Below are 72,089 nucleotides of genomic sequence, written 5' to 3' on the forward strand. Positions count from 1 at the left end.
CTGGCGAGAGTCTCGTTCTTTAATATCTCATGAAAGATATAAGATATCTCATAACCTTTTCTTATTTAATACATATGCTATCTTATGTATTATATGGGATATCTTACAATCTTATAAAGACAAGTTTATGAGATATCGTATCTTTTATGAGGTATCTTATATATTACATTACATATTTTATAAACTTTAAATAAGATATCTTATAAACGTATAAGATATCTTATATTATTTGGTAAAATACTGGATCAACATTGCTCCATTAATAAATGACAACTTGGCTTACCATAGTACCTCCTAGTATAAAATTGTATATGAAGGACAATACGTAGTCAGAATGTGTGAACATCTATGTAAAGGAAAACGCAGCAAGCCCACAAAAAGGCATTTTCATATGTTATTTATCATCGTACAGCTTGAGAGATATACACAGACAATTACGGAATTTCTCTCCTGTGTCTGACGCCCCAGGTGAAATTCCAGATTGCCTCGACTGTGTTTTTTGCATGGAAAGGAATGGACATGAAACCGACAAAGGCATGTATCTTCTTGTGGACGCGGGTTTTAATTTATTTGATTTATAAAGCAACCTTTACCTCCAAACAGTCGCGTAATTTATGATATTTTGCAAATATCACATAACTGAAATTGTATAAATGAAATATGTAACAAAGCAACAGTATATTGTCACTGTAATGAACACTTTTATTTGTCTTACGGTACTTCCTTCAGAAATAGCGTTTTCATTTAAGAAATGAATTTCGCATGCAAAAATATTTAAAGCAGTCACTTCACTTGATACTTTGATTACTTTAAAGTTATTTGGTAATTAGAACAATACGATTTTCTTCTCATGATTTACATGAAGCTGGGAGATATTATAATGTTAAAAAATCGTAGGTCGTGATCACTTTGTATGATGCAAGACATTGTAGATGAGTTTCATTTTATCTTCTTGTGTTCTTCCTTTGATTCAACACGGAAGAAATTCATTAAACCTTATTGCTTTAGAAAGGCTAGCATGTCCAAATTAGAAGAGCGCTTAACAAATAATAGAAAGGATATCTCGAATAAAAAATTCATGTATTTCTTGATGCATACAACATTTGTATTTACAGAGACATGTTTCATCAGATTTTCCAATTAGTTCTTTTATATTATGAAAAAAAAATACCACAAAATATTTCAACTTTTGTAGTAGAATTATAATGCTGAGATGGAGTAAATTGGACACATATCTATACGTGCAGACAATTAATGATAAACTAGTTCAAATCATGGACAAATAAAACGTAAAAGCAGGGACATATATGTCCCTGGTAAAAGTAAGAAATGTCAATGAGTATACATGTAATTAAAGAAGTATGGTCGCTTTCCGCTTATCTTGACCTAGGCCACGTACAGCGATAGTCTAAAAGTACAGGTAAAATATCACGTGATTCCCACTGTACCAAAACAATCCCCATGGTCCATTGGCGCGCTGTGTGCGAATGGATTACGAAGTGAATAAGAACCATATGAAAGAAAATAAAATTGGCACATTAAATAGGAATTTTACAGTACCCATCCATGGATGTTTTTTGTCGATATTGTAGCTTGTTTACATTTTGTTTTGAACATTGTTTTATCTCTATACTGAATACTTAATATCAAATGCGCTTTTGATATGGAAAATATTTAATAGGTACGATATTAATGAGTTGCGGAATACAATATTTTTCACGTAAATATCGTTGGTTCTCTGAACGAGAACCGCAGTCATCCCGGAGACTGCTAGATAGTTTCTTTGAGGTAATATTTCAGTTACAGTCATTAGTCGATTAATGTCAACTGTTTCCGCTAATATAACTATTTTAATGATTTCGAGAAAAAGCCATGTAACTGATCTGCCTACATTATATACAACTTTGGTAGGAATTACTGTTGCCAACGTTTTACCTCGTTACTTGTTTATATTTGCATACCTTGAGATTGCCAGGAGACCGCAGAGTAGTGCACGCCTTGAATGGCCTGAGACGTGTTAAGGCTAGTATAGACTTCGTAGGTTTTTTTGTAATGTCGGATGTTCCGTGGAGATAAATGTAAGTATTTTGACAAGAGAAATATTACAGCGCGTTAGCGTTTCGTCCGTCAAGCTCATCAATCATGTAAACTATGGTTGTTAACTCTGACATAGCATTAACAAAGAGGAAGAAACAACAGGTAAATATTGGTGACATTTATACTATATCACTACTAGACATCCATGGCTAACAATGTGTCAGGTTTTATAAAATAGGAACTTTACTGGACATTTCGCCCTTCTCTAACTTATTGTAGCTCCATAGCCTTGGCCTATTTGATCTGAAAGAATGAACTTTACTTCAGTCAAAACAACGTGACCATGAACCTTATATGTTTAGATAGAAACCTTTTGTTTTGACTAAAATAACTCATTTGCTTTCTTTACAAATTGATACAATGAAATCGTGCCAGTGTGATTACTCTTCAGCACTAATGATTTCAATATACTGGTATTTAAATCATGCATTAACATACGACATTCGTTTTGTATAGCATTGTAGCATTCCCTTCCATTCCTTGCAGATCGCAACCTTTAACCCATGTCAAGTTGACAATAATTCAATACCTTAGGATTTGCTCTCACTGACCCATTGAATGTTTCATAAGAAGCGATGGACTTTTGGTATCTTCGTTTTGTCTCCCTCGACCCTGTCTCAATCTAATATTCAGTTAAGTGTTCGCTCTTTATTATGCATTTTCTCCTCTGGAGAAGACAACGTGATGTCTACATATACCAAAACAATTTTGAGTAGCATGACATGACTAAATAAGATGTCAGCAATCTACTTTAAACAAGCCCCTATATATTTGGGCCAACACATATCAAGTGCAAAAATGCTGATTTACAAATACGCTAGAATCAACAGTGGTTTCAACTCCCTACATCTGAAGGACAACAGGTATACTAATTACCTCCGTTTTCTCATTTTCTGACCAGCGGACTCGTCAGTGTGTATTGGACATTGGAATAACTAATCATCGGTCAGCGGCAGCTTGGAAATTCAAACACTGACACAGCACATCGAAATTGTTTATTCGTGGCCATTTCTGCACTTCTGTCATTTAACCATGAATATATTTCTCATGACAAAGATTCAGGAACGGGGAATTTACATTAAAGTGTACATCTACTCTGCTCATTATTGCACAGGGTATCTAGGGAACTCAAAGCAGTAATCCCTTGAAAGGAAGTAAGGAAATGTATCCCTTTTCTGTCTGGAAAAGACGCAACTTTTAGGAATACTACATTCTGATAATGATGCTTTTCATCCTGAACTTCTAAGATTTAGGATTTAGATGATATTATTGCCTATCAAGATTTTGATGAGGACGAACATACTTTACAGGTGAAATTTGGTTTGGTAGGGAAAAGATAAATCCGTCTTTTACCGGGGTAGGGAAAAAAAGCTCACATGCGCTATAACGCCACTCAAAATAGCGTAACAAAGTCGCAAATTGAAAACGTCATCAATATTGACGCATATTTCAAGGGAATTGATGAAAGTTGGATGAAAATATTTCACAGCACTTTACAATCTGTTACCATTTTAAAGTATGTGAGAAAATTAATCAATCATGGGTCCGTTCCGCGAACAAGGATATCTCAACCCTCGGGTAAGAGTTTGGCTGGCCTGGCCAGCATTCGGCAAGCCTCGTGCTGACTAGCCAAATTCTTACACTCGGGTTGAGATAGACAAATCTATACGGAGCAGGCCCATGTAAGATTATATTAGACATCACTCCAAGACAAGAAGATTTCATGCACAAAGAAATAATTTCTTGACCAAAACAATCAGCATTTTCTCACTACTTTAGCAAGATCATTGAAGATGTCATATTGTTATTAGAGATATCTAGTCATGAAAGAAATGATTATTATTTTCCAGACATTGTTACTTATCTGTTAAACACGTACATGAACAATGTCTCATTATGGACCAGTTTATTACATGAATGTGAAATGAGACATGATACCAATAGCGCTGCTAAAAATAACTGGACTAGGATCCTTCAGATAGATTAACAAAACTCTCGTCGGCCAACTTTAACTTAGATGTAAGGTCAAACTTAACAGAACAACGGAAAATGGGGACAAAAGAGGAGAAAAACATCAGTCTCTTTCGCCGAATCTGAAAAGAAAATAGGAAAAGAAGCAAAAGACCAACAATTTCTACATTTCTTCGACTGCAAATATTCCAAAGCCAAAGTGACATCTTAAGGTCGGTAAGAAGACAGTAATGATGATTTATGATAATAATAAATGCGTACATTTAGTATATTAGGCCACTTCATTACCAAAGGAATCCGACATGAAACCAGCTCGACACAAACCATGCGGTCCATATCTTCCACCAAGTAAAAAACTAAATTTAGGTTATTTTATCACAAAAACCAATCAGATTCTTGATTTAAAAAAAAACAATCCTTTTTCATTTCTTACTTTTTACCGATTTTTTAAAGATATTTTTCATTAGTGAATCTTCTTTTTCTTAACAGACAGGAATGAAAGAAGCTGTACGCGTTGCATTCGGGAGGCAAAGTCAGGATTGGAAATAGAGTTAACTATAACACGTGCACAGTTGGAAACCTTACTGATGATTATGCTTTTGTTGGTTGAATGGGATTACTTAAAGATCTTGTTTCTACGCCAAACCCATCTGAATGTGACCAGGATCCTCTTGGAGATTGGTAGCTTTTTCAAATAGGGAACTGGGCATAGGAAAGGGTTTTAAGACTAAGTCGCTTTCTGGTGCCTTTAGAGGACACGTTGAATGTATGGAGAAGATTCAATATTTACATCCCTAATCTCCAAACTGTTGCAGCTAAATCTAAGTATAGTAACCATATTGTTTATTGAAGATATTTTTTTCTAAAAAGCCAATTAAAGATTAAACAATTTAAATCTCCAAATTACCTGTTATATTTTTATATGTTGTATTTCAAAAGAAATGCCGAGTACTGTAATTGGTAATATTTGCATTTGGCGGATGTTTCCCAGGTACCTTGCTGTTTCTCTACTACAACATTAGCCACACAGTACCTTGGAAGTGAACTGACGTTTTATTGTAATTATTACCAGAGAAGGGAAGGTGAAACACTGAGCGGAGATTCACCTCAAAATAGATTGGCTCGGCTTGTCATAGGAATGTGCCTTTCGGGATATACTGACATTTGTTTGTTTGTCTGTGTAAAGTTGATTTAACATTCAGAATTTGAATGTCGACATAAAAAAATTTGAATGTTGAATGTTGAATGTCCACAATGACAGGACGAACTGTCAGTTAGGTTGACACAGAATAAATCATGATTCAGGCTGTCGGGAGTTATCAAATGGTATGTAAATTACCTGAGCAAAGCTCGAAATGTGCCAAGTCGGCTACGGGCCAACACTGCGTTGTCGAAATAAACAAAAAGCAAAGCAAAATCTGACGATGAAATGTGTCCGACACCTGGCAAAAAACAACTGCATATGCAGTTTTTTGACCACATTTTTCTGCAAACCTCGGACAAACATCAATTGCTTATGTGTATATTGTCCAGGCGTATATGGGCCGTCGTAAAAAACATATATAAAAATTAATAATAGTGATCCTAAAATTGAACCATGAGGAAGCCAAAATTTAAGAACTCTTTATGAAGTATGCTTTTTCGTAAAAACGAATTGTTTTCTTTCAGAGAAGTAGTGTTTAAACCATTTCAATAAATTATCCTTAATTTCGTACTTTACAGTCAAAATTATTCCTCTGTGCCAAACACGATCGCTGTTGTTTTTTTTTTTTTTTTTTTGAGGAGCAGTTAAAATTGTGTGATAAACCTCTAATAGCTGATCTGATGAGTAGCAGTAGTTCGGGAGAAATCCAGACTGCAATTTATATTACAAGTTATGGTCAACAAATGCTTATATACGATACGTTTTAAAACTTTACCGATACAGCTCAATAACAAAATTGGTCTGCTGTTTTCAGGAAGCTCGAACTGTCATGTCTTGTAACGTTGTATGTCATGAGCAAGATAGATTCCAAGATGCAGTAAATTGACATAAATTAAGAGAATCGTTAAAAAAATCGACAGGGGTACAGTTGAACAGAACCATGTAAGGATCTTTCATGTGGAACTGAAGAATGCATTTGATATCACAGCCATGCTTGTGCGTTCATGTTACAAAATGTTACAAAAAGATTTGAGATCGGTGTGTGACTTTGACTTTAAACATATTTATTGCCCATAATAGGTACAAAGGATTTGGCGCAAGTTATGACAACTTATGAAGCCATCTCCTATCAACGAAACATTTTACACAAATGGTGAAATAGACATTTACAAATTCATAGTTTAAATAAGTCAATTTTACATAATTATGCAAATAGTGATATAAAGATAGACATAACTTGCATGGTTAAAATCTCTTGTTGGATTTGATGAAAGCCTGCACATGTTCAAACACATAACTATTTGCATCCAAAGCCAAGTCTTCATTACCAAAATGTAACAAATTTAGATTAATTTGTATATACATGTAATTCAATGCATTAAACATTTCTGAACGGGCGGTGGAAAAGCATTGACACTCAATAAGGAAATGGTATGCATTTTCATAAAAATTTCAACAATTTGCACATTGTTAGTCTTGAACTAGATTTACATGGAAAAGATCATTTTTAAAAGAGCTTTACAATGGTGTCTTAGCCTAGCATGTATAATATTTAGTTTTCTTTCTCCATAACTATAGAAGCAGGGCTGAGTTTTGGGAACATTTTGTGAGAGAGCTAGTTTAAAAGATGAGAGACATAGGGACTTGATAATATCATCTAAAGAGGTCCAGTTACTTAATGTAGAAGGTAAGAAAGATTTCTGTGTTGCATAAAGTCGATAATTTGGAATCCTGAAGTTTTCTTTATTTCTTAAAACATGTGGATTGTCACCACCTACTGAGGGGGGTAATAGATTTGATAGATAGCTTGGAGTCAATTTACTATTCATCTTGTATAATAATTGTAGTTTTCTTCTGGCCCTTCTATCAGAAAGTAGTTAAAGTCCTGATTCAATATATAAAGATTCATTTTTCGCATAAGAAGGTAAACCAGTTATAATTCTCGCTGCTTCGCGCTGAGCCTGCTCTAACTTTTCTGAAACTACCAGAGAGCAACCGTCCCAAACCTCATACGTATATTCCAGGACAGGTAATATAAATTATTTGTATTTATAAATTCTAAATAGAGCAACACGCTTAAGCATAATACTTAATTTTCCTCAAGATGTTTATTGTTTTCATTACTGATTTATAAACTTCATCAATATTATCAGACCATTTTGCATTTGAATTGAAAGTGACTCAAAGATGTCTTTGGGAACCAATGAAATTTAAGAAATTTCCATGACATATTAAATTAAGATCATTATCAATATCATCAGAATTTGATATGAAAATAACCTCAGTTTTGTCTGGATTAAAAGTAACTAGCCATGTTTTTGCCCACCTATTTATTTTTTTTCTAAATCTCTATTCAAAGCTAATTATATTTCTGGACAAGGAGAAGATGCTTTTTTGTGAGATGTATCATTAGCAAATAGACGAACTGTTGATTCTAGTTCATCTGCTATAATATTTATATAAATGAGAAAAAGAAGAGGCCCTAGAATCGAGCCATGGGGAACTCCGGCCCCTGGGGAACTCCGGCCCCTATCAACTAACATCAGAAGAAGTGCTGTTGATAAATACTTTCTGTTGTCTATTACTTAAGTAGTTTTTAATCCAAGACAATATGTCACCGAAAATACCATATCAACTAAGCTCGACCAGAAGACCTTTATGCCAGACTCTGTCAAAGGCTTTAGAAATGTCACAAAATATCGTACAAGTGTGCTTTTTTTCTTCTAAATCTAAACAAATAGTGTGGTATATTAGTTGATAAACTGTTAAGTGACCAGGCTTAAAACCTGCTTGGTACTGACAAAATCTGTCATTTTCAAAAATATAAGTATGCAAGTGCTTAAAAAGACCCTTTATAATAATTTGCCAACAGAAGACAGAAGAGAGATTGGACGATAGTTAGATAAAGAATGCCTATTGTCCTTTTTAAAAAGGGGCATGACCTTAGCTTCTTTCCAAAGTTTGGAAAGGTACAAGAAGATGGGGAAAAGTTGAAAAGAAGTTCAAGAGGTTTACAGACTGTATCAGTAGTGTGTTTAAACATGTGGTGACTTACTCCATCCTCACCTGAAGCTTTTCCCAGTTTTATTTTGTTTAGTACATCACAAATTTCACTAGAGCGCTTACTATAACAGAACTTAAAAAGCTATTAGTTTTCGACTCCAAAATAGGCACTTCAGTATTGCTATCATCAATATTATCGGTGTGTGTTGACGCCATTACATCCCTGTCGAGCATCCGGTCAAGCCAAAAATGAACAGTCTCGTTTCATAATGGTGGGGATTTTTAAAAGATGCATTTTCAAAAATGTTTGAAAGATGTTTTGAGAGGTTTCAAGAAATCAGAAAAGCATTGGCATTGATTGTAATAAAGTTATCTCCCTTTCCATCAGGTATACGCCTGGCTAAGACATCCACAACTGAGCAAAGTATCTCTCGTAGTGACCAAACCGAGATCGCCCTCGGAAAGGAAAATGCTGGCCAGTAGACCGTTAAGATTTATAACACGCCTCCGTTAGTGGTGGAAGCTTTCTTCTCAGGTAAAATATAAAAACAGTCATAAATGTCACATTGGCTGAATCGCTCTGTATTTATACCTTAAATGGAATGTGTACGATATAAACAAGACATGACTAATTATTTTTAAGTTGTTGTGGTAGATAAACAATAGAAAAAAATGTATTGTCGTCTATAATAACACATTCCAGTTTTAACCAAGTATGGTAATAAACATCTATCGATTATAAAAATTCGCGTCATGGAATCCTGTTAAAGAAGGGAGCAGTTTAAGATTGATGATTTGGATCACAAAACAGAGAATGTTATAGATAATCATATTGTTTGATATTATAGCGATAATCGAGTCTGTATTTTTTGTAACTTTCGCATGATGATTGTAAACAACATCGTGACCGGGTTTTTGTAAAGGAATTCGACCGAGTTCTTACGCTGCCAAGGCCACTTGACGAGCCCACTTTACTTCATTCAAAATAAAATACAATGCGAGTAAGTGTAAATAAATCCATGTGCTTGATATTATACTTTCTGGCTTTCTTTCTATGTTGTTCTGACTCGTGTAGATGGCCATTTGGTGCAATCTGGTAACATTTAACTCTGGAGCGATTCCGATTCTCTTTTTTATTTTTCCTTCTCTGTTCCAAATTTACTTTAAATTTTTGCCGTCATCCTTACTGCGAAATGAATCACTCGAGTATGACACACGGGACGTTTAACGTGATATTCCAACGACCAAGAATATTTGATTTTTTTAAATGTTAATAATGAAAAGACGTTTCATAGTTCTTATCTTTTTAATGTTATTTAACCTTTATGGAGATTTTGTGCTATTTTTCTACATTTCTTGGTTCGCTGTTTGTGGTTTCTACGTAAGAAAGTAAGGAGGGTCGATTGTGATTCCCTTGGCTACTTCAATGTGTGTTCTATATAGTTATGATGATATTTCTAATCAAAGACAGGAGCTGTTTGTTTATCTTTTCCAAGATGTGGTTGTTGGAGGTATGGACTATTTCTGTGTATATCCATGTTATAGCATTAAGGACATGTTAGCCCATTTTCCATTTTCGGCCAATTCTTGCTAGGTTTCCATGTTTTTCTGTCGTTTTGAGTGGTTTTCAAATGTTTTGAAAATGTGGTAACGTAGGCAATCGTCAAAAAAAAAAAGGAAAAAAGAAAGAAAACGATCTATAGATGTTACAGTGTCTTGTAAACTGTTGATATCGCAGAGGTCAGAGCACTGTTCCCTGGGGAACTTCTGCGTTCACTTTTATATCAACAACGATACTCTAATACTTTGTCAAAGTCCATATTGGTAATGTCGACTACGTTTTCTTGTTCGTATTTTTGAGGAATCGTTTAGTGTGGTTAATAACTGTAATTACCATAATCATCCTGACCTTTCAACATATGGTGTAATGATATTAGGATGTTGTTTCTCTATTTCTGTTTAATGATATGTCTGTATATGGCTCTATGAGTTCTACTTTACTTTTGGCATTTATAGGCGAGTGTCGCCCCTCCGGGGATGGCCGAGATCTACCCGAGTCTCTGTGTATCATGTTGGAACCTGACGTTACAAACTCATTCATACTGTACAGTTGAATGTGTTGCCCACTTTTATGTTGTTGTTTTTTTAAGCTTTTTGTCTGCTGCTGGAGGGAGGTATCTGCGACAACCATGCAGCTGTGATGTCACATAACTAGATCTGCGGTGGTAGACTCCATAACTCGCTAACAATTTCCTCTAGTCCCATTTTACTGCAAACCTCTAAATATAGATGTTGGGGATCCTCCGACCGTAGATTCTGTCGATAGCTTGGACCATATAGGGACATCGCATCAATGTATTATAGGCTGTAGTTAGAGTAGTAACTCACCGGTAGAGAAAACCGGACAAAGAATGTTTAAATTGCGCCTGTTTGAAATATATATATCAAATTACGAGTCGTGAATTCCACTTAATTATATATCAACGGAAAGGACAATGTTCAATCTATCCAAAGATTGTTCACACAAAGAAGTTAGCTTAATATTGAACAAGTTATGACATAAATCGTAATAGTAGGTCGATTAGGCTATATAGACATCTGCTTATCCGGTGGAATGAGAACCCGGTCGTTAATGGGTAGCTCTGATTGGTGTCATCCTGTTTCTCCCAAAACTGAAAAATATATATCCTGTTTCTCCCAAAAACTTATGTAAACAATATAGGGAGAGTGTTGTTTTAACAGTTAAGTTAACTGCTACCTGTACAGGTAAATCAACGTTCCTGTTACCTGTACAGGTAAATTAAGGTGTCTATTACTGTATGTATCAGTTGACAAATAAATGAAATAATAGATGTATCCATATATTCACAGATGGTTTGAATTTAAAAATAAAACGTGTGATTTAATAAGAAATAGATAGATAAAAATAAAAAGTTATGTATGTATAGAAGCGATTATAATTGACTTCTTTTAGATTTGTCCATATATTCATAAATGGTTTGAATTTAGAATTAAAACGCGCAATTTAATCAGATGATTTAATAAAAGTTATTTATATTTTAACATTTTTCATATAATTGACTTATTTTTATATGTATCCCCCATATTATAAATTATTAACTTCAGGGCAGGTGTCACTAATAAGGCTATATGTTCATCTTCAGGAGATATGTTATCTGTACCAATTAAGTAAACCAAACCAATGTAGGGGCTGTATGGTGGTAGGACTCTAGTCCAGGTTGCATACGGTACATGATGAAGAACAACTACAGAGACACTATATACTACTGGAGATGCTCTGATAAAGACTTCCCTGCCAGGCTGCAACCATCAACACTACCAACGGTATTCCTGTAAAATTCGGTCATCAACACAACCACCCACCCAACCATTTCCAGTGGGAAGTTCAGAAGATAATGAACAGCATCATGAAGAGGTGTAGGAAGGAACTCGAACCAATACCCGCCAACTACGACGAAGAAGTATCCAAACTACAGACACAGGACTGAGCAGCTGACAGACCACTACAACGGCGACATCGACTACATCAACTATGGCGACCGAGCAACATGTTTATTACATATGGAGTGAAAAACAACATACTACATATATGTAATTACATAAAGTTCTGTTAACAATGTATCATCCTTGCTATAAAATTCAACTTTTGTTATACAGTACAAATATTATACAGAGAAAGTAAACTATTGGTTTATTTATGATATAAATAGTGTTCATTTGTAATGTATGTATGAATGTATATGTGGTGGTTATTATATTGTATTTTGAAGATAATATAGTGCTTATTAGGTATCAATTGTATAAGTATTATATCACCCGTAAAAAGTACATATATGCGTGTAAAGGTTAAAATATGTTTGACATATATATTCATATATACATGTATATGATTTTGTCAATGAAATAATATATAATTTCATATCTCAAAGTATAACATCAAATTGACATTTTTGTAGTTCTATCGGTGTCATCCTGTTTCTCCCAAAACTGAAAAATATATATCCTGTTTCTCCCAAAAACTTATGTAAACAATATAGGGAGAGTGTTGTTTTAACAGTTAGGTTAACGTCCCTGTTACCTGTACAGGTGAATTAAGGTGTCTATTACTGAATGTATCAGTTGACAAATAAATAAATTGATAGATTTATCCATATATTCACAGATAGTTTGAATTTTAAAATAAAACGTGTAATTGTATTAACAATTTATGTATATAATTTATAATAGATTTATAGAAGTGATTATAATTGACTTCTTTTTAATAAGATGATAAATTAATTAAAGTTATTGATATCTTAACATTTTTCTTATATATATCTTAACATTTTTTTTATATAATTGACTTATTTTTATATTCAATTCAATTCAATTCTTTTATTACTTTCGGCCGTACGGCCTATAAGTCACAAAAACATTGTACATGAAATACAAATTATAGCATGGCGTATACAACAGGAAATAACATATAGAGAATGAGACATCATAACTTCAATGATTGGTTTAGTAATTATTTCTTAATTTAGTAGCTTCATGTATATATTTTCCTAGAGAACACAGTTCCTTAACATTTTGTACTCTGAATAGCTGGATTAATTTAAAAACAGATGGGTTATTCCAGTAATAACGCTTGATGTACCTTTTCCTTAAATTTCTATAACTATTACATTCAAGAATATAATGATATTCATCTTCAATTTGTTATCTATTATTACACATATTGCAAAATCGTCTTAATCTTGGAGTATTGTTATATCTACCAGCTTCAATGGCTAAACAATGTGCAGATAGACGTATATTAGTAAGACAAATTCTAAATCTTTTAGGAATATATTTGGTAAGATAAAACGGTAATGTTACATTGTCCACAAGATGTTTATATATATGATATTTTGAGGATGACTCTAATAAATGGTGTAGGTGTTGCTGAGCTTGGTCAAAAATTCTCTACTTAATAACTGGCAAAATATATCTCGCAACTATAGCTTAAATTACTTCCAACATATGAATCGAAAAGATGAAGCATAGTTTCAATATTTAATTTCATGTGATTACATTTTGTAAAAAGTGCAAACATTGCTTTACTACCCTGATTTGATAGCTGTATTTGAATACTGTTGAATTTATTATTAAATTTCAGATTCACTCCTAAATACACATAGTTCTGTTAATAATGCATCCTCCTTGCTTCATCTTTTGTAATACAGTACAAATAGTATACAGAAAGAGTAAACTATTGGTTTATTTATGATATAAATAGTGCTCATTTGTAATGTATGTATCAATGTAAATGTGGTGCTTATTATATTGTATTTTGAAGATAATATATAGCGCTTATTAGTTATCCACTGTACAAGTAAATCATATCATCAGTAAAAAGTACATATATGTGTGTAATATAAATGCATTATTTTTAACTTTTTAAAGTTTTTGTAGTTCTATCACCTATCAACATGTATTTACCTGTATTTACCTGGATTTTGCAATAAATGAATGAGAGAGATAATTACCTTCTGTGTTTACTTAATAATTAGACCCCTGTGTTAAGAAATCCTGTTTCTCCCAAAAATTTTTTACCTGGATTTTCAGTTTTGGGAGAAACAGGATTAAACCCTCTGATTTCACGCATGTGGTGCAAAACAGAGCTCGCTTACTTACTTCGATACTTTTTGACCCGTCTGCGGTGCAGAAATCGGATTGAAACTATAGCAAGCCACGTAATATATATTTTTGACTTGCACAACCCCTGGCTCTCTCTTCCAATTTTGTAGTCGGATCATTTCGTTTAGTGAAAAAAGAAAATAGAATAAAATAAATGAAAATAAAGAAAATAATGACAATGATAAAACTTGGAAAGTCTGCTAATGTAATTAGAATATTGAAAAAAAACCTATTAAAATCATATTGCAAAGAACACATGGCCATTCAATATTTTTTGAAATGGGAGCAAATATGACTTTTCTAATTGGACCGGTATTAAAAATTTATATTAATTCGTTTAGATATTTTTACTACGCGATACAATTCTGTTTAATATAAGAGGTCATAATACTTTCTTTCCTGTTTGTACGTTTTACGATTTAAATTCCTCGATGACACAAAATTACGTTTTGAATTATCATGTGTCAAAAGAACTTTCTTTAAAAAAGAATGGTATGCTTCTTTATAGATAATGAACTTCAAACACTTTATTTTAAGTTGAGTAGACGAATTTTTCAGCAGTCCCGATATTCACAGGGAGATATTTTATTTTCCTAAACTCGTCTACATATTAATGTTTGATCATTATAGAAGAGTTTCTTGGGATTCTGTTTTATTAAATATTGCGAATCAGCTGTTCCACCTTAACGGAACAGTGAAGAAACCTCGTGATAAAATGTAAATGCATGCTTGCCACCACTGGGGCTCGGTTTCAGGATTCTGAGTAACACATGACATCAGTCAACGAACACCCGGATGAATACTGCCCAGACCGATCGGACCAAAGTTGTTCGTTTATGAAGTAAGGACGGATTTGGTGATAATTTGTTGTTTTCGGACGAACTTTGACAATGATTTCCAATGCCTGCATTAATACCTGCAGGTCCGTCAAAAATGTACCTGAAATATTAGTATTTACATTTAAAAGCAGAATTACCGGTTTGCCCGCATAAATGAACAAGCCCTATAGCTAGAGTTGTTTCCCCTTAGTGCCTCTCTTATTTCGAAAACAATAAAAACCAGCTTTGGAAAATTACGAGGGAGAGAAAGAAAAATGACGAATACAAAATAGCAGCAGATTGGAGTATTTGTAAGCAACACAAGGGGGGTACTAAATACATTGATAACATGTTCCAGTTAATTTCAGCGCGTATGTGTTGGTTCATGTGCATTTATGTCTTATGACAAATCAACAAAAACTGAATTTCAGTCAATCTCAAATAAAAATTGCGTATAACGTTCACTTTATATTCTTGGCTTCATGATCTGTTGATTGATGGAATGAAATCACTAAAAAGTATTTTGAGGAAAACATGTCTCAGTCTGTAGTAATGGTAATGCAATGATATTTATTTGTTTACTATAGTACTTTACAAAATCCAGACATGTAAACCCTTTTACTTTATGTGTAGCACGAGTTTCGGCCCACGAGTTTCATGCTTTTGGCATCTTTCATTGCAGAAATTTTGTCTTGAATACTCTTGAACTATCTGTAATTGTAGTACCTGTTTCCGGTTTTATCACAACGGCAAGGAGAGGTGACGCAATGGATGCATTATCTGGTTATATTAGTGTTTTATCAGGTTGTCGAAAACATTGCATATGTATACGTCAGATGGAGTAGTGTACATATGGATTTGTTACTAAAAGTAGCAAAAATCGCTTAAACGGGAAATTTTTGCAAATGTTATTTAAAGGATCATACATTAATTGCAAGGTAAACAATATTTAAAAAAAAATGTCTACTGAAAGAGTAAGCTTCTGAGAAACTTTGTCATAAAATATTAAAAAGTGAAGGTACAAGTGATTTTGGCTATGTTTTAGTAACATTTCAATACCTCAATTAGCATATAAAGGCAAGGTTGTGTATAATGCTTTTCCCCAACCTGTTTATCATTTGTATGATTTTTAATAATATTCCAGCCTATATTAAATGATAAAAATGTGAGCAGTTTGGCAGTCATGTACAGAACATATTTGTAAACATGCTGCAAATCTTCTTTCAATCAGCTAATCAAAAGTTAATTATTTGTACTAAATCTTCTAAAATGTTACATGTAATTTCAGTTTGGGATGTAAATCACTCAAAATGTGGCACCTGCACCTTGCATCCAATTTGTGTATTGAATTGTCATTTGACTAATAATGCATTTGGTTGTAGTTCAATTCACCTATAGCATCCTGCAAACATGGATTTCAATGGAATACCAGTGCCTCATAGTCATGGTTATCCAACTCCTCCACCAATGGGCGGTCCAACTGACGTAATGGGACATGGAGACCCAATGATGGCACCAGGGATGCTTGAGGAACACTTTGCGCCACCCCCTCATGTAATATATATATAAAAAAATAAACTAGATATGTTGTTCTACAGAAGGTAAGACACCATAACTGATGTGTGATATATAACATATCACACCTGAAAAAAACCTTTAGTTAGTAATCGGAGCTCGAATATCAAGGTTGTGGCCTATTTATCACTTGACTACACTGTCTTACAGATGTGGTCTTGGTTTTAATTTGCTTACAATGGTTCCACAGTACAATTCTCTATACAAACTCATGCTACGGTCCCTTGTTACATAATTCTAATCTGATGTATATGATATCATGATTTCTTATTGATGACAATCAAATTCGTTTTTTAAACCTGATAACATATTGAGTCAAAGTCATACATTATTAGTAAATTTCTGAGATAAGGTATTTTAAGTATGGTGTCTGTATAACATGGTAAGCGCACACTGGGGAGGCATTAGGAATCCAAATCTATGTTTGGCTTTAACTGGATTATATTTCATTTCCTTCAACCTCAATATCGTTACATATGTTTTAAACTGACACAGGATAACAGTATGTACCAGCAAGCTCCCTCACACCATGACATTGGACCCTATTCAGAGCTTCAAAGTATCCTGGTAGATGGAGGAGACAGGTTTGGAGTTTCACACCTGTGCTTTGACACTCAGGATCTCCTGTGGATGGGCAATCAGGGGGTATGTTTTAAAAAGTTACTTCATTGAGATTTGTTTCTTTGGAGAATTTGTCAAAAATAGAAATCTGTCCTGTCTCTCCAACAAGCTTCAAACAGGAAAAATGTATTTGGTAAAAAACTATCCTGTTTGACATGAAAAATGGTCCCTAGCTGTCGAACGCAGGCATTTTGGACATTTTCAGAGAAAGTTTTATAGAGTGGGGTAACCCTTTTTATCATAATCATTCAGATTACATATTCATTTTTGTTGAATATTTATTTCATAAAGGCATTGTTTCTGTTTTTTACTCAGGGCCATGTGACATCCTACTATGGCACAGAGCTTCAGAAGTACACATCATTTCAAATCCACAATTCAGAGGACATTCGACAAATTGTTCCTCTGGAACGTGGCATCTTGTCTCTTACCCAGGGCAGTCTTCGTTGTTCACTCAGACGGGGACTTTCTGTATTCACCTATACGTAAGATATATTTGTGCATTTGGTTTATTTCAGAAAAGACAGTTGTCTATTAATTGGGAAAGAGTAATCTGTTTAAAACATTTTGTTAGAGAAGAGCTAAATATCCTTGACAACAGACGTTTTTTCCAGTCCCACACTGTGCAGTTTAATTCCAATGTCATAATTTTGTAGTTTATTGAAAATGTTTTTGAGAAATTTGCTTGAGAAGTACTATATGGGAGTGAGGCCTACTAATGTTTACATGTAATGCTCTGTACAGGGCTCAAAGTAGATATTTTTACCAGGTGGCCTATTTGGATACCAAGTCATACAATCTAGGCGCCAATTGGAAAAGTTAATCGCCTGGACAATAAAGTTGTTTTACAATTAAAAAAAAAATCTTTTAATTCTTTAGTTCAGTATAACATCTCTCTGTAACTTTTGTGATTGTGAACATCATTTTAGCATTGATTACAACCTTTGAAAGATTAACCAAATCACAAATTTACCCATTTTGTTAGTGGCCATGCATGCAGGCGCCTTATATGTCCATAAATGGTCACCAATGGTGAATTTAAGGCACCATGGCCACTAAAAGAAGTGCCACTTTGAGCCCTGTCTGTATATTACTGTTTTGTTTTTTCAGTGGTGCCAATATGCACAACATGCAGTGTATGTTGATGACCAATTCTCATTCTGTCCTGATTGGTGGACATCAAACTAAAGCGCTCCAGTTAGATCTGGAAATGCTTAAGGAAATTAGAACGGTAACAACTGCCACAAATCAGTGATTTAAACAAATAACATTAAGTTAGACAGCAGATAGCCAGCTGAAGTTTTAAAAAACATAAACAAAAAACATGGATAGCCCAAGTCATGGGCAGTCTTTAAAAGCAGGCTGCTCAGAATTTCAGTATTTCAATGAAATGAGCTTTGATTATTTCTATTTGATAAGCTAAGACATATATTTACAGAAATGTATTGTTTACTAGTATTACTCTGTAGACTTTAAGAGCTGTGTGTTACAGATTGACATACCAGAACCAGGGTGTGCTATCTTCAGAAGTTCCAATAAGTTTATTTGTGCTGGCGATACTGGTGGAAAGGTTAGTAAACAAATCATTGGACTTCTAAGTGAAGCATTTCGTAAAGATTTCTGGGCATTGTTGACCTCTACGATTAAGGTTCCAGAGCATTAGACATAAAAATGCAATAAGTTTCTGGTGAAATATACCATGAAAGAGGTTTATTTTGTGTGAATGAGTTTTTTTTACTATATTTGTGATGAATTATGATCACAGAGATTAAAACCACGAAATCAGACATACATAAAGCAGGAATATTATCACTTTAACATAATACCACAAGACTTTATACATACCAGAACCTACAGTATACATACTGCATCATACATCAGTGACCATGGCCGTTTTCTTTTTTGCGGTCCAAACAGTTAGACCAGTTGGGCTGGTGTTGTTCGTTTATAAAATAATGATGGACCTGGTGGTTTTATATTGTTTTCAGATGAACCTTGACAAAGATTTCAAAGGCCTGCATTAACATTTGCAGTTCCGTCAAGATATATGTTTGAAATAGTACATTTAAAAACTGATGAACCGGTTTGTCCTCATAAACGAACAGGCCCCAAGTAATTAAAAAAAACTGCCAACTAAGCACAGGTATTAATTTCTATAATTGTAATCTATTGCACCAGTTTCAATCTCCCTTCAGTGTTTATACAATTCAATTTCAATTTGTTTATTACCTCACCTGGTTCGAAGGACCAAGGTGAACTTATGCCATACCATGGCGTCTGTCGTCCGTCCGTCAACAATTGGCTTATTTGACTTCTTCTTCATAACCGCTGATCGGAATGTGCATAAATTTGGTCAGAAGCATCCTTATGGGTAGGAAACTCAGAATTGTACAAATAACAGGACTGACCCCACCGAGGAGCTAAGGGGCGGGGCCAAAAGGGGTCAATTTGGCAGAATTGATATAAACAAATTCTTCAATGATACTAAGGAATGTATATCTCTCATATTTGACTGGTAGGGTCAAAAGGGGTAAATTGGTTTTAACAACTTCTTTTCTGAAACTAAGCAATGGATATCACTCACATTTGTGTGGTAGCATCCCTATGGGGTTGCGTCAAAAGTCAATTTCATTTCATGGATTAATTCACTTTTTGGCATAAAAAGCTCACATTTTTAGAATTACAATAAAACCAATGTACATGTCCCCATATAAAATGCTTATGATACATTGACATAGCAATACCAGCGACAAATATACTTAAGCATCGATCTTGTTTCATATGAAACCAGGTGAGCGATACAGGCTCCCTGGCCTCTTGTTTCACTCAGGCGCACTTTATATTGCGCGCGACAGGAGGTCAATATGAAATACAATACTACAATGATATGATTGACAGTAAAGCACACATCTCCATCTTCTACACTCCTCATACAATGGTAGACGCAACATTTCACTATTCATAGCCAATATCCATACACTGTTCAAATTAAAACAATCATCCTAAAGTGATATACAGTTAATTACTGTATTACATTTTACAATGCTATTACGTTGGTATGATACACAACAATACATTCTCTCAGTCGGCACGTTTGCACCCGTCTTAGGATACAATCCTAAAATGATATTATTACAGCATTACACATTATATTACTCGTGCTACGTGATGCATGTATTATAGATAGTCTACCACACTATACAATGTAGTCATACCATTGCACAGAGCGACTATCATACTCGACATACGATATACTATTACCATATTACAATCTCATCTTATAGAGCGATCATACCATATTGTTACATACAAATACAACTAGCATACAGATACCTTCAATCAGGATATAGCAATCAAACCATGATATACACCACAATAATGTTAGATTTGACACAAATGATCAGTAATAGACTGTATATACAATTTGATGAGTGAAATCACACAATTCTCATTTCTTAAAAGTCTTTCTAGTAGTTGTATGAACAGGGACAGATTTGATAATATTTTAATATTGCATACTGATATCAGTCCTTTCTTTTTGTGAACAGATGGGTTGGAAGTATTGCGAAAACTATATCATCAGGTTAATTACTATAAAGCATTTTGTAATTCAGGTGTTAGGAAAATAAGTGTTATATATAGCATATACTGTATTTTCTACCCAAGTACAATATTCATGTTTAAATATCCCATCAATGTTATGCATATTTGATGAGGCTGCTTCCATTTGATTTGCTGATAAATTCTAGATGTTGTTTTGGAGGGAATTTTTCATGTTTGGAAAAACCTAGTACTTCTACTGAATTCCCTTACTCAATATAGTAATTGTTAATGCCAAGCCAATTCAATAAAAAATGAGTTTTTTTTCTTTCAGTGTATATTCATGTATGTATTTAGATTTGATGTGACACTTCCTCCTTGACACTTCCTCCTCTTCATAGGTGACCTTGTATGACCCCAACACTATGAATGCAGAACATGTCTTGGATGCCCATAGTGGCACATTGTCAGACTTTGATGTACAGGGTAATCTGCTTGTGACATGTGGCTTTTCCACCCGGTAAGTAAGGACATGCAGAAAAATCAATAGATGATAGTTGTAGTGTAATATATGATAACTGTATAAAACTATCACTTAATGTTCCTTAACTTAGGCTATTTCCTGGTTGGAAGATTACCTAGTGTCACCATATTAATCTTTATGTAAAATGAAATTTTAGAATATTTAAGTAATATAATATGTTAGTGAGCTCATTATATGTGGCGACTTTAATTTTGTTTAGAAGATTCCTTGCTGTTTTGAGAATATTATATTGAAAGTGAAGGGGCCTGAACCAGGCTCCATTTCTCCTCTCAAATTTTTCCTTGTCATGAAATGATCTGATATGGAATGCATTGTAGTTGTGTTTTAAGATTTTAGCTTGAAGAGATAGTATTTGATGACTTCAGATTGTGTTTTGATTATTTATAGGCTAGTTGATCCAATAAAAGTAAATTTAATTGCTGATGATTTCTTTTGCTGGTATTTTTCAGTCTAAACAGTATGACTGTGGACCGTTTCCTGATGGTATATGACATGCGTGTGATGAGAGCAATGTCTCCTATACAAGTTGTCATAGATCCCATGTTTCTCAAGTTCATTCCTTCATTTAGTAATCGAATAGCCCTTGTATCACAGGTAAATATGGTCAGGCACTGTACTGTATAACTGGTTATTTTTGGTGTATGTGTATGTAATGGCCCTGTCACACTGTACCGTATGAGAGAAACGTATGAGTTGCGTATGAAAATTCATAATATAATTTTCATACGCACAAAAAGCCCTTGAAAATACAGAATTGTGTGTATACTTACCGTATTGAACCTATTAGTAGCGTATGGCCAGCGTATTGAAAGTGTATGAGTAGCGTATGAACTGCGTATGCCCAGCGTACCGCCTATCACGTGACAAAGTGCCTATATAAAGGCGGAAACATTGCTGCATTATTGCAGTAGACGGCGGACAATCAACATATCTCTCGACATCTCTCTCCATCATGAGAAGCAATCATTATCTGCCTGGGCCGAGTACAATACACCTTCCGCCAACGTATGGCAACTTATAATGTCCAGCGTACTGGACCTATGAGTAACGTACCTATATCGTACCTCTAGCGTATGCCTAGCGTATGCTTAGCGTATTAACCATACGTCCACATACGCACACAATTTTTGAACATGCCTCAACGTATGCCAGCGTGTTTGAAACGTATACAACCTATGCCTAATGTACCTCTAGTGTTTGTCAGCGTATACCAGCGTATAAGTGATAAGTTTTCATACGCTGGCATACGTAGTACGATACGCAACAGTGTGACAGGGCCATAAGGGAGTACATGACTGCAAAATGTTTAATAACAAAAAAATCATTATTTGATATTTTCACATCCTCTTAGTAGCCCTGCTATATTGGTAACGAGGAAGATTAATGGTACATGGTGATGTTTAAAAATTGTTGTTAGTAGGATATGTACAAAGGTATCTCTTATTGGGAAATCATGGCTGGACCATCACTAAGTTCTCAAAGGCACTGTCTTCATTCAAACCCTGAAGAGAGACAAATTTCAGTCAATAATACATACTATGTATTGGTAACTGGATTCCAAACCACAAAAATTAAAAACTGCAGACATTTTATTATCCAAATTTGAAATAGAAATTGCAATAAAATGAATTATTACATAATTATTGAAGAAAGTCGCAAAAAATAGCACCTGCAAAAACAACCAGTATAAGGTATTCATCACCAAAAGTATAATCTATCCTAACTTATTAACTGTTCACTGTTTAGAAGCTTTAGTACAGTAACCAAGGATCTACATGAGGTGACTTGTTACTATATGTATTGTAATTAGGTTCTGTTGTTAACTAACAGCAGTATATGTACAGTTGTTTTACATTGTAGGCAGGGCAATTCCAAGTAATAGAGACAACGGCCATGACTCCATCAGCAATGATGATGTATCCCATCAACACCCAGGGAGGGTTTGTCACAAGCTTTGATATTTCATCGTCTTGCCAGGCACTGGCATTCGGAGACACAGGAGGTGAGCTCTGATTAAAACATTGAATTTTCAGTTATATTCATGAACATAATTAGTTAACTTTAAAACTGTTTTGCTAACAGGCTAACAATTCCTAATTAATTTGAAATTGTGATGAAGTGAATTTCTTGTTAAGCAGTCCTGTAATTTAGGTTTTGAATTGTCTGCTTCTTTGTTAAAAGGTTATCTACACTTATTTGCGACTGGAGACCAAGCAACCTTCAATACATATCACCACGCCCCAGAGTTTGCAGACCATGTAAGATTAAAACTTTTAACATACATATGTACATGTATATAGGAATATTCTGGACCGTTATATAGGGATATTCTGGACCGTTATAACATGTATATAGGGATATTCTGGACAGTTATATAGGGATATTCTGGACCGTTATATAGGGATATTCTGGACCGTTATATAGGGATATTCTGGACAGTTATATAGGGATATTCTGGACAAGTATATAGGGATATTCTGGACAGTTATATAGGGATATTCTTGATAGTTATATAGGGATATTCTGGACAGTTATATAGGGATATTCTGGACCGTTATATAGGGATATTCTGGACCGTTATATAGGGATATTCTGGACAGTTATATAGGGATATTCTGGACCGTTATATAGGGATATTCTGGACAGTTATATAGGGATATTCTGGACAGTTATATAGGGATATTCTTGATAGTTATAACATGTATATAGGGATATTCTGGACAGTTATATAGAGATATTCTGGACAGTTATATAGATATATTCTGGACAGTTATATAGGGATATTCTGGACCGTTATATAGAGATATTCTGGACAGTTATATAGGGATATTCTGGACAGTTACATAGAGATATTCTGGACCGTTACATAGGAATATTCTGGACTGTTATAACATGTATATAGGGATATTCTGGACAAGTATATAGGGATATTCTGGACCGTTATATATGGATATTCTGGACTGTTATATATGGATATTCTGGACTGTTATATAGAGATATTCTGGACTGTTATATAGAGATATTCTGGACAGTTATATAGAGATATTCTTGACTGTTATATAGGGATATTCTGGACTGTTATATAGAGATATTCTTGACTGTTATATAGGGATATTCTGGACTGTTATATAGGGATATTCTGGACAGTTATATAGGGATATTCTGGACTGTTATATAGAGATATTCTGGACTGTTATATAGGGATATTCTGGACTGTTATATATGTATATAGGGATATTCTGGACAGTTATATAGAGATATTCTGGACTGTTATATAGAGATATTCTGGACTGTTATATATGGATATTCTGGACTGTTATATAGGGATATTCTGGACTGTTATATAGGGATATTCTGGACAGTTATATAGGGATTTTCTGGACAGTTACATAGAGATATTCTGGACCGTTATATAGAGATATTCTGGACTGTTATATAGGGATATTCTGGACTGTTATATAGAGATATTCTGGACTGTTATATATGGATATTCTGGACTGTTATATAGGGATATTCTGGACTGTTATATAGGGATATTCTGGACAGTTATATAGGGATATTCTGGACAGTTACATAGAGATATTCTGGACAGTTATATAGAGATATTCTGGACTGTTATATAGGGATATTCTGGACTGTTATATAGAGATATTCTGGACTGTTATATATGGATATTCTGGACTGTTATATAGGGATATTCTGGACAGTTATATAGGGATATTCTGGACTGTTATAACATGTATATAGGGATATTCTGGACTGTTATATAGAGATATTCTGGACTGTTATATATGGATATTCTGGACTGTTATATAGGGATATTCTGGACTGTTATATAGGGATATTCTGGACTGTTATAACATGTATATAGGGATATTCTGGACTGTTATATAGAGATATTCTGGACTGTTATATATGGATATTCTGGACTGTTATATAGGGATATTCTGGACAGTTATATAGGGATATTCTGGACTGTTATATAGAGATATTCTGGACTGTTATATATGGATATTCTGGACTGTTATATAGGGATATTCTGGACTGTTATATAGGGATATTCTGGACAGTTATATAGGGATATTCTGGACTGTTATATAGAGATATTCTGGACAGTTATATAGAGATATTCTGGACTGTTATATATGGATATTCTGGACTGTTATATAGAGATATTCTGGACTGTTATATATGGATATTCTTGACTGTTATATAGGGATATTCTGGACTGTTATATAGGGATATTCTGGACAGTTATATAGGGATATTCTGGACCGTTATATAGGGATATTCTGGACAGTTATATAGGGATATTCTGGACCGTTATATAGGGATATTCTGGACAGCTATAACCCACGTATCTGATTGACTGTTTAATAGAGAGGTAGTTAGTGTGACATTCATGAAAATGAAACATATTAAGGTTCATACAGTCTGAATGTGTCCTGTGACAGGTCTGAAGGAAATTCAGCCGAGTCTACGCCACTGACAACAGTATACCTATTTAGATCTAATTCCTAGCCCTAATCGTTCATGGTATATTCTATTCTTTAATTTTTAATAATTATTTAACTAAAAGTTAATGAAAAAATTAGCATTTATTGAAGAATGAACGAACACATTTTTTACCATAATTGTTTGTTTCTGCTATTTAAAAACATATATATTATCAAAACTGCCAACAATTATTTATTAGTGAATCCCTGTTTCCCATTATATTTTTCTAGCTGGAGCCTCTACAACATATTTCTATCACAGATGAGCTGACACCCATGTCTATCATCCCAATGGTCTATCCTACTAACGGCACACTTCTGTCTGATTGGCCTGATCACCTGTGTGAGAGGGCCTACAGGTGAGGGATTGGTTATTTACAGGTGTATTCCATACCAAAGGTGAAGTGATAGTTGCATCTGTAGGTAGAATGTATGAATTAAAATTATTAAAATTTGAATTGTTTATGATTGTCTAAATGTTGAGGAAAAGATGTGTAACAAATTGTATACTGAGAAATATTCCAATCCAGTAAATCAAACTTGTACTCTCCTACAAAAAATAGTTTTTTGATCTGTTTTTGTTTTTTGCTTTGCCCTTTAAAATTATATACATGTGATGTTTATAGTTGGGAAAACTGAAATTTCACTGAATTGTTAAATTTGTCCTCCTTCTTGTTGGGAAAAAATTTTAAAAGTTTTACCAGTGTTGAAAGTTTCTATGAATAGTGATTAAGGATTGCAGATCATGATGTCAACAGTAAGGATTCCAGCTGGGTTCATGAATGTGGAGTCTCGACTGGGCATTCAACAGCTTTAGTTTCTAAAAGATACTTGATGTTTTATGTACATAAATTACCACCAGCTGAGTACTTGATGACTAAATCTATTTTTTTTCATAGGAAGCCGAAGAAAATTGACCCTGAAATCTTGCGTACCATGAAAATCCAACACAACGTTGGTTATGCTAAAAACCTAGGGAAGGAATGTCGGAATCAGACACCATATTTGATGAAGACTGAAAAGAAGAAAGGAAAATCTGGTATCCCAGAGTCACCACTAGGTCGAGGTAATGTCAGTGACCATTAGTCAAAAGAAAGAGGTGAAATACAACAGAATTGAATTGGATATTGACAAGTTTTATACCATCTCTAGAGTAATGAAACAAGTTTAATATAAAACTAGAATGCTTTCAATTTGTGAGTGAAATATTCATTTGTGTTTAACAGGTGAAGACCCCTTCTTTGTGGTTCCCAAACGTTTCAGGAAAGTAGATCTGAAGTACTCCAAACTTGGCCTGGAAGACTTTGACTTCAGACTCTACAACAAAACACATTTTGCTGGTCTGGAAACACACATCCCCAATGCCTACTGTAACTGTATGCTCCAGGTGAGGTTATTTTTTGAGTATCAACGTAGCTTAACAGTGAACTTAATATCATGCTGTCAGTGGATCTAGAAGAAAGAAAGCGTTTTTTTTCAATCTCTGTTCAATTCATGACAATTTATCTTAATTTATGTTGGGCTGGTAGAACTGTTATGAAATCTAGATATGTTCTTTCAGTTTGATATTTGTTAGATTGAATAACACAAATTCCTAACTAGGAGACAGAATAGCTCAGTTGGTTAGCACACTGGCTATTTCAAGTCAGGTGAAGATCTGAGGTGTGTGGTTTGACACTTCCTACTTGTGTCAAGACACTTTACCCTATTTGTTCTGGATGGCATTCGACAGGCCTTCTGTTTGTTGTTCAGTGAGGTAGTCACCAACTACTACAAGAATTCCTCAAAATAACCCTGGATGTTCACAGGGCGATAGACCCAGGAAGTAAATGTCTTATGATTCTGAATAACAATAATCATTAATTAAATGTGAGACAATAAAACGGCCACAGTTGTTATTAAAGATAGAAACACACTTAGAGCAATTTTCCGAAAATTTGGACGAAAAATGTATCCCAAATCAGGGCAAAAGTTACCATTGGCAAGCCTAGAATACATTATAATCATATCTCACCTTAAAACTGATGGAAAAGCATGTAATTATTCTGATTGTTTAATGGAAAACTGTTAGTTCTTACAAATTTTGGTCATAGTTAAAATTAAATGCCTTGGTTATCATAGTTTTTCCTCATCAAATTTAATTTTGATGAGTTTTGGGAGATTCTGTACTGTAATAATGTTTCTGTCTTTACCAGGTGCTGTACTTTATAGAGCCACTGAGATGTACACTACTGAGCCATCTGTGTGATAAGGAATTCTGTCTCTCCTGTGAGCTGGGGTTCCTGTTCCAGATGTTGGATAAACAGAAAGGCCAGGCATCACAGGTAGACTGTCTGACCAGTATCCCTAATTTCCTCTTGTTTATAAACATGACAGTCTATTTCATTATGACTTTAGTAAATTCATTTTTTTTTTGGTAGTAAGTGGAAGTTTTCTGCTAAAACAATCGGCAGCCTTTTAGTTGTAATTTGTTTCTTTATTTTGTAAAATCCTCAGACTTTTACTTGAACGGATTTTTTTAATGGAAAATTAAATATATAATATCGAAATTGAGGGTGGTGTGTAATTATAAGAGCCTTAAACAATTCTAACTGTATATTCAATAGCCATTTCCAGGCTCTGAAAAATTCTCATGATAATTAATTCACTTAAAACATTTTCGTTTCAGGATTTCATTTATAGTTAAACTTTCATTTTTTAGATTTAAAGAGAAAATTAATTACTTTTTGACATAGAGTATATGGTATCAAATTGAATAATAAGTAACCTTATGATTATCCTTGGCCCTGCTGAGTCACAAGTCTGACTCGTTTCAGGCGAGTAATTTCCTACGAGCATTTCGTACCGTTCCTGAGGCGGCAGCTCTCGGACTTGTCCTGGCAGAGAATGAGGAGAACGAAGGTCACATCAACTTGTCTAGACTCGTACAAAGCTGGCAGCGGTTTATGTTCCCACAGATTCACTCAGTAAGTTTAGAAACATTTATGTCAAGTTTTAAGAAATTAAATGAAAAATCATGTTTTGCAAAAAAAAAAAAATTAACATGGTGATTGTATCCACAATGAGGATGCCTGACATCGTTACGAAATTCTGAAAATCATCAGTAAAATAAAATCCAGTTATTATTTTTACAAAAGATGATATTTAATGTGAATTCTTCTTAAATTTTAATGTATACATTGCATTTCTAAGAAAACAAATCCTATATATCATTAATTGAAAACAGAATACCTGACAAAATCTTTAATTGAATTCATATAAATGTACATACAAATAGGAAATTCTTCAAAGAATTCTGGTGGAGGATTCAAAAGAGGAAGCAGGGGAGGGAGCTAATAAAACAGAGGACGAAAAATCTAATGAAAAACCAACAGAAACTACGCCACCAAAGTCGAGGAAAAAGAAGAAAAAGAAAGGAAAGAAGAAAGGAAAAGAACCAGCAGAGGAAGAGGACAAAGATAAAGGAGGCTCCCAGGGGGACGAGAAAGAAGTACAGGAAGCACCTGTTGAAGAAATGTAGGTTGTAGTGACATTTTAGTGTACCATGTATATTTGTTACAGAGGTCATTATTAACAAACTCATTTTGATATCTTCGTTAAGGATCAAACCCGGAATCTAGAGCACACTAGTTTTACACTCGACTGATCAAGCTAAAAAAAAGTTTAGGTTTGTCTGGGTTACATACTACTATCCAGGGAAGAACTCTTTCCAAAATGTCCGTTGCTTGTACCAATTCTTCGGAACATAACACAAAGTATAATTCCTGCGTTTCTACCTGGACGCCAATAATTTGTTTAATACCTCCACTAGTGATCAAATCTAGGACGTCCGGCTTACTACAGTAAAACACTATTATAACAAATCCCTGGGGACCAACTGAATCAGTTCGTTATATTGATAGTTCGTATTAAGTGTATTACAAATTTTTTATCTTTTCCTTAAAACTTCGCTGTATGAAAATATTAAAATGAAAATATTAGCAAGGACAAATTAAAAGCGATGCAATTATTTAAGTCAGTTAAAACTTTCTCCCGAAACTTTTCGCGTGAGGCAAGTGTGTACAAAGTAGGCCTACTAAAAACATCCTGACGTATTATTTTGAGACTCCAGAAAACGGCTTATCTCGTGTAAATAATCACTCGCTGTAGCACCACTAATTACGGAATGTTCCTCTTCTGTCTCTATTTTCTCCTCCTCTTCACTGTCTGCAATGTTCATAATGTCTTTTACAGCATCTGCATCAGTCATCTCTGACAAAATCGGTCGAGGTGACCTTTACCCCGGAAGCCTTGTTTTCACTAGCTCGTTGCTTGATGATAAAGCCATTGCATCTAAGAATGGATTAACAACTTGACATAAACATCGATAAAACAACTTACTTTATTCAGAAGTCATGGAAAACAACTCACCGATTCAATAGCTGTACAAATATATACCCTGAAATGTGCCCTCGGGCGCCTCTTGGTAACACAGTCGTGATCACCAGGGCGCTAAATTGGTTCATAGACAATATTTTGCTATGTGAAATTCGCAATATAATTACAGAATTACATAGAAGTAAGAGGAGAATAGCTGGGGAATCGGAATCAGTTCGTAATATCTATAAAACCGCTATAAGCTTGTTCGTACTAAACGTGTTTTACTGTATATATAATCTTATACTCGACCGATCAAGCTAGAGTAGTTCATTCTAGTGGTAGACAATGTATTTTAGATAGTATTTATATAATTACAGGGCTACATAATGTGTGATACTTCCATTATAACATGAAGTGTTGGATTTGTATAAATATTTGCTGCTTTTGTGGTACAGTGAATTTAGGTTATTACTAAAGTCTTAAGGTTTTAATGTGGTATCTGATGAAATTTGTACATACCCATGAACAGTAAAAATGCTGGAACGAAAGATTCTATTTTACAATACTTTTGTGCGAGTCTTTATTTTGACATTATTGATACAACAAAAGATGTTTGTATGTGTCCTGTTCTCATATGTGTATACAGATACGAGGAGACATCAGTTCTGTCCAGTCTGATGCACCTGAAGATGGTGACAACATTAAAGTGTCGGTGTGGCCTGGAAACCCTGAAGACATCAGACAATGCTCTGATTAACCTCTCCTATCCTGACTGTTCTCCACCAGGTAATACTCACCTCCACCAGGTAATACTCACCTCCATCAGGTAATACCTCCACTAGGTAATACTCACTTCCACCAGGTAATACTCACCTCCACCAGGTTATACTCGCCTCCACCAGTAATACTCGCCTCCAACAGGTAATACTCACCTCCATCAGGTAATACTCACCTCCACCAGGTAATACTCACCTCCACCAGGTAATACTCACCTCCACCAGGTAATACTCATGATCACCTCCATCAGGTTATACTCGCCTCCACCAGGTCCTGCTTACAAGCTTAGAACTTGTTTCGAGAATTTCAAAATTAGAATTGTACTCGATATAACCTAACAAAACCAGGCTAATTGGAGATCTAGTCTAGAGTACATGATTGTACTCTTCACATGAAATATAAATCAGAGAATTACATCAGATTAAATCAGCAATATAAAAACTGATATATCCGGTTAGTAAGACCTCCATGCCTCACCTGAAAACATAGTTAACAGAAACCAGGTGACATTAATTACAATGAGCTTATAACCGAGTATGAATTTGTACTTCATGTGTATTTCTAGGTCCTAACAAGCCACCAGTGATGTTCACGTTTGCCCAGGTGTTAAAACATAGCATGATGATGGAGCAGACAACACAAGCTTGGTGCAATGAGTGTAGTCGTTACCAGCCACACGTATGTAAAATCTTCCTTAACTTCGATGAAATTTGGCAGGAAGCTTCGAATTTCATGGCCAAAGGTCAACCAAAATTGTGAATTATATGGTCCCGACAGCACAGGGGCCTAAGGGGCGGGGCCAAAAGGGTCAAATTGTAATGAGTAAAATTTCAAAAATCTTCTTCTAAACTCCCAAATATGGTAGAATAAAAAATAAAAAAACTCTTCACAGATAGAAAGGTTTTAGGTCCTTTTAACCAAAATTGTGAATTTCATAACCTTTGGGTTTATAAAGGGAAATAACATTTTTGAGTATGATTTGTTCCAATTGCTATTGGAAATTATACAAACTTGGTTAGAATTATCAGTACGGTATGCCTGTTGTAAACTATGTGTATATTGGCATTGACTGACCCCCAGGGGCTTATGGGCGGGGCCAAAAAGGGTAAAATAAACTGAAATTTCAAGAAACTTTTTCTCAAGACCTAAATAAGGTAGAATCAAATACTCTTCATATATGAAAGGGTCTTATCTTTAAAGGTGCTTTACAAAAATTGGGAATTTTATGACCCTGGGGTCCCACGTTGGCGCCTTGGGAGGGGGTAAACTTAAAATGGTAAAATTAACTAAAATTTCAAAAAAATTCTTCTAAAAACCACAATAGTAGATAGAATAAAATGCACTTCATAGATGGAAGGGTCTTAAGAATAAAATGCACTTCATAGATGGAAGGGTCTTAAGGTGTTTTACCAAAATTGTAAATTTCATGACCCTGGGGTCTCAAGTTTGCCCATGGGTTTATATAGGGAAATCACGATTTTGGCTTTCATTTGTTTGATTTCTTTTGGAATTCATTCTTACTTTGTTAACATTATCACCATGGGATGACAGCTTGATGGTATGCACATGTTGGTACTGACTGACCCCCTGGGCTGATGGGCGGGCCAAAAAGGGTCAGTTAAATGAGCTGAAATGTTTCAAAACTCAGGTGACCGTTAAGGCCCATTGGCCTCTTTAATGGGTCTTTTGTTAAAAAAATGGAAAGGGGGGTTGTAAATGGATTGGGTCTTTATTCTGAACTCGGGGTAACCTTTTCTCAAATTTTGTTTCAGTGAAGGATTAATTTTTTTGTTTTTGTTTTGCATTTCTTTTCAGACACGACTGAAAGTTATACAAAATCTTCCTGACATTTTGGCATTTAATTGTGGTCTGGAAAATGTCAGAGACTTTGAATTCTGGCTTATTCAACAAATGGTAAGTTATTCAGAAGAAAATAAGAAAATAACGACAAAACGCATCAAGATCAGGCATATAGCATAAACACATTCTGTTGGTCTGGCTGTCTCTCTTTGATTAGCCTTCGTGTTTTGGCCCATTTCTGATCAAATGAATATAATTTAATTTTGCTTGTAACAAGCATTTTCATTGGCTCAAAAAATTATGTTATCATCTCATAACATAAATAATGACTGTGACGTCAGCGGAGTAATCGTTGTTCACAGGATTTTTTATTTATCAGTGTGTTTTTAATTATCTGGAGCAAAATAAAGATGTTAAACTTAATGAAAATGTTTCTTATCGTTGTTAATTAAATTATAAGGGTTAACTGTAATATTTTTTTTCATTATTGAGCAATAGCACAAAAAACTGGGGTGTACTCTTTTCATAAACCGCTTCGCGGTTTATTCAGAGTACACTCCAGTTTTTTGTGTTATTGCTCAATAACGTAAAAAAAATATTACAGTTAACCCTTAAATAACAATCATAAAACTGATTCCAGCATTTCTGGAACATATCTACAAAACTGCTGAAAAACATGATCAAACTTTAAATTAAAAATTGCACCAATTTAGAGATTACTTGTTACTTTGAATGGATGATTTACCACAGCCCATCTGATTTCCTCCGCTGTATATTATGGCTCCAGTGTGTGACTTTAATCACTACTTCTGTTACATCCTTCATATTGACTATTACCTCCAAACATCCTATAGAGTAATCTTGGCGAGATATCGTTCCAGTGACAAGGTCGTCTTGGTGAAGGAACTGATATACCATGTCTGTGTCGTTTTGGGATGTTGTTTCTTTTTCTCATAAAGGTTCTTTGCCAAAACTATGAGGTTATTATGAAGTGAAACGTGAAACATGTTTTAGACTTTTATCAGACTGCAATTAGTAATAAGTTTGACTATTGAAATGCTTCATTATATCGGACATAAATACATATCGTATACAGACAATATTTAAAAGAAAATTGTCAAGATTTAAAAGTTGTGTTTAAATCTAAAATTTAGTTAGTCCCCTTGCTTGTTTGATATTATTTCGTAAATTATGTCATCGTAAAAATCAGTTAATTTTGTTTGTTTCAGTATTACAGTTTATAGTGGATTATGTTTTAATGTTGATATTTGTACTACTAGATTTGTCTGTTTATAGCTGATCAAACAACAGAGAGAAGAGTCCGGGGAAAGTCTCTCTAGTACAAACTCCTCTCCACTAATGTCCACCTCCTCCCAGGTTATGTGTCGCTATGGACGCTCCTGTACGAGGAAGGGATGTCGCTTCAAACATGAGCCTGGCCATGGGTAGGTCATCAGAAACAAAAGCTTTTGCTTGTGTATCTTCAAAAGTTTTAAAAGTCATAGACAAAACATTCACTTTGTCAATTTTCACAATATATATTTATATATATATATATTTTTATTAAGTTGAGTTAAGGTAAGTTTCAGCAAATTATTCTTTGAAATGAATAGGATTTGTTATGAGTTCTGATAATTCGCTGCATGCATGCTGGAGCAGATGGCTATTGGCTATGCAGCCTGGCCATGGGCAAGTCATCAGAAACAATAGTTTTTGCTTGTCCATTTTCAAAATTTTTGAAAGAAAAGTCTTGGACAAAAACATTTGCTGAACTTTGTCAATTTTCACAGAATTATTATTATTATTTTTTTTTTAGCAAGTTTAAGGAAATTATTCTTTAAATATATTGTTCAGACTTCAGATATTTAGCTTCATGCATTCTGGAACAGATGGCTATGCAGTTCATTGAAAGATTTTGTTAACTTTGAAGGTTTCAACAGTGATAGAATTTATATCTTGAACAAATTGTGTTCATCTAGTGAAGATTATATTTACAGTTTGGTTGCTGTAAAGTTTGTTTTGATGTGTTTGACTTTGACCAAATATGGATGTAATTATTGAATAACAGGCAAGGGATACATGTTTTAATTAATTTGACATTGACCAAATATGGATGTAATCAGTGAACAACAGGTGAGACCGGTTCCAATGTGGGCCTCTTATTTAATTTGAATGATCTACTTGCCTTGTTAAGAAGATGTGCATGTTGTACTCTGTCACATGAGCCAGTATACAACACTATTAGGACACTGTCTTATTACAGAGATAAGGATAAAGAGCCAGAAGAAGATATGAATTCAATCTGGATTCCCATGGGCCTCCGAGTGGAACTCTCTAATGAAGGGAGGGTAGAATTAGTGGAAATTCCAGATGATGTATGTATTCAACACATGTCAAGTTAAAAATAAAATAGTTATTACCAGTAATAAAATATATTATAGTTAGACTATTGTTACAGTAACACCAGTTATATAATGTATAATAGTTAGACTATTGTAACAGTAACACCAGTTATATAATATATTATAGTTAGACTATTGTTACAGTAACACCAGTTATATAATATATTATAGTTAGACTATTGTTACAGTAACACCGGTTATATAATATATAATAGTTACACTATTGTTACAGTAACACCAGTTATATAATATATTATAGTTAGGCTATTGTTACAGTAACACCGGTTATATGATATATTATAGTTACATTATTGTAACAGTAACACCAGTTATATAATATATTATAGTTAGACTATTGTTACAGTAACACCGGTTATATAATATATTATAGTTAGACTATTGTTACAGTAACACTAGTTATATAATATATTATAGTTAGACTATTGTTACACACGTACAGTAACACCAGTTATATAATATATGATAGTTAGACTATTGTTACAGTAACACCAGTTATATAATATATTATAGTTAGACTATTGTTACAGTAACACCGGTTATATAATATATTATAGTTAGACTATTGTTACAGTAACACTAGTTATATAATATATTATAGTTAGACTATTGTTACACACGTACAGTAACACCAGTTATATAATATATGATAGTTAGACTATTGTTACAGTAACACCAGTTATATAATATATAATAGTTAGACTATTGTTACAGTAACACCGGTTATATAATATATTATAGTTAGACTATTGTTACAGTAACACCAGTTATATAATATATTATAGTTAGACTATTGTTACAGTAACACCAGTTATATAATATATTATAGTTAGACTATTGTTACAGCAACACCAGTTATATAATATATTATAGTTAGACTATTGTTACAGTAACACCGGTTATATAATATATTATAGTTAGACTATTGTTACAGTAACACCGGTTATATAATATATTATAGTTACACTATTATTACAGTAACACCAGTTATATAATGTATAATAGTTAGACTATTGTTACAGTAACACCAGTTATAGTAACACCGGTTATATAATATTATAGTTACACTATTGTTACAGTAACACCGGTTATATATAATATTATAGTTAGACTATTGTTACAGTAACACCAGTTATATAATATATAATAGTTAGACTATTGTTACAGCAACACCAGTTATATAATATATTATAGTTAGACTATTGTAACAGTAACACCAGTTATATAATATATTATAGTTCAGGGGTCGACATTAGCGCTTGTCCGATTGTCCGGTACCAGACGAAATTGATGTCGGACAAGTGAAATCATTAAAGTACTTGTCCGACGGGACAAGTAACAAATCTGTCATTGTGTTTTATTTATGTTATATTCTGAAGTCAAAACTGATTCAATACTCACTGTAAAATGAGTAAAAACTCCTTTAAATTGTGTTAACCATCGAACGGAAGTGAGTTGCATGCTTATTAAAGCTTCATTCGGAACTACATAGAAATGATGGCAGACTTCCGAGGGCTCTCGAAAACATGTTATCGGTATCACTAGTATGTTTGAAACGCATGCGAATGCTGTACATGTGAGAGCATTGATACTATGACAGATACCGTCTGCTGGAATCGTAATAAAAATGAATCAGTTTTGATATAATTAAGGAGGCTACAGATGAAGCAGACTATCGTGCCCTAGAAAACGGTGACATGTTTTAATGTTTTTACAGTAGTAAGTTTGTTTAATAAGTTTAGTCGAACAGTTCTTCATGAAAGTTAATTATTTTAAAGTACTTCATTCATCTGCTTTTAGGTAAAAAAAGGATGGTTTAGTAAAACTTAATAACTTGTAATAATGCTTTCTAGCTGTTTTATTGTTGTTAGTAATTATTATGAGTCAAAATTATGGCTTGCAGTGCTTACCTCTACACTATAATAAATCATCTCGCTGTTTACACATAACAGATGGAAAGTAGAAACACATGTAGGACAAGTGATTATTTCATTCGGACAAGTGAATTTATCTTATCACTTGTCCGAAGGGACAAGTGCAGAAAAAAGTTAATGTCGACCCCTGTAGTTAGACTATTGTTACAGTAACACCAGTTATATAATATATTATAGTTTGACTATTGTTACAGTAACACCGGTTATATAATATATTATAGTTAGACTATTGTTACAGTAACACCAGTTATATAATATATTATAGTTAGACTATTGTTACAGTAACACCAGTTATATAATATATAATAGTTAGACTATTGTTACAGTAACACCAGTTATATAATATATAATAGTTAGACTATTGTTACAGTAACACCAGTTATATAATATATTATAGTTAGACTATTGTTACAGTAACACTAGTTATATAATATATTATAGTTAGACTATTGTTACAGTAACACCGGTAATATAATATATTATAGTTAGACTATTGTTACAGTAACACTAGTTATATAATATATTATAGTTAGACTATTGTTACAGTAACACCGGTTATATAATATATTATAGTTAGACTATTGTTACAGTAACACCGGTTATATAATATATTATAGTTAGACTATTGTTACAGTAACACCGGTAATATAATATATTATAGTAAGACTATTGTTACAGTAACACTAGTTATATAATATATAATAGTTACACTATTGTTACAGTAACACTAGTTATATAATATATTATAGTTAGACTATTGTTACAGTAACACCAGTTATATAATATATTTATAGTTAGACTATTGTTACAGTAACACCAGTTATATAATATATTATAGTTAGACTATTGTTACAGTAACACCAGTTATATAATATATAATAGTTAGACTATTGTTACAGTAACACCAGTTATATAATATATAATGGTTAGACTATTGTTACAGTAACACCGGTTATATAATATATAATAGTTAGACTATTGTTACAGTAACACCAGTTATATAATATATTATAGTTAGACTATTGTAACAGTAACACCAGTTATATAATATATAATAGTTACACTATTGTTACAGTAACACTAATTATATAATATATTATAGTTAGACTATTGTTACAGTAACACCAGTTATATAATATATAATAGTTAGACTATTGAAACAGTAACACCAGTTATAGTAACACCGGTAATATAATATATTATAGTTAGACTATTGTTACAGTAACAGTTATGCATAACTTATTACTCCAAATAAAAATGGCCACAAGTATCCCATAGGACATGATGGAGAAGGGGCATTCTTTTAGCTAATAGCCTGCGTCTATTGGGGTATCACATATCATACTTCTCAGTATGTTCTTTATAAATATTGGTAATGATAACTGTCCAGTGTATTATTACCTAATTCAGAACTTAGTCACATGTCATGAGTTAATTTTAAACATTTTTCATCAATTTGTATTGTCTAAACATTATATAATACATGAACAGGAGCCGTTGCCAAAAGAGGAAGACCCAAACATCAAGTATTATGAACTGTATGCGACAGTGGCCCACATCAAGGATTCAAAGTCTGGTGGGAATTTGGTGACACACATCAATGTTGGAGAGACGTATCATTTCCGCAAGGAAAACGTGACCTGTACACAGTGGTATCTCTTCAATGACTTCTCGATTACACCAGTAGAAAAGGTAAGTCCCAAACCTCTCCAGCCTCCTCTATTACACCAGTAGAGATGGTAAGTCCCAAACCTCTCCAGCCTCCTCTATTACACCAGTAGAAAAGGTAAGTCCCAAACCTCTCCAGTCTCCTCTATTACACCAGTAGAGATGGTAAGTCCCAAACCTCTCCAGCCTCCTCTATTACACCGGTAGAGATGGTAAGTCCTATACCTCTCCAGCCTCCTCTATTACACCAGTAGAGAAGGTAAGTCCCAAACCTCTCCAGCCTCCTCTATTACACCAGTAGAGATGGTAAGTCCCAAACCTCTCCAGCCTCCTCTATTACACCAGTAGAGGAGGTAAGTCCCAAACCTCTCCAGCCTCCTCTATTACACCAGCCTCCTCTATTACACCAGTAGAGATGATAAGTCCTATACCTCTCCAGCCTCCTCTATTACACCAGTAGAGAAGGTAAGTCCCAAACCTCTCCAGCCTCCTCTATTACACCAGTAGAGATGGTAAGTCCCAAACCTCTCCAGCCTCCTCTATTACACCAGCCTCCTCTATTACACCAGTAGAGATGATAAGTCCTATACCTCTCCAGCCTCCTCTATTACACCAGTAGAGAAGGTAAGTCCCAAACCTCTCCAGCCTCCTCTATTACACCAGTAGAGAAGGTAAGTCCCAAACCTCTCCAGCCTCCTCTATTATACCAGTAGAGATGGTAAGTCCCAAACCTCTCCAGCCTCCTCTATTACACCAGTAGAGATGGTAAGTCCCAAACCTCTCCAGCCTCCTCTATTACACCAGTAGAGAAGGTAAGTCCCAAACCTCTCCAGCCTCCTCTATTACACCAGTAGAGATGGTAAGTCCCAAACCTCTCCAGCCTCCTCTATTACACCAGTAGAGATGGTAAGTCCCAAACCTCTCCAGCCTCCTCTATTACACCAGTAGAGATGATAAGTCCTATACCTCTCCAACCTCCTCTATTACACCAGTAGAGATGGTAAGTCCCAAACCTCTCCAGCCTCCTCTATTACACCAGTAGAGATGATAAGTCCTATACCTCTCCAGCCTCCTCTATTACACCAGCCTCCTCTATTACACCAGTAGAGATGATAAGTCCTATACCTCTCCAGCCTCCTCTATTACACCAGCCTCCTCTATTACACCAGTAGAGATGGTAAGTCCCAAACCTCTCCAGCCTCCTCTATTACACCAGTAGAGATGGTAAGTCCTATACCTCTCCAGCCTCCTCTATTACACCAGCCTCCTCTATTACACCAGTAGAGATGATAAGTCCTATACCTCTCCAACCTCCTCTATTACACCAGTAGAGATGGTAAGTCCCAAACCTCTCCAGCCTCCTCTATTACACCAGCCTCCTCTATTACACCAGTAGAGATGAAAAGTCCTATACCTCTCCAGCCTCCTCTATTACACCAGTAGAGATGATAAGACCATGGCCTCTCCTGCCAATTCTTGTTTGAGCTGTACATGTACCTTGCTAAAGTTGAAATTTCAAATTCTATTCTGTGTGTCACCATACTCGAATAAACCCACTCCCCTAGTGTGAAAGTTGAGAAGTTTGGCAAGAGCTTATTTGTGAACCAGCTTTTGCTAAGTTAATACTGTTTCAAAATCAATGAATTTGCAAAAGTGAGATAGTGAGCTTACAAATTAACACAATATCTTCCTTTTAATCTGATTGAATTTTATTGAAATCAAAATTTTGGTTTTACTATGATCAGCATTAACATGTTCTATTCATACATTGCTTGTCATGAAGAATTACATTTTATTTCAAAGCAAATATAGTTACTCATCCTTTTGACTAGAACACATATGAAACTACAAATGTTATCCTGGCAGAGGGTATAATGAAACTACAAATGTTAACCTGGCAGAGGGTATAATGAAACTACAAATGTTATCCTGGCAGAGGGTATAGATTAAGGAAATTTACATTAAGCTTGAGTAGGACTCATTAGGGCTATTCCGTTATATATTCAACGGGAGTAATCCAGAAGTAAAGAAATTTGATCTATACATGGTTGGTGATGGAGAAAAACTAACCTATTGTATAGTACTGTTTGAATTAAATCTCCTCTATGGGTTGTCACTGTTTCACAAATCTGGAGTCATCCCATTAGGCAGATATTTTTATGGAATAGCCATTAGAAGAAGTCGTTTCGATCTCTTTTCAATATAATATTACTCTCTCTGTTTTTTGTTCTTTCAGCATGAGGCAGTGCAATTCAACCTGGACTGGAAAGTACCATGTACAATTTATTTCATGAGAAGACAGGTTCATAAACATTATGACATACCAGGTTGGTTTAAGAAAAAATACAAGAAGTTTCTTTCTTGAATTTTACGTGTCTTTTTTTCAGTAGCGCTTACAGACAGTAAAACATTTCTCAAATTGAAAAAAAAAAAAAGTTCACAGTTATCCCTAGTTGGGTTGTAATATGTTGTTGTATTCTCCCTCTGTACGTCAGTTGTAAGATCCCTTGTGATCTCATACTGTCAGTATCAAGAGTACTCTTCAACTGTCTAGCAATGATTTAAATCTTGTTTTCCCTAATACAGTGAAGAATCCAATCTCTGCTGACATATTGTTTGATGACGTTGCTCTAGTCAACCCACAACGAAGGAAAGTGTCATTTACACCTCTAACTGCAGAAGAGCTTCCAAAAGAAGGGGACACTATCGCACTGGATGCAGAGTTTGTTTCATTGAATCAGGTAATGTTGTTGTTGTTTGATTTCAGATACAAAAAGAAGAAGATATATCTGATTCTAATTTAAACAGGCATGTTATGAAATAGATTGCGCAGCACGAGTGAAAAATATCAAAATATTAGCCACACGAGTGAAATATATTTGGTATTACTGAAGACACTGTTAGATATTCTGTTTATTACATTTTTTATCAACGAAAAACCTACCCCGTATGCTAACTAGGCCTACAGCAATAATTTGTAAATAAAAAAGTAGTTTCCCCTGTCCAGGTGCTGACATATATGTCGGGCTTTCTGATTGGTCAATTATTTTGGAATTTTCTAATCATTAATTTGATTGGTCAAATCAGCACTAGTGAAAAGTATCACTTTTATAGAATGAAGAATTTTTGATATTTCACTGGTAAAAATGCAATAAAGCATAATCTATTACAGAGTAAATTATGGTGTTACATGAAGATGCAAAAATATAACTATAATATCCAGAAGAATTCAATATTAGAAAAAATAAAAAGCTTAGATATTGCTTCTTCATACAAGTGTGTATAACATTTATACTGTGTTTTTAGTTTTTTACCAGTATGCTTCTTACAACACCACATTTTATCTGCTTTGGTTGCGAAAAAAATCACTAATGAATTTGATCTGATGTAATCTGTAACCTTTGTAGCCACATTTGTTGAATTGTGTTGCTGTCATCTACTTTATCACAGGAAGAATCAGAGCTGAGAAGTGATGGCACAAGGTCTACCATTAAACCAAGTCATCTGACTGTGGCGAGAATCTCCTGTATTAGAGGGTAGGTCAAAAATTTATTTACCAAACATTTCAACCAAAGAACATTATTGACGAAAATAACATAGATGTAATTGTTATATTGTAGATCATGAATGCATCATTGTGAATAAGATGTTTTAAAATGTTATGATGTATTAGCATGAATGCAACAAGATCATTGTGAATTAGATTCATCATAAAAAAACAAACATTTTGGTGACATTAAACTGTCCAATTAGTTTATCACAATGAATATGTGTTGACTGATAATAATTTCATAATTACCTATAGATTTGAATCCAAATATGCATATTGACAAGATTATTATCTTCCAGATAAAAGGATAATCCATGATTACCTCAGGTTAGCTTCTACGTGTTCATGTTTTCAAAACAACACAAGACATTTTAATGGATTCACAATATGCAAAATAGATCTGGTATACAAATTTTGCTTAGTGTGTGGAGATATTCGACATTTTTGAGGAATAAATGATATAATTTTCATATTACAGGCAAGGTGATAAATGCGGGGAGCCATTCATTGATGATTATATATCTACACAGGAACAGGTCAGTACATTGACTTAAGAAGGCTTGGATTTACAAAAAATGTCTCGTACTTTGTTGTGATGCCAATCTGTAATGTTTATACTCCCCAGGTATTTAAGGGTGAGAGGAGTATGTCAGCATTCACTATTATAAATTATGTGTGTGCGTCTTTCTCTCAATACCATATCCCTTCTACTCATTTTCCTATCTTTAATTTTCTTGTCCGCTGAAAGGCCGTTAATAATAATGATAATGAGTTTCAACCACTTGTGCTATTTATAACTCATAGATATAAGTTAGGTCATAGTAAGTGATAGTCGTAATCTTGTTTGTTTCAGGTTGTAGATTACTTGACCCAATATTCTGGTATCAAGCCAGGTGACCTTGACCCCACAGTGTCCTCAAAGCACTTAACGACCTTGAAATCAACGTACCAGAAGCTGAGATATCTGGTAGATGCTGGTTGTCTGTTTGTAGGTCATGGATTGAAGAAAGACTTCAGAGTCATCAATATCAGAGTAAGTAAAGGAAATGTTTGTTGGAGTCCTTAACCCAGTTTCTACTTTTTGTTGATTATATAAATCACGTGCAATTTTAGACCGATGTAAGTACACTAGATCTACATTGTATACCTGTTACTTACATTCTGTCTTTCTACCAATTTCTTAAATTTCTATTTCGAAATAAAGTCAGTAACTAATACAGATTCCCTATCATCTAGTTTAAACATATCATTACCAAGAGTCTAAGAATCAAAGGAAAAACTTGTCTAGATATTGTAAACTGATGACGTCAAGTGTTACAGTGGTATCGAATGACACAATGATAACACACTTGATTTCCCTCAAGGCAGAGGTAGAAGGTATATATGTAGTCACCTGCCTGACCACATGGTTTAATCAGCAGATACTATGGTTTCCTCCAACACTAAGACCTCTCATGTACTTCCATCTGGGCTATAACAAGAGGGATTGATATAAGTTGCTAAATAGAGTCTACAACTAGTGATTGTCGATCATTGAAGTGCAGTCTAAACTTATATGTATAAGATTTTGGCAAAGTAGTGAAATTTCTCATCAAGGGAAACAACCCTGACATTGGTGTGTGCTTCAGCTGATCAGTGGCAGTTATCTCCCCTACAATAACCACTACATGAGCCTGTTCGTTTATGTGGACAAACAGGTTTGTCAGTCTTTAAATGTAATATTTAACACATATATCTTGACTGACCTGAAAATGTTAATACAGACCTTGGTAGTCCTTGTCAAGGCTCGTCTCCTAAAGTACTACTCCGATTTTAAAGAAACTTGGTATTCATGATCAGTATCACATGTAGTTGTGCATCCCACTTTTTTTTTTTCCGAAAAACCGATTTTCAAAATGGCCGCCGGCTTCTCATTGGTTTTGGCGTGTCCGGACAACTCCTAAAGTACTACTTCGATTTTAATGAAACTTGGTATACATGATCAGTATAACATGTAGTTGTGCATGCCAATTTTTCTTTTCGAAAAAAAACATTTTTCAAAATGGCCACCGGCTTCTCATTGGTTGAGGCTTGTCCGGACAACTCCTCCTAAAGTACTACCCCAATTTTAACGAAACTTGGTATACGTGATCAGTAAAACACGTAGTTTAAAAAATGGGAAATAAATAGTTGCACTCCTGGGTCAGGCAGGGGACTTTGTATTGCTGTTGCAATACTATCCATCCTTGTTTCATAAATGAACAACACCGATCAAACTAGTCTGTTTGGACCGCAAAATGAAAACGGCCCATTTGTCCTGTTTGCCCAGGAAACAATTCACTCTTTGTGCTTAGTACCACAGAGTTTTTCAGTTATAGGGTACAAGTGTGACTTCAAGAGTAGTTCTTTTGGGATACTAGGATACCAAAGTGTTAACTCATAACCCATTACAGGTATATATTATCAGTTACATGTACTTCCACTCCATTTATATAATATATGTTTTCTACAGGTTCCCAAGGACCAAGTTATAGACACAGTAGAACTCTTCCACATCCCACGCCAAAGGATGATCTCACTCAAGTTTCTCGCTTGGTACTTCCTCAGTAAGTATTTAAAACTTTATTAAATATTAAGACATTTAGTGTTTATCAAACTGTATGTTTGATATCAAGCTCATCTATCTTCCGATGCTTTCTTAGGATCATCATGCTACGTGTCAGGGTAAATCTTGCAAAAAAATAATAGATCAGTTTGACCTATATTTGTTTTGAATGGTAAAAATGATTTGTAGAACACCTGTACTCACTATATCGTGTGGGACCATACAATTTCTCTGTAGGTATATCTTGGGAAGGCAGTGTTTTATGTATCACAAATAGTTCACTATCTTATTGTCACAGAGTTCGTCATAAAGTAAAGCAATTTCATAAGCTTTCATGTTTTCTTTATTTTTTCTCAATTTTTCAGAGCTGAATATCCAGTCTACAACCCACGACTCTGTTGAGGATGCACACACAGCTCTTCAGCTGTACCTCAAGTACCAGGAGATGTCTAAAGAAGGTATGGACAAAGTGCGGGCCACCATCAAGGAAATGTACGAAGAGGGCCGTCGTATTCAGTGGAAAATCCCAGACTTAGAGGAGGAAGAACAGACTGAGGAACAAGTTGCTCTGTTGTGAGCAGTGTAACATACTGGGAAAGTAAAAGTAGGATCTGTAGTGTTTGCAGCAAGATAACCAATGAAGTGCTTGTAAAGCGAAAGATACATACCAGTGATGCTGTGTGATTTACATGTAAAGTGAAAGTAACATACCAGTGCTGTTCCTTTGTGATTTATTTGTAAAGTGAAAGTAACATACCAGTGCTGCTGTGTGATTTATATGTAAAGTGAAAGTAACATACCAGTGCTGCTGTGTGATTTATATGTAAAGTGAAAGTAACATACCAGTGCTGCTGTGTGATTTATATGTAAAGTGAAAGTAACATACCAGAGCTGCTGTTTGATTTATATGTAAAGTGAAAGTAACATGCCAATGCTGCTGTGTGATTTACATGTGTAAAGTGAAAGTAAGATACGATTGCTCTCCTTGTTGTCCACCACCACTTACCAACTTAATGTACTCAATTACTGGGATTCTTATTTATTGTTTGGTAGCTTAAAAAGATATTGATGTTAATGTCAGTTTAATTACTGTGAAATTATAGGTTGTTAAGTATTTGGTGAGACGATGAAATAACAGAGTCATGTTTCCCAAACAATATCTCATTTGTCTACTTTTTAAGCATATGTTTGTTTACTTTTTCCTTGGCAAGTATTTCAGCATAGTGACTAACTGTATACATCACGGATGTAAACGTAAATATCACTTTCGTCTGTATCCGTATTGTACAGCTTATAACATTTATTGACTGTCATGCTTTTATCATCCTCAAAATTCCAGTGGTTGTTAGCTCACCTGGTCCAAAGGACCAAGGTGTGCTTATGCCTTACCATGGCATCCAACATCCGTCCGTCAACAATTGACTTCATCTTCCGATAAGAATTCAACCAAATTTGGTAGGAACCATCCCTATACTATGTGGCTGGGATTCAAATCTATACAAATGATGGGGCTGACCCCACAGGTGCCAGAGTGGCAGGGTCAAAAAGTGTCCATTTGGCAATATTGATATTAACAACTTCTTCTCTGGAACTAAGCAATGTATGACATTGATATTTTAGTGGTTACATCCCTAGGTGGCTTGGATACAAATTTATACATGGGCTGACCCCCCAGTTGCCTGAGGGGCAGGGCAAAAGGGAGCAATTTGACTATAGTATATTGCTATAAACGACTTCTTTTATTTTTGAAACTGTTGAGATCCCCCTAACCATATATACCGTAGTATTGTTAGCCATCAAAAGATAAACACATTCATGCTGTAAAAATAGGCCTTGGACTCTTTCTCCACCCCTGAAGACTTAGTTCCTTTGTTATAACTTTGAAGCTGTTGAGATCCCTACCCCATAATCTTATGTAGCATTGCTGGGCATCAAAAGATGAATATAAAAATAGACCCTCACTCCAAAAGACTTAGTTCCTTTGTTATATCTTTGAAATATTTGCTCAAATCAACCAGGTGACTGATACAGGCCCTATGGGCCTCTTGTATTAATGTACAATGTGAAGGGATGTTAAAATAATTGAGATTGTATCACTTGGATCTTGTGTATCTAACCCTTTATTCCCATTGTAAATCTTTCCTATTTTTCTTATCAAATTGTATCAGGAATATGAAATTGACATTATGGAATGATTGTAACTTGAAGTTATCAAAGATTAAAATTTATTTTCAACTGCACATTAATGAAAATCATGTTGAAATGTAAAGGCCAATATTGAAATATATTTGTTGTTAGAGAATTGTGACTGAACTATGTATAGTGCTAATGGATAGAAGCCTGTGCATGTATACACACAAATAAATAAAATATTGAAAAGTTTTTAATGGTATTCTTTATCCATGGTTCGTACAAGTGATAAAAAGTGCCTGAATTTTGAGTCAGTGCAGGAAAAGAGCTTGAATTTGGGGTCAGTGCTGGGAAAGAGCTTGAATTTGGAGTCAGTGCTGGAATTTGCTCACGAGTGCTTGAAAAGTACTTGAATTCATACTTGCTGTGAACATGCTTTTTCAGATTTCTAAAAATAAGTAATTTATCAACAAGGAAATTATGAAAAGATTTTAATCATCAACATTATCTACCTAATTTTTGATAATGTCCAGATTGGATTATTTGGTTATTTATTACAATAAGTCTTTTGAGCACTTCACATACATGACTCAATTTTTTACTTTTATCATATTAAAAACAAAAAATACCTCAATTCCCTACAAGTTTTGACAAAAATGCACCTGGAAAATTGAGAGAAAAAAATGCTGGAAAAGTTCTTGAAAAGTGCTTGAATTTTGGTATGAAAAATTTGTATGAACAGGTGTTTTTTCTGTAAGTATGGAAAAGATTAATACCTACATGAATTATAATACTTACAAGCAAAAAGACCATGTCCAAAAGTAAGCCCTCACCTTTACAAATTATTCAATTTCTAAACGGTTATCATCCGGAATGTTGCTCACATATAATCCTTTCCCAAACTTAAGTTCTGAAATTTTGCACGAGATGGTGGAATTAACACAGTACTACATGATATATGTATAGAAAACCCCCTTTTCCATGTTTACCTCTGTTTTGACCATCCTATATATTTTTCTGACTTTCTTTTGGCCTGTAGATTCAAGAATGAAACAGCTTTATAATGAAATTATAATAATTATTGTCATATTTTATCAGTTATTAATATTTGAGATCCTGTTTAGAAATATAATTTTATCTACAATCTTTAATGTGTACATTCCCCTGAATATTTCGGTGACATTAAAGATTATGTTTACGGTAGAAAGTTGCAATATAATTCTTTATGGTCAGAATCTGGCTACATTCAAACGTGAAATTGAAGGAATGAATAGCTCTTCCATTAATTCAGTCAGAGGAGAAGTTTGGTAACAAGTCCACCAAGCAGGACCGTGGTTAAGCTATGCCAATCCGACAGGGGCTTGGCACGATTTTCCAAATGATGGTCCATATATAGTGTCACTATCATACATATATATATATGGACCATCATTTGGAAAATCGTGCCAAGCCCCTGTGGTCAATCCGACACACCTAGGACCTTCAGGACATTTCAATATCGGCTTCTTTCTTGAACCAGATAGTAACTTCTTCGCTTCCCAAAACCAACGTGTTAACATGTTAGAGTAACTTCGATATACTTGGACTTAAGCTTGTTCCAAATACGATTTCAGTGATAGATACTGAATACAGTCTGGAACAATCAGCATACATGATGTACAAACGGAGTTTTGAAAGAGACAAGTTGATGACGAGCGGCCATCATGATCTCGCTGAAAATTTGTCTAGTTCCTTGCCAAACGAGGTCCGACGTATCGAATGATTATTGATTCTGTTGTCACTACCTCGTTCTCATTATGAGAAAATGACATCGTCTTGATTTGACTAAGATTTAGATGTCGGATGTCAATGAACCACAAATCGCTTATTCTCTTTGTACTCGTTCAGTTGAAGTTTGTCGTCGTTATCGCTCATAAATTAACTTGCCATACTATGGCAAGCCAAAGTGGAAAAAAGTCACTATTTATGGATATCCATAAACAATTCTTAATATCCATAATTAATTCTAATATCCATAATTCGATTTATGGATATCCATAAATACTTATTTATGGATATCCATAAATCAACTTTAATTATGGATATCCATAATTCATTTATGGATATCCATAATTCATTTATGGATATTAAGATACGAATTATGGATATTTACAGGCGATTTATGAATATCCACAATTCATCGCGTTTTTTAAATATCCGTAAATCATTTTTAAATATCCATAAATCAGCGACCCCTATGTCTGGTTGCACTATTAGAGGAGTTCCGAAAAAAAAGACATGCGCATATTAAATATCCATAAATCAGTGAGGCGAGTGTCGTTTACGATCTAAGAACCTCGTTAAGCACCTTGCTCTGATTGGCTGAAAAACACACTGCCAATCTATCGCGCTCGTTTATTGGTCAATAACAATAGAAAACGAAAATAGCTTTCAATATAGTTCGGATACACATACATGTAGATTTACTTTTCCACCTCATCCACAACTTCACTGATAGATTTTATATTTAACGTTAATCACACAAATTACTAATCTTCCATCGAAAGAAAACACAGCAAACTTTACGAGCCTGAAACAAAATGTTTTTGTTGTGATCAGACATCGTATATCGTCGCTTTGTTTTTTTAAGACCGCGATCTTTTATTGTTCATACATTTTGTATATTTATTTTGAGATCCCTCCCTACTTACGTTGTGGTTTCAACAAGTTTTATTGTGACAACAAAAGGATTAGACAACAGGCAGTGTCTTTATATCAATATACATTTACACAATAAAATAGAATAATTTGTTCTAAAGCGAAAAAAAGCCCCAACATTTGACACTTTTGACTGCCTTTTCGGAAAACATTCAACAGTTTCAAATGTTTTTTTTCACCAACAAGAGTAGATACATATACATGAATATTCAAATACAATCCGAACCATTGACTACTATGTATACGTACGCAGCATCTAAATAAATAGGCTGTCTTCTCATAAGTTGAATCACCTTCGAAGTTGAAGTTGAATATTGAAATTGGACGTTTTAATCAGATAGATAGAATTTGTAATTGTGCAACTGTGGTGATATTGAAGACGAGTACCGTTTCATAATAAAATGTAGCTTTTACGCAAATATCAGAAAACGTTTCATCAAACCGTACTACTAACGAAAACCTAGTATGCAGAAATTTGAGCAACTTTTAGAAACAAGAAATATTAAAGATATTTCAAATCTAGGGAAATTTATCATTTTCGACAACAAAAGACAATTGTTTCTAGAAATTTAATAGCAATAATAATAATTGAAAAAAAAAATGAAATCACTCTCTAAACTAGCGCTGCGGTAACTGTTTGGCAACACAATTATTCAGTAATTTATATTGTTACATATGATCATTGTAAATTTGTGAAATTTTATTGTTAATACAAGTAATGATAAAATGATTATTAAATAGTCTTTGATTTAAGATAATCAATTCAAAATAAATATGTAAATGCAATTAATATATACATGTTTGTGTAATTAAATGCATTTATTTTTTTAAATCAATACGTTTTAAATATAGGTCCTGGAGGCTATCCCTACCCCTTGGGACTTATAGCTTCTAAAAAAAACATTGGCATCCCCACCCTATAACCATTTATAGTATTGCTGCATGGGCATCAAGAAATAAACACAATCCTGTTGTAAATATAGGCATTGGGGTATTTCCCCATCCCTAGGGACTATTATTCGATTTATGGATTTATGGATATCCATAATTCGATTTATGGATATCCATCATTCGATATATGGATATCCATAATTCGATATATGGATATCCATAATTCGATTTATGGATATCCATAATTCGATTTATGGATATCCATAATTCGATATATGGATATCCATAATTCGATTTATGGATATCTATTATTCGATTTATGGATATCCATAATTCGATTTATGGATATCCATAAATCGAATTATAAATATGCAAAATAAACTCATTGTAAAGATAATTAATTTTTCCAAACAATAAGTTTAGGCTGTAGGCTGATGGTGTTACAACTTATCAAACATTTCACGTCTAATATTCATGTAGTTTGGACAATGGGAAAAGTAATGAAAAGAGATTTCACATTGGTTACAACATGCACATGAAGGTGATTCTACTCAATTCGGCGGATCTGGAGGGGATCGAATGGACCTGAGCGGGATTTTAGCTGTATTATAGCTAAGCTTTTGTTTCATTTTAGTGTTAAGTGCAAGAATGAATGTCGCGATATAAAATGAAGATTTTATTCATAAAATTATCAATTGGTAATGTTATCTCGAGCTTTATATATGGGACTTAGGACTTAACTGCAATCAATGTAAGATGTACGTACCAGATAACCAAATACAATTTTCAAAAAGTGAGTATTTAACCGATTAATAGAATAAATTCTTATTATCAATTTCCTTGCATTAAACACTGAAATATTGCACAAACTTCTCCGTCTCGTTCAGGTCCACCATGTTTGTCGATTCAATGATTACCAACCTATTAAGCTTGAAAACGCATCATTAAAAAAATTCACATATAAATGGTAATATTATATACGAAAGCCTATTTGTGTCGATTAAATGAAATATACATGTTATAACGCGGGGGAAAAACACGTTATTCCGGAAATAAAGCCGCTTGTTTGCGTTATAACGTGAAAAAAGACCTAATAACGCGAAAAAAAATCACGAAATAACGCGAAAAAACCCTGATAACGCGAAAATAATTACGAAATAACGCAAATCAAAACACTAATAAGGAAAAGAAATTTCTTCATTAACATTATCTAAAACGCTTGTCGTTTGTTTGATACAATTTCCATTGACACCTAGAATATTTAAAACGATCTGGGTATCGTTTCAAAGCTTCGTAATTAACGAATTTTGCGTAAGTCATATTTACGAATTACTATGAATTACTATGCACTTCACACAAAAATCGTAACTTACGAACGTTCGCAAGCAGCTCTTGCTTCCCTCGCTAAGCTCAAAAGTTCCAACACACTCCATCGAAGGCTTTTTCAAAGTCAACAAATATACAATATAACTTGATTTCCATCATTTGGGTCATATTAATCAAGCTTGACGACAAATATGATCAATTGTCGAATAATTTAAACGAAATCCGGACCGGTTTGCACATATCAAGCTGACATCCTCTGAATATTTCTGTAGCATTTGATTTAGTATAGATGTACTTTTGAACAACTTTCCCATACAACTGACGATTTTAATCCGCCTGTAATTTCATGTTTGATATATCCATTCATACCATTGTCATTAGATTTGTTAACAGAGGAAATACGATGTATTTAATTGAATAAGTTGTACAATTTATGCCCAATCCCGTTGCTTAAAGGCAATACAATATGTTTAAATCAAATTAAATTTAAGTGTCATTCATTTTAAATACATTGAAGTACATTGTACACCAATCACATACATATAATACAATAAAATGTCCTACATTACGAGACACTATAAACATTAAAATTTTAGCGTTCTTCCGTTACCTTTCAACATATAAGAGTCACCTGTGACATGGGGGCGTACATAGAAACCAAGATATTAAATCAACTGTACGGAGTTGCCATCCGCCTTCTTGTAAATTGATTTATTCGGGGGAAAATGAATAAGAAAAAAAACAAAAACCCTTGGATTAGATAAGAAAGCGTGACATGGTTAGAATTGTGGATTCTCAGCAAAACCTGTAAGGTGGCGCTGCTTTACAGTTTACAAAGAAAAGAAAATTGACCTAAATGATATGTTCCTTCATTTTCATGTTGGACAATGTTAGTTATTTCATCAAACATCACACAAAATTCGATTTATGAGTTACAAATTGATGAAATCCATAATTTATGGATATCCATAATTCGAATAATGAATAAAATCGAATTATGGATATCCATAAATCGAATTATGGATATCCATAATTCGAATAATGGATATCCATAAATCGAATTATGGATATCCATAAATCGAATTATGGATATCCATAATTCGATTTATGGATATCCATAATTCAAGGTACGTTTCTTTTTACTGGCTTCTTTTTGATTAACTTCAATGGGTAGACACGTAACTTATAAATAACTACAAGGCACGAACTGTTCATGTTAAAAACTGTGGATGATTCAAACTATTGAAAATTAAAGATACATATGCATATAATTATATGTGTCACCAATTTTCGTAGTACAGTAAAGTTGACCACCGTTAGGGTCACCTTGCCAATCCACCGAGCAATTAGCAAATCAGTGTCATCCAACGTATTGGGCACAGGTAAGTTTTCATATATTATCAAATTTGCACCATGAATTATTAACTATATTTTCTTTATATTGCTAATAATAAGTTGATTGTACTCTCATATATGTAAATCATTTTTTGAATCGAGGCGTCTTCTTGCACCACCGTAATAGATGCATATAAGCAAAAAAATACGATAAAAATTCTTCATATGACAGGATGAAAATTATAAACATTTAAATAGCCCGTGTGTGAGACATAAGACGATCAAACCAGTCCCTAAATTTTGCTTCCAGTTACTTATATGTTTCTTGTCTCCTCTTGCTGCAATAGAAGTTAGTAACAATACTTAAATAATCTGTATACAGCGAGGACGACTCAATCACGGGTTTAAGGCTTCTAGGATATACGTGTATTTGGTAGACTAGAAAAACCGCCGAAAATAACTTTAATGTTGAATTCGATGGGTTATCTATAGGTTGAATTGAAATAACACCTTATACCTATTTATTGATTTACATAAATTGATTTATGAATATTTACTTTTATAATTATGGATATATCGATATTGATATATCGGAATCTACCCTTTGCAGTTTAAATAAGAACAACTTATTTCTTCTACATCGTGCTTAATACCGAATGAATAATTAAATTGAAAGTAAGCATAAGTCCATATCAATCGATTAGTTGCTCGTTTAAATAAAAATGATAATTTGTTTCAAGTGATAAGGATTTTAATCATATCAAGCATATGTTGTATCTCAAGTTATCATACCCCGACGCAGGTCATTACTCCTAATGCCTGTGATAATATTCCAATGTGTGATTAACGACATTTTATTAAAAAATAGAAACAAAACAAAAACAAGAGAGAGAGAAAAGAACAACAAACTGAAATAATTTGTTATAACATATATCATTTGATAGGCATTTTTATAAATATATATAGTCAGACCTTTTTTATTAATTCAAATTATAAGAAATAAGTCCACCGAAAAAGTTATTGAAAGCTGGAATCACTGTTTTAATGGGGATGGTCTCATAAAATATTCTAGTTCAATTTAGACATTATTTAATTAATAAATTAATTTTTTTTTCGTTTTATTGCAAGTATTTTGTAATATAACTGTGAAAGAATGTGACGAATCGTTTCATTAAAGTTGAAGTCTTCTATAAAAAAAAGGAAATTATGATAAATTTTGCGAATGTCAAATATATATATACATGAATTTTATAAGAATTATTTAATATAGTCATAAGTACTTAGAGTTACCTCCCCTGAATTACAGAGATTACTGCACTTCCTGTACCTTATCGGAGCAAAACAATGTCAAAAGTCACAAAAAGAACATAAACATCTGTTAAAAATCAAGTGTCACTGTTTCATGATGAACATAGTCACTACACTTAGGTCTATAAGTTGCAGTCGGCGAAGGGAATACTAATCAGACGTGTGCAGGCCTACTACAAATAATATAAGTTCCACGTCTGAAATAATGAAACATAAATGACCATATAGTCTGTTCAGAGACCTATATACTAGTATATAGGTCTCTGATCTGTTCTCTGATCATATTTCTATGTACGTGATATGCCACATCTTAAGTACAAAAATGTGTTCATAAATCATTTAGTACATCTACTGCAATGCAAGATGTAAACAAAGTTTGTTTATAATTTATGTTGTAGATCTACGTACGTACACCAACGACAGGTACATTCTACACTCTACGAAGACTATGATTCATACGCTGTCAAATAGAGAGGACATGAATGATTTTTCTTCAATTCAATATTCATTTCTATGTGCGTTTAAAGTACCTCTCATACAATGTGCATATTACCGATTTCAAATCTAGATTAAAATTACTAAAACAAAAACACAAATAACTTCTAAAAAGTCAGAGGAGTTCCGATATTGACAATCAAGAGTTGTCTACCCTGCTAGCCGTGGTTCGATTTATGGATATCCATAATTCATTTTTAAATATCCATAAATAAGTTGAATTATGGATATCCATAAATAGTGACTTTTTTCCACTTTGGCTTGCCATAAATTACTGCATTATTTGACGGAGATTGGCATTGATATTTCTCAGAAAGTTTTGAATTGATCATGATCTTTCTCAAATTTATGTGCGCATTCCCGTTGGTAACTAGATGTGCATGTCCGGTGTTATCGGATAAACAAAATGACTGACGTTTGTGAAAATGGATTTGGACAGCTGAAGAAGGGGAAGGGGGGGGGGGGGGGGGGGGGGGGGGGGGGATCTCTCTCGGGGGTCTCCTGTTTCACATCAAAACATTTTAATATTAAACCAATTTGATTTAATGGAAATACGCCATAATGCTCGTTCAATCCGTAAATGACAAATCATGTTTCCTCGCAGTTTATAGAATTTGTCTTCTTTTCGATGCCAGGAAGTCCACAGATGACTTTATAAAGCCCTGCCTGCCTGCCTGCTATATCTTCTCCCAGTCTAATAATACAAGGACGTAACGAATTTTACCTCGTGTCCCGGGGCTATGTCGCTGATAAAGCATTATATACGGTTTTAACTCGTTTTGTCTAGAAGTGATAGCTTCCTAATTATACGTTTGTGCAGTTTAGTTCTTATGATTAAAAGGACGAGACAGCGAGCGTTTGTATCTATATTCCATAATGGCCTTCTAATTGCTTTAATGACCGCCATCAAAACTTCATAATATTGGGCTTTAATACATTAAAGTTATCTATACTAAAAGAGGGATAATTTGTAAACAGTAAATTTAAATCTAAATTCAATTCTTATCGGTATAACATGATTTGGGGAAGTTGACTCGAGGGAAATCAGAAGACACTTGGATTTATTTCGTAAGCATACATTTGTGAGTGGTACAATAGCTTAATGCTCAACCTGTCAATATTGTTTTAGATGGAAACATGATTGAGTAGGTCAAACCTAATTAGCTGTCAGAGGCGGCATATATTATTTAAGGTATGCAATCCTGCTGTGCTTAAATCAAGGTTAGAGTTCCGAAACGTTCGACTTACAGCTCTCTGGTGATCTTCGGGCTGGACTAAATTAGACAGGAATTAACTTAAGAAATTTGAAAGACTTGCTCTTTACTTCATTTTCAAATTAGACGGATTTTGTCGAATGGTTAAAACTCTGCTTGGTCTTTATTCCAGATATCATTCAACAACGTATTTTAGCCGTGTACACAATTCCAATAAAGTTCAATACTCTATGTAAAGTACAGATTAATAAAGGAGGGTGAGGTCGCCATTATGGTTTGATGCCTACTTTAAAACCTCATAATATTCGGAGCGCGCTCACGAACAACAACATGCATAATATATATTCTAATCCGCAGCAAGACCCAAATCAATGCTATTGTATCGAAACAAAATAATATTGAAAGAAATCCAATTGAAAGTAAAAAGAGTGATAAGGACCAACGTTAAAGGGATATTTCCTTCGTTTGAATAATGCGTATGTCGCCAAAATGAAACTGAATGGGTTATGTGTATTTTTCCTAAGTATTAAAAGTTATAATCTTTAAACTGATACGGCTCTTTTTTCTCTAAAGGGGAAACCAAAATGCTTCAAGTATTATATCAAAAAAATTATCAATTCGACCCGAAGTATCACTGATAACCGCAAAGTCAGACGGTATTTGTGTACAAACGTCATTTTTCTGTACGATAGGCACAAAAACCCATATAATCCTCATTCGGACATAAATTTTATCAATAGAAATTTTGTACGTTTCTGATGTCCGAACGAAGGAATGTCCCGTTAAACGAAATAAAGTTTCAAAAGACGGCAAAAACAAAAACAGGCCAGGTGATGTCGGCACAAATCGAAAACGTCATGAACCTTCATAATATCAGATGACACCCGTCTCCTTGTGACAAATCATCACCAGTGAAACAAAGTGACCAATCATTAACAATTCAATTCATTTGGTTTTTTACTCTTCAGACATGTTAGAAGTGTCACTCGTTACTCCTTAGGTTTAAATTACTCTCTCTCATTTTTTATATGGATACTTTTCAACATTATACATGTAGGAACTTTCATATCTCAAAACCGTGTACCAAAACCGGAGACACGACAGATGATGGAACAGTTCTGTTTATTTCTGTGAAGTGCGAGCTTTATTTGCATCAAACAATTTTTTGAACTTTTGGTGAAATTACGTTTTAGACAAAATTTGGGTTGCAAATGGAATAAATCTTTATTATGTCAATTTTTGTACCGGATAGACTTTAGCTCTGAGGTCAAGACAAGACAGAAAGATTTTCTGGCAATAGGGCCACAGAGGCATTTTTTACCCCAACCCCACCTCCACCCCCTCGTCGCTAATCAAACTTGACGAAATTATGCACATTTTGTAGTTTTGGACATGATGTACCGAAATCAGGTCAACCCATCCAACGGCGTTTAGATGTGTCAGTTTATTTCAAGGCTTGTACAAATATGGCATATAGGGAGTTATTTAGATTAATCAAGTTGCTCCTATTAAATACTATTAAGACATCTCAGCATAGTAACAAGATTGGTTCCGAGACAATTAGTTAAGCAATGGACTTTTGGGCTGTTTTTCAGAAATCTGCATATTATGCCCAAAAGTATACGGTTGATCTAAAAACAGGCCTCTGGCTATGTTCAGAGTTCTTCATAGTTTCTAACAAGAGCGATTTTGATGATTGAAATACCTCCCAATTTGCCATATTTGTTTTATATTATTCAAAACCGCCATTTGCATTTCAAGGCCAGTAGAGAACACATACCCGCTAAAGACACTTGAGAACATAACGGTATGATTATTTTGTGCAATATACGTGATCCATACGAGTTTACTGTGTTTTCCTGAAACTTGCATTTTACGCCATTTTTTTACCAAAATTAACAGACAGCTTTACCATTAAAACGTCAACAGCAAGACCCATGTTTAACCAAGCTACATACTAACAATTAATCAAGTTAATTCTGTTTAATCGCACTCGAATAGTGATTTATAGGCTTGTGAAAATATCACTGGATTTGCTATTTACACGAACCGTAAGTTGCTCTAGAAACCGGACATCACGATTTCATCGGGAAAATTCATTTGATATGTAACCGTGCTAATGGATACTCGTGTGGCTTGCAATGTCACAAACAAGGTTTTTATTTTGAGGTTTGGTTTTGTGATTTTATGGCTCACGACAATTTGAGTCATTGGGGACATAAACTTACCACATAAGTGAAGATAACGTTTAACGACAGACGAAGATGTAATACGATACACATGGAACTCTCCAATATATAAGATACACTATCAAACACTAGATACAACACAAAGATGGGGTCTCGGTGGCCGAGTGGTTAAGGTGTCCCGACCCTGCACCTCTGGGTTGCGAGTTCGAAACCTACGTGGGACAGTTGCCGGGCAGTGATCGTAGGCCGGTGGTTTTTCTCCGGGTACTCCGGTTTACCTTCACCTGCAAAACCTTGCACGTCCTTTATGACCCTAGCTGTTCAATTCAATTCAATGTATTTCCAAATGCTAAATAGCATATATTTTCATATCCACTCTACCTATTATATCACCTCGATTACTGAATTATCACTTAACCGAAATGTACTAACACCGTCCTCTCGTGCTGTGCTGTTTACCATTTACAACGATATCCTACAAGAGATGGAATGTAAAACTAAATCTCTAAAGATTGAGTGCAGCTCAAATTAGGATTACCTGGATGACCATCATAATCTACCACAGCAGGAAAGGAATAGCTCTAGGATAAGAAATAAAAATCTGTACCATATTTTTTATTTATTTTTTTTACAGATTTTTAACATATTTTGATAAAGGAATAGAAATGGCCTGATAAAAAGTAATTGTGGAATCTGATTACGTCTTTGTCACCAGAAGAACTTCAATTCCAAATACCGTCGGTTTAACGTCAATATAGGTACTGATGAAAACAATCTATCGCGAGATTGAAAACATATACCAGTATCATATGATTTCACAAGGAAATATTATCACTAATTTGTAAACATAGGACAATTAGTCGTCATGTGTGACAATGAAACAATTACCTGGTACATTTGTATTATGATAATGGTAACTCTATCTACATGTGTGTTTCCATTGAAATCAAGACATTTTTAAGAGTTTTGAAAAATAAATCAAGCCATGACATTTTAAACCGTTCATACATATTTTACAACCGTCTATTGAGACCCGACAACACGACCCATATGAATAGCGTTCTTATTTAGCTTATTACAATCCAAAAACAGCTTTCGTCTCCAACACAATCAACTTTTCTTTCACAAGTGACCGTTACAATAGTTTGAACCTCCACGAAACGGAGGATTTATCTATAAAAAGATTCTATATACCCGCATGGTTCCTAACACAGACTTCAACAATAGCCCCGGACAGCAATACCATGTCTACATAGAGAAACACAGCAACATGGTGTGTTTGTTGCGTGCGTGTTCTCATTCAGTGTATGACAGTCGACAAAATCTTGAATTATCGTATGTCTACAAGTCTGACATGTTTCAATACAAGAATTTTGTTGAATACTGTTGTAATTGTGACGTATGTCAAAGTTAAATTTTGTCTGTCGTGCTTCATGATGGAGTCTATTCTTGACAATGTCGGTTTAAAGTCGTAAATTTCCGTCCTCCTCCGGTACTCCCATATTTGTTCATGAAGAAATTCTATGTCGGCAGCTATATAGATGGTGGTTGGTTGGTATCTCCCACAATTAGATCCCTCGCGTGCTTCAATCCGGGACAGCAAACTTGATGAATATATGTTGACGTAGCTTGTTATTGTTTTATAGAATATTACATATATATTATAGATAGACTCGTAAAGCACGATCAGCGAAACGCTTGTTTGTTTAATACTTAGATGTGTCCGATACTTCTCGCTATACATTCTGAATTATCCCACTCAATGATTACCTGATCTAATTCAATCTTTTCTGTACTGCATAATCTGTGCCAACTGCCTTTTTCCTGATTTAGTGAAGGGTAAGTTCTAAATAAATTTAGAGTTTTACACTTCTTTCATCTTGTCGATCCTAAGATCTTTAACAAGCTTGTGATATATATCCCTACGAACTCCAAAATTTAGATTTGTGGTTCCTAAGCAGACTGCGGGTTTTGTATATAGATGTTTCATTGGCAAAGCCTCCAGTTAGCTATAATGAAATAATTTATGGGCGCTCTTTCATATAATTAACACACCCGCAGAAAATTAACCGTTTTAGATTGAATTGATCACGGAGAAAACACCGCAGTTGTATCATTTCTTTGCCGGTAGTAACTTGTCAAACTAAATGAAAATCGAATGAATCTTGATAGATAGCTCTCAGCCACGATTTTTCATGATGTATTCCAGATTCTCACAATCAACCTGATCGGTATTTATTCGGTGTATGCTGTGTACTTCGTGTGTGTTTTTTGTTCTTTGATCCTTTTTTTTCATGTTGAAGTAAAACTTGTTGAAAATGATAATAACATTTATTGTGCCAATTCACACTTCATATCTCAAGGTGATATATTATCGCCCCGCTGTTTACATTAACCCTGCTGCCATGTCTAAAGCCTTATGGGTATTGACGGGCGGACTCCTGTCTAAACCTCCATTTCGGTATCGTTATTCATTTTATATTGTTAATTTTTCTATTGATGTTCATTTTTTCATTGTCGTTCCTTTTTCTATTGTTGTTCCTTTTCTATTGTTGTTTATTTTTCAATTGTTCTTCATCTTTCTATTGATGTTCATTTTTCAAATGATGTTCATTTTTCAATTGATGTTCATTTTTCAATTGATGTTCATTATACAATTTGTATATTGTTGTTCATTTTCTTATTGTTGCTCATTTTGATATTGTTAACAATTTGTTACGCTGTTGAACTGGATACATTATTACCAGCCTAATGTCCTATTTGAGGTGTCTACTAATCTGTTTGATTTGTTAAGGACTGACAAGTTTACAGCTTGACATGCAACCATAAATATAACAGTTGATTAAAGACAGAGCTCAATTTCTATTGTTTATGTGAAAGGTACTTGACCTAATTAGTAAAATCGTTGTGTTTTGAAATTCTCGTTCTGTTTCTCAACATTTGTTTATGGCAATAGTGATTTTCTAACATCCATTCAGATTTAGGCTTCCACACCGACGAGTCGTTAAAGGACGAAACATCCGTATGCTGTTGTACATCTATACTGTATCTTTACTAGTCTTCGTATTAAGGTGATAACCACTTGATGTCATTTATCATTTAAATATTTCTTCCCGATATATATCCATCTTCCTTTGTCTTAATACAGCTTCTTTTAACTCTTAATTATTGTCTTCAGTGACTGGTCCGTTAACGTCGCTTCTTCTGATTTATTTGTGAATGATTTCGTCGATGACATCTTGTAAAGCCGTCCATTACGGTTGTGACGTACCCCCCCCCCCCCCCCCCCCCCCCCCCCGTCCATTACGGTTGTGACGTACCACCCCCCCCCCCCCCCCCGCCATCTTTGTCTCCTGGTTTACCTACTCTGTCATTCCCTAGGGTGTACTTCTCTGTCTCTCCCTAAGATATGGTTTCTCTGTCTCTCCCTAGGGTGTGATTTCTCTGTCACTCCATAGGGCGTGGTTTCTCTGTCACTCCCTAGAGAGTGGTTTCTTTGTCTCTCCCTAGGATATGGTTTCTCTGTATCTCCCTAGGGTGTGATTTCTCTGTCACTCCCTGGGGTGTGGTTTCTTTGTCACTCCCGAGGGTGTGGTTTCTCTGTCTCTCCCGAGGGTGTGGTTTCTCTGTCTCTCCCTAGGGTGTGGTTTCTCTGTCTTTCCCTAGGGTGTCGTTTCTCTGTCTTTCCCGAGGGTGTGGTTTCTCTGTTTCTCCCTAGGGTGTGGTTTCTCTGTCTCTCCCTAGGGTGTGGTTTCTCTGTCAACCCTTAGGGTATGTTTTGTTTGTCACTCATTCGAGTGTAGTTTCTCTGTCACTCCCTAGGGTGTGGTTTCTATGTCACTCCCTAGGGTGTGGTTTCTCTGTCACTCATTCGGGTGTAGTTTCTCTGTCAACCCCTAGGGTGTGGTTTCTTTGTCACTCCCTAGGGTGTGGTTTCTCTGTCACTCAATAGGGTGTGGTTTCTCTGTCACTCAATAGAGCGTGGTTTCTCTGTCACTCCCTAGGGTGTGGTTTCTCTGTCACTCCCTAGGGTGTGGTTTCTCTGTCAATCCCTAGAGTGCAGTTTCTCTGTCACTCCCTAGAGTGCAGTTTCTCTGTCAACCCTTAGGGTGTGTTTTTTTTTGTCACTCATTAGGGTATGGTTTCTCTGTCACTCAATAGGGTGTGATTTCTCTGTCACTCCCTAGGATATGGTTTATCTGTCTCTCCCTAGGATATGGTTTCTCCGTCAATCCCTAGGGTGTGGTTTAACTGTCTCTATATATCACCGTCACTCGTTGGAAAACATGTTAAATCAAATAACTTCTTTTCATCAACAAATGCACCGATTTCAAATTCTTTCAACATATCAACTAATTTCTGTGAGCCGAATCACTACGCGACAAAATATAGTTCGTAATAAAGGAAAGTTTGTTACCGTATATATATTTTAGATGTACGACTAATGCCTATGGTAATATTTTTACAAATTATGCAATTTTACAAAATAAAATATAAGTATGATAATCATTGTATTTGTGGGTTTTTATTAAATATAAAACTTGTTCATATGACTCTGCGGAAATATTCAAAGACGACAGATCGAAGTCGAACGTCACAGCTCTCATTATCTCCGATCCGTCACAGCTCTCATTATCTCCGATCCGTCACAGCTCTCATTATCTCCGATCCGAAATACTTATCATAACGGTAATAGTAGATTCCCGAGCAGTTCCAGATGAGCTGAATATGAGACTAATCATTGTCAGATTCAATTATTGATATTTTCCTGGACTTGATAGGTATGCTATCATGGTTTACAGTGAAGCTAAATGTTCAACCTAAGATTTGTTCTTTCAAGATTCCATGCATTTCATCACATATTTCAGAAACTGAGCCGAAGTGCTGAGTATTTCACGGGTGTCAGTGTGTTAACATGAAATCACGTTATCTGTTTACCGACACGAGACACGTGTTCAAAAAGGAATTACATATTTTGTGTTTGAGATAAAAATTCGCAATCAACGTAAATGTTTTGTTGTATCGGTGGTTAGTAATCGTACCGTAGTTGTTAGATAAATTTGATTGTCTTACCTTCGGTAACACCTCATGCTAGTCAACCAAGATTATCCCCCTCGGTAAAACCTCGGGTTAGACAACCAAGATTATCCCCCTCGGTAAAACCTCGGGTTAGACAACCAAGATTATCCCCCTCGGTAAAACCTCGGGCTAAACAAACCAAGATTATTCCCGCGGTAAAACCTCGGGCTAGACAACCAAGGTTATCCCCTCAGTAATAACTCGGTAATACCTCGGGCTAAACAACCAATGTTATCCTCATCGGTAATACCTCGGGCTAGACAACCAAGGTTATCCCCCTCGGTAATAACTCGGTAAAACGTCGGGTTAGACAACCAAGATTATCCCCCTCGGTAATACCTCGGGTTAGACAACCAAGGTTATCCCCCTCGGTAATACCTCGGGTTAGACAACCAAGGTTATCCCCCTCGGTAATACCTCGGGTTAGACAACCAAGGTTATCCCCCTCGGTAATACCTCGGGTTAGACAACCAAGGTTATCCCCCTCGGTAATAACTCGGTAAAACGTCGGGTTAGACAACCATCGTACGTATATTTACATCTATATGTATCTACGGGTGTATATCATTTTCTTATGGATGAATTTTCACCAAAAAAAATGATATCACAAAGTGTCTTCCGTAAGACCAGATATATATTTCATGAGTGTGACATATTGTAATAAGATACAAAAAAAAAAAATAATAATAAAAACCCAAAAAATGTACACATGAATTAGCGCTTATCCCGACTCATATATATGTTCTTTGAAGGGTTTTCGTTATTATGACTGTCTCAGTACTTTTATGTCAATATGTACTAGTGTCTTACCGAATTCCTGATTTTTAGTATTCATGCTTTTATTCGAAGACATATCAATTTGTATTTTTCTCAATCAGACTTCCCAACGTACAGCACGCATATCAAGTATGCAATATTTCGTTTTTTTCTTGTTGGCGATCGAAATTAATCAAAAGTCAATCCCATGTCATAGATACGGTGACGTATGTCTTTGAGGATACATGAAGAAATGATAAAATATGATACGGATAGGATCATTTATCAGTCTGTCTAAAATTACTAATTAAGTGGTTTGAAAAATTGCGACATAACGTTTTTTTAAAGGGAAGATATCGGCCGCTGTCACAAGTCATACTGTGAACTATGCATTACAGACGGTAAACACACGAGCCGAGTGATTAGCTATCATCCAATATTTGATGAATTATATCCGCTCTCGTAATCGATATCTCGTTAGTAATATGTCAAATGTAATTGTCTCGGTAATATGTACGTAAAGACGTGTAGTTTGTTTCTACGAAGTGACAGGTCAAGTCATTGTAGTCTTCTCATAGCGTTCAACGTATATATTTAACTTGATGTTGAGAAGATATCTCAGCCAATATTCAAATTTATCACACCATTTATATTGCAACAACATGGCACTATTTTTCTCGCGACAATATCCCACCATTTGTATTGGGACAACATCCATTCATTTGTATTGGGACACCATCCCACCATTTGTATAGCGAAAACATCCCACCATTTGTATTGCGAAAACATCCCACCATTTGTATTGCGAAAACATCCTACCATTTGTATTGCGAAAACATCCTACCATTTGTATAGCGAAAACATCCCACCATTTGTATAGCGACAACATCCTACCATTTGTATTGCGACATCATCCCACCATTTGCATAGCGAAAACATCCCACCATTTGTATAGCGACAACATCCTACCATTTGTATTGCGACAACATCCCACCATTTGTATAGCGACAACATCCTACCATTTGTATTGCGACAACATCCCACCATTTGTATTGCGACAACATCCTACCATTTGTATAGCGACAACATCCCACCATTTGTATTGCGACAACATCCCACCATTTGTATTGCGACAACATCCTACCATTTGTATAGCGAAAACATCCCACCATTTGTATTACGACAATATCCCACCATTTGTATAGCGACAACATCCTACCATTTGTATTGCGACAACATCCCACCATTTGTATTACGACAATATCCCACCATTTGTATAGCGACAACATCCCACCATTTGTATTGCGACAACATCCCACCATTTGATCGTTTTATCAAAACTCTACTTCTTATTGGCGAAAATACCGAGCTGTACCTGGAAAATTTTCCCAGTAAAGTATATTTTGGTCAGTTATTTAATCCTTTTAACATCCAAGTTTGTTTCATTTCGAGCAAACTAAACAAACGATAGATGACGGTGCAAGTGACCGTATTAGCAACTAATTAGATGTGCTTACTGATGGATGTTACATGTATTTACAGTTTTCCGGCTCCTATCAAACACAACCAAGCTTATATACATACAGTACGTAACACCATGCTCATGTATCGTAGTGAATGTAATTGCTCATGATGCAATGAACATTTTGTTTGTTTTTGTTTAGTGTCCGATCGACATAGGCATTTAAAGACAGTCTCCTCTTGTATACAAAGTGCGTTGCATGCGTGTTTTGGGAGACTGCAGTGCGTTTGTTGTCTCCGTGATGCCGACTTTAAAGTGCTACCTCATGATCACTGAAGCAAACTGCCGAAGACATCCCACCCGGTCACATTATCCCGACAAATCGTAGTGAATGTAAATACACACACGGCATTGCACGTACAGATACTACAAGCGACTTATTTATATACTATTATACAGTTATATATAGTTGTTAATATTCATGATTATCGTAATACCTCTCTCAGATTACAAATAAAACACTTGAGTATGAAAATGCTACATGATTTATTTCTGACATGGCTTTTTTACTATGTTAATAGCAACAATGATATTAAGATAACAAATATAACAATATACAGATATTATAAATTATTCCAGTCCTGTGATGTATAATCCTTCTCGGTTTCTCGCGACATCGCTCACGTGATTGATGTTTGTACAGTTGACACGTGATCCACAAATGTGTACGTGGTTGCAGCAATGGTTGATGACGTCCTACTCCGTTTTCCACTAAACATGACTTTGTGTTGATACCACTTCCGCTTGATAACCGATATCACCTGAATTTAGAATAATATCCATGTCAAACATATATAACAATATCGGACTTTCTGAAGTGTGATAACAATAATGTATTATCTATCAATATGGCATACTCATGGATGATATCTGATAGGGTTTTTGATAATAGCACATATGTTTATCACGAGTGTAGCTAATAGGCTTATATGGAATCTTTAAGGAAGAAATGAAAATATATCGATATGTGATATTAGAATACAACAATCTTTGTGGCGAATTAAACACATGTATATATGTAGACATATGAACATCGTTGCCATGCAATTCTTGCTTCACTATTGACTTGTGAACACCCCATTTTAAAGTTGCACTTTCTGAATATGTTAACATTCTACCCAAAATCCGTGTTGTCATGTTAACGATTTCCTATTCCAACAACACTTACCTCACTGTTACAAAAGCAGTACATCGTGGAAACAAACGCCCCCTAAAAAGACAAAACAACATTTACAATTATTGTTCAAAACAATAGCTTATTATATAAAATATCGAGATATCTCAGCCAGACCTCAAAAATGTTTGAATTGAACGAGAACCGACGATTATGTGATCTGAGCCAGATCCCGAGAACTGTATCATCTGATCGAGACCCCGAGAACTGCGTGATCTGAGCGAGAACCAGAGAAGTGTGTGATCTGAGAGAGACCCCGATAACTGTGTGATCTGAGAGAGACCCCGAGAACTGTATCATCTGATCGAACCCCGAGAACTGTGTGATCTGAGAGAGAACCAGATAACTGTGTGATCTGAGAGAGACCCAGAGAAGTGTGTGATCTGAGAGAGACCCAGAGAAGTGTGTGATCTGATCGAACCCCGAGAACTGTGTGATCTGAGAGAGACCCCGGGAACTGTGTGATCTGAGAGAGACCCAGAGAACTGTGTGATCTGAGAGAGAACCAGATAACTGTGTGATCTGAGAGAGACCCCGAGAACTGTGTGATCTGAGAGAGACCCCGAGAACTGTATCATCTGATCGAACCCCGAGAACTGTGTGATCTGAGAGAGAACCAGATAACTGTGTGATCTGAGAGAGACCCAGAGAAGTGTGTGATCTGAGAGAGACCCCGAGAACTGTGTGATCCGAGAGAGACCCAGAGAAGTGTGTGATCTGATCGAACCCCGAGAAGTGTGTGATCTGAGAGAGACCCAGAGAAGTGTGTGATCTGAGAGAGACCCAGAGAACTGTGTGATCTGATCGAACCCCGAGAACTGTGTGATCTGAGAGAGACCCCGGGAACTGTGTGATCTGAGAGAGACCCCGAGAACTGTGTGATCTGAGAGAGACCCAGAGAACTGTGTGATCTGAGAGAGACCCAGAGAAGTGTGTGATCTGAGAGAGACCCAGAGAACTGTGTGATCTGAGAGGGACCCCGAGAACTGTGTGATCTGAGAGAGACCCCGAGAACTGTGTGATCTGAGAGAGACCCCGAGAACTGTGTGATCTGAGAGAGACCCAGAGAAGTGTGTGATCTGAGAGAGACCCAGAGAAGTGTGTGATCTGAGAAAGACCCCGAGAACTGTGTGATCTAATCGAGACCCCGAGAACTGTGTGATCTGAGAGAGACCCAGAGGAGTGTGTGATCTGAGAGAGACCCAGAGGAGTGTGTGATCTGAGAGAGACCCCGAGAACTGTGTGATCTGAGAGAGACCCAGAGAAATGTGTGATCTGAGAGAGACCCAGAGAACTGTGTGATCTGAGAGAGACCCCGAGAACTGTGTGATCTGAGAGAGACCCAGAGAACTGTGTGATCTGAGAGAGACCCAGAGAACTGTGCGATCTGAGCGAGACCCCGAGAAGTGTGTGATCTGAGAGAGACCCAAAGAAGTGTGTGATCTGAGCGAGACCCCGAGAACTGTGTGATCTGAGAGAGACCCCGATAACTGTGTGATCTGAGAGAGACCCCGAAAACTGTGTGATCTGAGAGAGACCCAGAGAACTGTGTGATCTGAGAGAGACCCCGAGAACTTTGTGATCTGATCGAACCCCGAGAACTGTGTGATCTGAGAGGGACCCCGAGAAGTGTGTGATCTGAGAGAGACCCAGAGAACTGTGTGATCTGAGAGAGACCCAGAGAACTGTGTGATCTGAGAGAGAACCAGAGAACTGTGTGATCTGAGAGACCCCGAGAACTGTGTGATCTGAGAGGGACCACGAGAACTGTGTGATCTGAGAGGGACCCCGAGAACTGTGTGATCTGAGAGGGACCCCGAGAACTGTGTGATCTGAGAGAGACCCAGAGAAGTGTGTGATCTGAGAGAGACCCAGAGAACTGTGTGATCTGAGAGAGAACCAGAGAAGTGTGTGATCTGAGAGGGACCCCGAGAACTGTGTGATCTGAGAGAGACCCAGAGAAGTGTGTGATCTGACAGAGACCCAGAGAACTGTGTGATCTGAGCGAGACCCCGAAAACTGTGTGATCTGAGAGGGACCCCGAAAACTGTGTGATCTGAGAGGGACCCCGAGAACTGTGTGATCTGAGAGAGACCCAGAGAACTGTGTGATCTGAGAGAGACCCCGAAAACTGTGTGATCTGAGAGAGACCCAGAGAAGTGTGTGATCTGAGAGAGACCCAGAGAAGTGTGTGATCTGAGAGAGACCCAGAGAAGTGTGTGATCTGAGAGAGACCCAGAGAACTGTGTGATCTGAGAGAGACCCAGAGAACTGTGTGATCTGAGAGAGACCCCGAGAAGTGTGTGATCTGAGAGAGACCCAGAGAACTGTGTGATCTGAGAGAGACCCAGAGAAGTGTGTGATCTGAGAGAGACCCCAGAGAAGTGTGTGATGTGAGAGAGACCCGAGAACTGTGTGATCTGAGAGAGACCCCGAGAACTGTGTGATCTGAGAGAGACCCAGAGAACTGTGTGATCTGAGAGAGACCCAGAGAAGTGTGTGATCTGAGAGAGACCCAGAGAAGTGTGTGATCTGAGAGAGACCCAGAGAAGTGTGTGATCTGAGAGAGACCCCGAGAACTGTGTGATCTGAGAGAGACCCAGAGAAGTGTGTGATCTGAGAGAGACCCAGAGAAGTGTGTGATCTGAGAGAGACCCAGAGAAGTGTGTGATCTGAGAGAGACCCCGAGAAGTGTGTGATCTGAGAGAGACCCAGAGAAGTGTGTGATCTGAGAGACCCAGAGAAGTGTGTGATCTGAGCGAGACCCAGAGAAGTGTGTGATCTGAGAGAGACCCAGAGAACTGTGTGTGATCTGAGAGAGACCCAGAGAACTGTGTGATCTGAGAGAGACCCAGAGAACTGTGTGATCTGAGAGAGACCCAGAGAACTGTGTGATCTGAGAGAGACCCCGAGAACTGTGTGATCTGAGAGAGACCCCGAGAACTGTGTGATCTGAGCGAGACCCCGAGAACTGTGTGATCTGAGAGAGACCCCCGAAAGCTGTGTGATCTGAGAGAGACCCAGAGAACTGTGTGATCTGAGCGAGACCCCGAGAAGTGTGTGATCTGAGAGAGACCCCGAGAACTGTGTGATCTGAGAGAGACCCCGAGAACTGTGTGATCTGAGAGAGACCCAGAGAAGTGTGTGATCTGAGAGAGACCCAGAGAACTGTGTGTGATCTGAGAGAGACCCAGAGAAGTGTGTGATCTGAGAGAGACCCAGAGAACTGTGTGTGATCTGAGAGAGACCCCGAGAACTGTGTGATCTGAGAGAGACCCCGAGAACTGTGTGATCTGAGAGAGACCCAGAGAACTGTGTGTCTGATAGACCCAGAGAAGTGGTGATCTGAGAGAGACCCAGAGAACTGTGTGATCTGAGAGAGACCCAGAGAAGTGTGTGATCTGAGAGAGACCCAGAGAAGTGTGTGATCTGAGAGAGACCCCGAGAACTGTGTGATCTGAGCGAGACCCAGAGAAGTGTGTGATCTGAGAGAGACCCCGAGAACTGTGTGATCTGAGAGAGACCCAGAGAAGTGTGTGATCTGAGAGAGACCCCGAGAACTGTGTGATCTGAGAGAGACCCCGAGAACTGTGTGATCTGAGAGAGACCCGAGAACTGTGTGATCTGAGAGAGACCCAGAGAAGTGTGTGATCTGAGAGAGACCCCGAGAACTGTGTGATCTGAGAGAGACCCCGAGAACTGTGTGATCTGAGAGAGACCCAGAGAACTGTGTGATCTGAGAGAGACCCAGAGAAGTGTGTGATCTGAGAGAGACCCCGAGAACTGTGTGATCTGAGAGAGACCCAGAGAACTGTGTGATCTGAGAGAGACCCAGAGAACTGTGTGATCTGAGAGAGACCCGAGAACTGTGTGATCTGAGAGAGACCCAGAGAAGTGTGTGATCTGAGAGAGACCAGAGAACTGTGTGATCTGAGAGAGACCCAGAGAAGTGTGTGATCTGAGAGAGACCCAGAGAAGTGTGTGATCTGAGAGGGACCCCGAGAAGTGTGTGATCTGATCGAGACCCAGAGAAGTGTGTGATCTGAGAGAGACCCAGAGAAGTGTGTGATCTGAGAGACCCAGAGAAGTGTGTGATCCTGAGAGACCCGAGAAGTGTGTGATCTGAGCGAGACCCAGAGAAGTGTGTGATCTGAGAGAGACCCAGAGAACTGTGTGTGATCTGAGAGAGACCCAGAGAACTGTGTGATCTGAGAGAGACCCCGAGAACTGTGTGATCTGAGAGAGACCCGAGAACTGTGTGATCTGAGCGAGACCCCGAGAAGTGTGTGATCTGAGAGAGACCCAGAGAACTGTGTGATCTGAGAGAGACCCAGAGAAGTGTGTGATCTGAGAGAGACCCCGAGAACTGTGTGATCTGAGAGAGACCCCGAGAACTGTGTGATCTGAGAGAGACCCCGAGAACTGTGTGATCTGAGAGAGACCCCGAGAACTGTGTGATCTGAGAGAGACCCCGAGAACTGTGTGATCTGAGAGAGACCCCGAGAACTGTGTGATCTGAGAGAGACCCAGAGAACTGTGTGATCTGAGAGAGACCCCGAGAACTGTGTGATCTGAGAGAGACCCAGAGAAGTGTGTGATCTGAGAGAGACCCCGAGAACTGTGTGATCTGAGAGAGACCCCAGAGAACTGTGTGATCTGAGAGAGACCCAGAGAACTGTGTGATCTGAGAGAGACCCAGAGAACTGTGTGATCTGAGAGAGACCCAGAGAACGTGTGTGATCTGAGAGAGACCCGAGAACTGTGTGATCTGAGAGAGACCCGAGAAGTGTGTGATCTGAGAGAGACCCCGAGAACTGTGTGATCTGAGAGAGACCCCGAGAACTGTGTGATCTGAGAGAGACCCAGAGAACTGTGTGATCTGAGAGAGACCCAGAGAAGTGTGTGATCTGAGAGAGACCCCGAGAACTGTGTGATCTGAGAGAGACCCAGAGAAGTGTGTGATCTGAGAGAGACCCAGAGAAGTGTGTGATCTGAGAGAGACCCAGAGAAGTGTGTGATCTGAGAGAGACCCCGAGAACTGTGTGATCTGAGAGAGACCCAGAGAAGTGTGTGATCTGAGAGAGACCCAGAGAAGTGTGTGATCTGAGAGAGACCCAGAGAACTGTGTGATCTGAGCGAGACCCAGAGAAGTGTGTGATCTGAGAGAGACCCAGAGAAGTGTGTGATCTGAGAGAGACCCAGAGAACTGTGTGATCTGAGCGAGACCCAGAGAAGTGTGTGATCTGAGAGAGACCCAGAGAAGTGTGTGATCTGAGAGAGACCCAGAGAACTGTGTGATCTGAGAGAGACCCAGAGAAGTGTGTGATCTGAGAGAGACCCAGAGAACTGTGTGATCTGAGAGAGACCCAGAGAACTGTGTGATCTGAGAGAGA

At 35.9% G+C, this 72,089-nt stretch overlaps 2 protein-coding genes across 4 annotated transcripts in view; one reads left to right on the forward strand and one right to left on the reverse strand.

The window, feature by feature from the left end:
- The first annotated feature begins 14,937 nt into the window (after nt 1-14,937).
- Nucleotides 14,938-46,962, forward strand: LOC117343450 (PAN2-PAN3 deadenylation complex catalytic subunit PAN2-like). 2 transcript variants are annotated; one of them, XM_033905806.1, is made up of 29 exons: nt 14,938-15,023; nt 16,095-16,266; nt 16,783-16,932; nt 17,224-17,393; nt 18,019-18,139; nt 18,401-18,478; nt 20,850-20,968; nt 21,442-21,586; nt 22,853-22,994; nt 23,174-23,250; nt 25,720-25,847; nt 26,388-26,554; nt 26,715-26,875; nt 27,684-27,812; nt 28,305-28,454; nt 28,766-29,004; nt 30,494-30,633; nt 31,190-31,302; nt 32,440-32,538; nt 33,721-33,869; nt 34,688-34,799; nt 38,270-38,470; nt 40,683-40,773; nt 41,033-41,187; nt 41,897-41,982; nt 42,475-42,532; nt 42,850-43,029; nt 44,488-44,581; nt 44,946-46,962. In XM_033905806.1, exons 2-29 carry the CDS (start codon nt 16,123-16,125, stop codon nt 45,155-45,157), a joined length of 3,810 nt encoding a protein of 1,269 aa, XP_033761697.1. In that variant the 5' UTR covers nt 14,938-15,023; nt 16,095-16,122; the 3' UTR covers nt 45,158-46,962. The 2 variants fall into 2 exon arrangements, with proteins under 2 accessions (XP_033761697.1, XP_033761698.1); XM_033905807.1 differs by lacking the exon at nt 14,938-15,023 and having other exon boundaries at nt 16,230-16,313.
- A 19,027-nt stretch (nt 46,963-65,989) lies between these two features.
- Nucleotides 65,990-72,089, reverse strand: part of LOC117343773 (calcitonin gene-related peptide type 1 receptor-like) — a 136,336-nt gene continuing 130,236 nt past the window's right edge. For both annotated transcript variants that reach the window (XM_033906264.1, XM_033906265.1), the window contains 2 exons: nt 66,691-66,732; nt 65,990-66,283 (listed from right to left, as the gene is read on the reverse strand). In XM_033906264.1, the coding sequence (XP_033762155.1) occupies nt 66,143-66,283; nt 66,691-66,732 (183 nt within the window). In that variant the 3' untranslated portion in view covers nt 65,990-66,142. The remainder of the gene's footprint in view (nt 66,284-66,690; nt 66,733-72,089) is intronic.

Source organism: Pecten maximus, chromosome 15, assembly GCF_902652985.1.
Source record: "Pecten maximus chromosome 15, xPecMax1.1, whole genome shotgun sequence".
NCBI lineage: Eukaryota > Metazoa > Mollusca > Bivalvia > Pectinida > Pectinidae > Pecten > Pecten maximus.

What these genes read in the sequence shown, in the direction of transcription:
- LOC117343450 (XM_033905806.1), top strand. Translation starts at nt 16,123, where the DNA reads ATGGATTTCAATGGAATACCAGTGCCTCATAGTCATGGTTATCCAACT. An exon ending in ACATGTGGCTTTTCCACCCG is followed by an intron (nt 20,969 to 21,441) that starts GTAAGTAAGGAC and finishes GGTATTTTTCAG; the next exon opens with TCTAAACAGTATGACTGTGG. An exon ending in AAACATGAGCCTGGCCATGG is followed by an intron (nt 33,870 to 34,687) that starts GTAGGTCATCAG and finishes GTCTTATTACAG; the next exon opens with AGATAAGGATAAAGAGCCAG.